The following is a 72,089-nucleotide window of genomic DNA, read 5'->3' as shown; positions in this document are numbered from 1 at the left end:
CCGAGTTTAGCACAGTTAGAGCGGACAGAGATGCAAGTACCTGTGGGAAGCACAAAGGAGGAGGACTCGCTCTCTATGTTAATACACAGTGGTGTAACTCTGGACATGTTAACATCAAAATCTCCACTTGCTGCAGGGACATCGAACTGTTGGCCATAGTTTGCATCCCTATTACTTGCCCAGAGAGTTTGGACACGTCATCGTTGTTATTGTATACATTCCTCCTCGGGCGGATGTGGAGACAGCGAGTGACATCATTCATTCTGCTGTTGCTAAGTTACAAACGCAGCACCCTGAGGCACTTGTGCTAATCGCTGGAGACTTTAACCATGTGACGCTGGACAAAACATTACCTGCCTTCTCCCAGTATGTGGACTGTAACACCCGGGGAAATAAGACTATTGATTTACTGTATGCAAACGTTAAAGACGCATACAGCATCACCCTGCTGCCTGCGCTTGGGAAAGCAGATCATAACCTGGTTCTGCTTCAGCCTCACTACAAACCAAAAGTGAGGGTCCTACCTGCAACCACACAAGCATTCAGGAAGTGGACCCCGGAGGCTGAGAATGCTCTGAGAGAATGTTTTGGAACTACAGACTGGGATATCCTGCAGGGATCACATAGTGAGAATATTGAGGAAGTTGTTGACTGCACTACTGACTACATCAACTTCTGTATGGACATTGTAGTTCCAGTAACAACTGTATGCTGCTATGCTAACAACAATTCATGGATTACAAATGACATCAAGGGCCTTTTGAACCAGAAGAAAAGAGCCTTTAAAGACGGTGATCAGCATGAGCTCAAGCGCGTACAGAAGGAACTCCGAGTCCAGCTCAGGGCGGCGAAGGAGCAGTACAGGAGAAAGCTGGAGCTTAAGTTGCAGAATAACAGCATTAAGGAAGTGTGGGATGGGATGAAGATCATCACTGGCTGCAGCTCGAAGCGGGGTACCACCATCGAGAGAGACGTGAAGAGAGCAAACCAAATGAACAACTTCTTTAACAGGTTTGACCATCCTAACCCACTCTCACCTCGGAGTACTGCACCCTCCACACATCCTTCTGCTGATACCAGCATAGGAGAGACATCCCCACCCATAATTACAACAGCGCAGGTGAGCAGAGAGCTGAGGAGACTTCGTGCCAGAAAAGCAGCGGGTCCAGATGGAGTATCTCCACGACTGCTGAAGGTCTGTGCATCGGAACTGGGGGGTCCTCTACAGCACATTTTCAACCTGAGCCTGGAACAGGGGAGAGTCCCGAGGCTTTGGAAAACATCTTGCATCACCCCAGTCCCAAAGGTTTCACGTCCTAGTGAGCTGAATGACTTTCGGCCTGTTGCTCTGACATCACATGTGATGAAGACCATGGAGAGGCTGCTGCTTCATCACCTTAGGCCACAGGTTCAACACGCCCTTGACCCTCTGCAGTTCGCATATCAGGAGAAGGTGGGAGCGGAGGATGCCATCATCTATATGCTACACTGATCCCTCTCCCACTTAGACAGAGGCAGTGGTGCTGTAAGAATTATGTTTCTAGACTTCTCTAGCACATTCAACATAATCCAACCTCTGCTCCTTAGGGACAAACTGACAGAGATGGGATTAGATTCATACCTAGTGGCATGGATCATGGACTATCTTAATGACAGACCTCAGTATGTGCGTCTTGGGAACTGCACGTCTGACATTGTGGTCAGCAACACAGGAGCGCCACAAGGGACTGTACTTTCTCCGGTCCTGTTCAGTCTATATACATCGGACTTTAAATACAACTCGGAGTCCTGCCACGTGCAAAAGTTCGCTGATGACACTGCTATCGTGGGCTGCATCAGGAGTGGGCAGGAGGAGGAGTATAGAGACTTAATCAATGACTTTGTTAAATGGTGCGACTCAAACCACCTACACCTGAACACCAGCAAAACCAAGGAGCTGGTGGTGGATTTTAGGAGGCCCAGACCCCTCATGGACCCCGTGATCATCAAAGGTGATTGTGTACAGATGGTGCAGACCTATAAATATCTGGGAGTGCAGCTGGATGATAAATTAGACTGGACTGCCAATACTGATGCTTTGTGCAAGAAAGGACAGAGCCGACTATACTTCCTTAGAAGGCTGGCGTTCTTCAACATCTGCAATAAGATGCTGATGATGTTCTATCAGACAGTTGTGGTGAGCGCCCTCTTCTACGCGGTGGTGTGCTGGGGAGGCAGCATTAAGAAGAAAGACGCCTCACGTCTGGACAAACTGGTGAGGAAGGCAGGCTCTATTGTTGGCATGGACCTGGACAGTTTAACATCTGTGGCAGAGCGAAGGGCACTCAGCAGGCTCCTATCAATTATGGAGAATCCACTGCATCCACTAAATAGTATCATCTCCAGACAGAGGAGCAGCTTCAGCGACAGACTGCTGTCACTGTCCTGCTCCACTAACAGATTGAGAAGATCGTTCCTCCCCCAAACTATGCGACTCTTCAATTCCACCCGGGGGGGTAAACATTAACATTATACAAAGTTATTGTCTGTTTTTCACCTGCATTATTATTATTATTATCAATCTTTAATTTAATATTATTTATTGTATCAGTATGCTGCTGCTGGATAATGTGAATTTCCCATTGGGATTAATAAAGTATCTATCTATCTATCTATCTATCTATCTATCTATCTATCTATCTATCTATCTATCTATCTATCTATCTATCTATCTATCTATCTATCTATCTATCTATCTATTTTACAATTTAAACTTTGAAGTAAACTTAGTAAATTAAAATTTGATTTTTGGAGGATTTGTTTTCCAACTAGAATTACTGAGCAATGAATTCAGTGAGCGTTTTCGTAATTTCAGTTCACATGAACAGGACTTTGCGCTGTTTGCATCACCATACTCTTACAACGTTGAGAATGTGCTTGGGAATATCCAAATGGAATTGATTGAACTGCAGTCAGATTCTATTCTGAAGGCAAAATACAACGAAGTTGGTGTGCCAGGCTTGTATGCTTACCTGCCACCCTCGTATGTGCAGATCAATAAGTTGGCATTGAGAGTACTGTCTATTTTCGGAAGCACTTACCTTTATGAGCAATTGTTTTCGTTAATAAACGCTACCAAAACCCCACATCGCTCAAGACTTACCGTCGAGCACCTTTCATCCCTCCTAAAAGTTGCAGCTGCACAAGATTTCAAGCCTGATATTGACAAACTGGTTACTAACAAAAGATGCCAAGTGTCAGGACAAAAGAAATAAATCTCACACTGTAAGACTCCTATATAAGCAATGAATATAATGTAATGAATATAATATAATAATATAAGGACCTACTGTAGCTAAGAGGCTAAGACTCTAATTGTACGCTGTTGTATGGAGATTGTATGGAAATAAATTGCTTTTCTTTAAACTTTAAACTTTAAGTGTTACATTTTTTAAAGTTTTCAGTATTGGAAAGAAAGCTACAGTAACTTTGTATAATAGTATTTGTTATAGTGCGGTCCACTGATGCACGTATGGCAGTCGAAGCGGCCCACCAATGGTAATGAGTTTGACATGCCTGGTCTAAATAACAGTCTTACAGCAGCACACTAAATTAAATTTATGCGGGCTGGAACCTTTTTAAAACATACCTGTCCACCCATCCTAACATTTCATCAATATCCATGATTGAAACTATACAGTCTAGGGATAGTGAAGTTATATGCAGCACTTAGAGACTTTACCAACGTAACTCAAAGAATGGACTCTTAGATGATCTAAAGCAACATTGATAACAGGAACCTTTAAGTAGAATCTCAGTAATGAATGGAAATCAGTCATGGACACACTATTAGATTGTGCAAAGGTGTGTTTCAGTTAAAACAGTACATAGCTATGAATAAGATTATCACAAATAGATCCATAACAGGAGCCATATTGTGTATGATGTTATCAAGCACCTGCTTTGTGGCAAGGTATTCCCTACACTCAAGCCATGTTCTTCTGTGAAGAATAATCTATTATGATATCATACACTCACATCCATAACTTACATAACATTTAGAAAAGATTAAATTCTCTCTGCAAAGAATGGTAATTTGGTGGGAATTTATTAATCTTGCACCAAGATAAACTGACTGGCCTCTCTATCTTTTTGATGTCTCAACATAGTCTATATAGTCATAGTCTATATATTTTGGTCTTTTTTGCTTACATAGCTCTCTGAAGTTGGTAGGAAAGATGTCGATTCTGTTTTGATTTGAATTTTGTATGGTAGTAGCATTTGTTAAATTTAACCTATTTGTTTCCTAATGTGTGATTGATATAATTAATAGGATCAAAAAAACAAATGTAACATAATTTTATATAGGTGCAAGAGAAACAATCACGGAAAAAAATGAAAACCAGGAATGTTCTATGGAATATACACTAAACATTAGGGCAACATAAACAGAACAGAAACAGTCTTCAACAGGGGATAAAATTGGTTTCGAGCCAAGAACTAAAACCTGTAATAAACACCTAAAAGATCGGACAAGATATTTGTCATCTTTTGGTATAAAGCAAAATGAACAGAAATAATACAAATGCCTCGAAAAAAAGATACCATCTGATGGTTGACTGAGTAGACAAACCTCAGATACCCACTGTTTTGGTAGCTGGGAAACCCAACAGAAATTAAACACTGAACTACTTATTGGCCCTCTGTCTTAACATAATTAGGAGAGTGTTACCTTTGTGGACATCTTGCTTAGCCCAGAAACATCTCCTTCTACCTTGCAGGATAGCCAGCTTAATAAGAACGAGCTATGTATGCCATCTCTGGAACAGCATAGTTGCCTTTCAGCAAGAAACACCAGTTTAACAGTCCAATCAGTGTGGCACAGTAGGCAGATAATTCTTACTTTCTTAACTTAAACCCATGAAAAATTGTGTTCATGATGGATAGTGTTTTATCATGGAAGAGACCTCAAGTGACCCTATTCCCCTTTACACACTTTATTAACAGAATGCCTCAAATCCCATACTCTTACCACACTGTCAGGCACTGCACATGACCATTCACATGACCGTCATCATCAAGTTCTTCCATGAGAACTCTGAATAGAATGAGGACTGTTTGAGGTCATTTATGTTAGGTAGAATGCCTAGAGGGGGCTGGGCGGTCTCGTGGCCTGGAACCCCTGCAGATTTTATTTTTTTCTCCAGCCGTCTGGAGTTTTTTTTTTGTTTTTCTGTCCTCCCTTGCCATCGGACCATACTTTTATTCTATGTTAATTAGTGTTCCCTTATTTTAATTCTTATTTTGTTTGTCTTTTTTTCTCTTTCTTCATCATGTACATCCTTTGTATGAAAATATGCTATATAAATAAATATTGTTGCAATTCAACACTCCTCCCTTGCTCTAATCTCAGGCAATCACAGTACCAGAACAGGCAAGAGAAAAGTTAAACCTTCATTAAGCATTATTCAAAGAGACAGTGCCATGAAACAAAAGCAAAATAATTTATGAACACCATACAACCTGTGTGACACGCCATGTAGTGGGAAAGATCGCACCCACTGGGCGTCTTGTAGTTCAGGAAATATTGGGATCATAAATGAGAGGGAGGCACAGACACAAAAAGAGGGTATTGCAAAACAAAAGTGGGTTTTTATTTACAGTGGCACAGAAAACATTATCAAACAGGCTTTCTTGCACAGTCCTCACCGGAACTGTCACATAAAACACAAGAAGCAATATCCCAAAAAATTGTGAAACTGCACAATATTTACAGTGAGTAATGCAAGTCCCCAAATGAAAAGAAATAAAACCAATAAATGTATATGCACAAAAAATTCAGTCTTTTAAAATAAAAATGCAGTCAGGAAGATATTACATGAACATATCGTAATCCCAATAATATGATCCACAAAAAATATTAATAAAGATAAAAACCAAAAGTGCACCACAACCCCAATTCATAGAGATACCTCCATCAAAACTAAACTAATGCAGGAGATATTTATTTCTATATGTACAAAAAGAAAATATATACAAGAAATAAGGCACAAGCCAAAAATCTTGATATTTAAGGTTTGACTCTCACCATCCACTAGAGCACAAAATAGGTGTCATCAGGACTCTACAACACAGAGCAAACACCATACCCACAGACACAGCAGCCAGGGAAGCAGAAGATCATCACATCAAAAAGGCCCTGAGAAAATGTGGTTATCCCAGCTGGAGTTTTGTCAAAGCAGGGAAGACACCTAAAGAATGCTCTAAGCAATCCAGGAGAGAGGAAGGACAACCTCTGCCTAAGCGAAAACCATTGGTGATCCCTTATGTGTCAGGAGTATCGGAACAGCTGAGGCGCATTTTTTCAAAACACCAGGTCTCGGTGGCTTTCAAACCCCAAAACATGCTATGGCAAAAATTGGTCCACCCCAAGGACTGGGTGCCTTGGCACAGACAAAGTAATATAGTTTATGAAGTTAAGTGCCAAGAGGATTGCTGTGAATTATACATCGGGGAAACCAAACAACCACTGGCGAAGCGGATGGCACAACGCAGAAGAGCTACCTCGTCAGGCCAGGACTCCACAGTCTATTTACACCTACAGGACAGTGGTCACTCTTTCAGTGATGAAGACGTGCACATCCTGGACAGGGAGGAATGCTGGTTTGAGCGAGGAATCAAGGAGGTCATTTACGTGAAAAAGGAATGACCATCTCTTAACCGAGGAGGGGGCCTAGGGTACATCTTTCACCATCTTACAATGCTGTGATTGCAGCCATTCCACAACTCTCTGTGAATGGTACTCATGGCCATTGATCAATGGACAATTTGCATATCATTGATCACATGGCCCATTGTTAGTCAATGGTGCTAGTTTTGGTCATTATGCAAAGGTACTGTTTATAAGGTTCGAGAAACCTGCAGTCAACTGAGACTGAGGAAGTCACTTGGATGAATGATGTAACGTATCGCCCTGGAAAAGAACTATGTCCAGATGAACTGAATGAACTTTCTAGAATTTCCTTACCTGGATTATTGAGCATGCATCAAGATACTTTTTAAATAGAGCTACATAAATCACCACCACAATTCAATCAAAAGACGAACTCTGCAGGCAGAAAGTGCCCTTTATACTCGGATCAATTTTGCAAACCAATCATCAAACACTGCGTCACCCTCTAGTCCAGTGTTTCTCAACCTCGGTCCTGGGGACCCCCTGTGGCTGCAGGTTTTTGTTTCAACCAGATTCCTAATCAGTGACGACACCTGATAGCACTGATCTCATTTAATTAGCTGGAATTATTTTTCTTTTATCCTACATTCAGAAAAGCACAGCAGCATGATTTTTACATTTATAAGACATTTAGAAATATTTCTGAATTTGCTATAGATTTAAATGCTTAATTCTCTTTTGTTGAGTTCATCATATTTTTCCCTTTCTCTGTGCAGTTTTTCCCCTTTGTTGTATCTTATTAATGAGAAATAAAAATGAGCAGAGCAGACATGCTGGCAAACAACACTGAATAAGCAAAGGCTGCAACTACTTTAGCATCAGATCCACTAATTAGTAAATAATGGATTAATTAAACAATTAGAACGCCTAGAAAAATAGAATAAAATATATATATACAGTGGATCCCCAGGACCGAGGTTGAGAAACACTGCTCTAGTCAAAGGTGGGTGATGCAAGCACATTCTCACGTCACATTACATCTGCCTCTGCATGGTATTAAAATACCATATGCACACACACATGGGAAAGAAGCTTGAGCACGTTCAAATCCGTATCTAATGTAAGTTAATACCTCTCCTTCTAATACTACTATTAAAATAAACCTCTAGGATCCCTTTTGCTTTCCACGGTAAACTAAATGCTTCACACTTCTTTTATTTTACTTCAGCAGTGAATGGCATTGAGCCACTGGCTATGAGCCTAGCTGCATTTGGAACCATGTAGGCCTCTGCATGACCATACAGCTGGGACTGCCAGCAATGTGTAGAGTTGCACTGCTGAAGCAGCCCTGAAATGTTAGCAAAAGCATCATCTTCCCTTCTTTACTGCTACACACGAGAGGTAACTGCCATTCTCTTCTTTTCTATTCACCTTCCCTTGAAACAGACATGTTCTTAAAAAGTACATTTTTTTCTTCCTTTGGTAATGCCTGGGTAGGCATGTTACCAGAACCTTGTACTGCTTGATGTTTAGTCTTTCCCAGTTAGCTCATTTGTTGCATTGCTTAAGTGTCAGCAATAATTTAGAACATTCATAGCATGAATTTTCTCTTCTCCTTTTTTCTCTCCTCTGATCAGCTTGGCTACTGATCATATAAAGCTAATCTAGGTAAAATGTTGTCATCCTCTCTCCCAGACAATTTTGCCTTTCTTAACAATACATTTCTTGTCTGTGAAATGTGCTTTCAGAGCTCATACACTTCTGCCATTAGAGTCTGGAGGCCATAGTGAGACATACTTGTGCAATTTCGAGACCCATTTTTTGCCATCATCCAAAGTTCATAAAACTAAAATCATGTTTCTAAAATCAGCTGCTTTAGCTTGCACTTTTGCCATCATCAATGGGAGCCAACAGCACAGCATGCTCGTATAACTTAGATGTGCATTATGGTAGCATTTCTTAACAAAAATATGCATTACCAACCCATATGTTGGGCTCACAACATAGCACAGCACTTTCTGCTTAAACTAATTATCAGTTAATTCTTAAGCAAACACTGAAGTATTAGTGGACAAAGTACATTCTCAGTAGCCAACTATGCATAGCCAAACTGCCTTTAACATAACAAGGCATTTCAGTACAGAAAAGAGTCAAGTATCAAAAAGGAAAATTAGATATCTTTGTAAAGGTCGACTTCTTAAACATTACAATAAAAGGTCTGCTCATTTTCTCAACAGATAAGGAATAACCAATTAGATAGTTTTTTTCAAGAAAGTGGCAGAGAGGTGCAAATATTCCTCCTTAGGAATTAAGCAAGAGGATTGTGAGTTGTTACTAGGTCTTTAACATGGGAGATTGTTAAATTATTTATCAAAACGAAACCACAAAACCAGAATCGTAGTCTAAACAAAACAAATTTTGTTTCTAATCAGTCGTGTTCATTTGCTTGAGCATTAATCTCTCGTAGAATCCCAACTTTAAGAAGCTGTAAAATTCAAATGCTTGCCTAATGTGAGGTGCCAATATATATATATAAATATATATATATATATATATATATATATATATATATATATATATATATATATATATATATATATATATATATATATATATATATATATATATATATATATATATATATATATATATATATGTAGGGGCGGCACGGTGGCGCAGTGGGTAGCGCTGCTGCCTCGCAGTTGGGAGACCTGGAGACCTGGGTTCGCTTCCCGGGTCCTCCCTGCGTGGAGTTTGCATGTTCTCCCCGTGTCTGCGTGGGTTTCCTCCGGGCGCTCCGGTTTCCTCCCACAGTCCAAAGACATGCAGGTTAGGTGGATTGGCGATTCTAAATTGGCCCTAGTGTGTGCTTGGTGTGTGGGTGTGTTTGTGTGTGTCCTGTGGTGGGTTGGCACCCTGCCCAGGATTGGTTCCCTGCCTTGTGCCCTGTGTTGGCTGGGATTGGCTCCAGCAGACCCCCGTGACCCTGTGTTCGGATTCAGCGGGTTGGAAACTGGATGGATATATATATATATATATATATATATATATATATATATATATATATATATATATATATATATATATATATATATATATATCATGGTCGCTATTATATCATGGCTCACAAGGCATGTGCATTATGTGCCTAGCAACCTCACAGCATTGTAATAAGCAGATACACAAAATACTGATGCCTATTAAAAAACAAATACTTAAAAAGGCAATGCAGTAATATCACTAAATAACAACAAAACATAAAGAAAATAAAATGTAGAAGCACAACCAAACATAATAACAAATTAATGATTGGTTGCTGACATAACATTGTCAGATATGTCCAACCTTGGACTCATCATATGCTTCTGTGGAAGTAAGTTAAGCTGACTGTGCTCCAACTGTAAAAAAAACAGGTAAATATGGTAAGACATTACCTTTATAAAATAATTTTATCATGGAAAATGCGGAGTCTTGCGAGGTGAGCATGCATAGAGGCCATGGCAGCTAAGTGCATTACTTATTGTTTTCTTTGAAACAACTCTACCTGCTAATTCCAGGTCTTTCTGAAGCTCTCCCCGAGTGGTCCTTGGCTTATTCTTTTGACTCCTCTCCTCTGTCAAAAATCTTGCAAGGAACACCTGGTTGTGTCCAGTTTATGGTGAAATCATGTTCTTTCCACTTCCAGATTATGGCCCCAACGGTGCTCACTGGAACATTCGAAGTTCCAGTGGTATGTTTTGCAGTAGTATGTTTTGCAACAATAAGGTTGTGAAGGTCTTGAGAGAGCTCTTTGCTTTTAACCATCAAGATTTGCTTCTTGTGTAACACCTTGGTAATGAGAAACCTTTTTATATGCCATCAATTTGGACTAAACCAACTAATATTAATTTGCATTGATAAGGGGGCAGGATTGCTTTCTAAATACTGACAGATTTCAGCTGGTTTCTCTGCTTTCCATGCCTTTTGCACCTCCTTTTCTTCATGTGTTCAATACCTTTTCCCTGTGTCATTCCACTTTGTTATGCATAATTTAAGGACGTATTTGATGTTCCAACAATGATGGATGGATTAAAAGCCAGAAGTCTGTATAACCATCAGCATCAAGTGACTCCGTGAGAACCCTAACTACAAAGAGGACTATTTCATTTATGTTAGGTAGAATGCCCAAAGGGGACTGGGCGGTCTCGTGGCCTGGAACCCCTACAGATTTTATTTTTTTCTCCAGCCTTCTGGAGTTTTTTTTTGTTTTTTCTGTCCACCCTGGCCATCGGACCTTACTCCTTTTTATGTTAACTAAGGTTGTCTTATTTTAATTTCTTATTTGTCTTTTATTCTTCTTTTCTTCATTATGTAAAGCACTTTGAGCTACTTTTTGTATGAAAATGTGCTATATAAATAAATGTTGTTGTTGTTGTTGTTAATTTCTTTGTATGTGTGGATTACTTGCGTTGTTACCGACATCTGGTGAAAATTTCATGTCAATAGACCCATTAGAAATATATTTACTGAGAAAAAAACATTGACACATTCAATACTTATTTTACCTGATGTACAAATGTTTGTGATGTGGAAGAAAACCCAGAGGAAGACCTATGCTGATCAATGGCTGATGTGCAAACTGCACTGAGACAGGAGTGAAGACCAGGACTGTGGAACTGTGAGGCAGAAACATCAACCACTTTGTTAGCATTAAAAAAGATGTCATGTAAAAAACAAAAAAATGATTCTGATTTTGGATAAACACTTCCACATTTCATAAACTCAGCTTACTATAGCAGTTACATGTTTCCAAAAATGTGCTTTAAAATATTGTTCAGACTATCTCCAGTTTTTGAATTTGTAACACCAATTGATCACATCTAACTAAATGGGTTGATGTTAATTGCAAACTCAATATCAGTCAAAACTTGTGAGTAATGTGTCTTTTTTCTATGCTGTCCTCTTTCATTGTGTGCTTGTTCAAACTACACTGTAATCTATATCATTTGCAGATGAGTAGTGTAAGCATTTTAATGGAATTTCTCAAGATGTAAAATATCCATGCCAGTCATACGTGGCTCCAAATGGCTTTATTGGAAAAAAAACAAGGTGCAAATGAAAAGCCAGTCAGCTTAGTGTGTGCAGTTATCGCTTTGTCTGCAAAAGGCGCACAAGCTGTTTCTTTTCTTGCCAGATCAATATCTCTCTCAGGCCGCTGTGAGCACTCCTGGATAGAATTTTTAAAAAATGCACATTTAAGCATTTAAGCTTTAATGTGGGGAGAGCAGTTTCATTTATGGGTGTAGAACTCCAGTTCAAATCATTAATGAGGCTCTCCTAAGTGTTTTAAAGTTTTTTTTTCTTGTTGTGTTTGCAGCTCCCAGTAGTCATTGAGCTAGCAAAGTTCTTTTCCAGTTAATTTCCATGTGGTCTGATGCTTATTTCTAAAAAGTGAAGGAGCACTGTGGTGTTCACAGTTACATAAAACAATAGTGAATCATAAAATACATCAATCATCCATCCATCCATTTTCCAACCCACTGAATCCAAACACAGAGTCACGGGGGTCTGCTGGAGCCAATCCCAGCCAACACAGGGCACAAGGCAGGAACCAATCCCGGGCAGGGTGCCAACCCACCGTAGGACTACATCAATCAAACAAGTCAATTGTGCAAGGATATTCAAGTTAACAGATTAGTGTCCTGTAAGTGCATACTTCATGATTAGTGATAAAATTAATCTGGTTTCATTTAGTGCAGCATATTGTGGTGTAAAAGTATACATTTTCCAAACGGTGGCATTTAGGAAAGACAATGTGAAACATTCACTTATCAGAATGATTACTATTGATATGGCAGAGTTTGCAGTAGGCCTGTGAAGCATTTATCAAATGCCAAATGACTACATGCAAAAATATGCTTACTGGTTGCTTCTAATGGCTCACAGTCATTGTAACAAATGTAAGTAGCAAGTTCAAGTAAAGGTACAGCTGCTGCCGCCAAAAAAAAAAAAAATAAATAAATAAAAACTATTTGTGAATCAACTCTTAAATTCCAAAGGTTGTTTGTCAGTAAGTAAAAGCACAGTGGTGTATCTTGCCACTCTATCATTAATTCCATACACTTCCCACTCCTTTCTGAAGCCTGCCATCTCTGCATTTTCAAAATGTGCTCCTTGATTTTTTTTTTCTCAATATGTGAACCAACACTTTCAAACCTATTAGAATACAGGGCCTAAGCAATTGAAAGTCCTAGCAGAATTTTAAATCACTAGTAATGGCATCTTAAATTGTGGCCTTATGGCTAAGGCATTTCATAAGAAACCGCAAGGTTATTGGTTCAGTTGCCACCACTGACTCATGATGTGACCCTGAGTAAATCACTTAACCTGCCAGGAGGTCAAATGTCAGGAAAAGAAAAAGCTTGAGATTTGTAAGTTCCTTTGGATAAAAACGTCGTCTAAATAAACACAATATTTTGGGCAATGATGCACTACAGAGGAACAGCTGGTGACAGTTGGCTGCCTGGTGTTTCTTTCCCTTTTTCATTATACTAAGTGATTTCCGAATAGGTGGTGAACACTTACATTCATTTACATGAATAAGAGAAACTCACTCATAGTGTAGGCAGTGTGAACTAGTAAGATACAGGTCTGTAAAACCACAAAGCTGCCTTTTCATTTCTCACCGGTGACTTACATTACACCTAAGCTAACTCAATTTCAGTATGTTGGCTTCTTGTTAGCAAATAACTATCAGCAAACCTGTGCTATTAACTTCTGTCGATAACCTGTCTACAATCTGAGAGACAAACAAAGATCTCTTAAGTCTGCTTTTCTTGCCATATTGACTTTGATTTAGTTTTGTGGCTAGGAATCTGTCAAGGTCTACTAGCATTTAAATCAAGGATGAAGATTTTTCTCTTAACATCCCAAAAGATTTTCTTCAGCATTATTTCTTTGTAATGGGCTGTATCATAATTGATTATGCAATGGCTTCTTCTTTTTTTAATCAACTCCTCTTTCCAAATTTCACTGTTATTTGATGATGTCAGGTCTTTTCAAAGTTCTTCCTAGACTTTGGCAGTACTACACTCCAAAGAGTTTGACTATAAATTGTGGATTACCGGGGCACATACAGCCGCCCTAACCCCGACACAGACAGGCAGGACACTAATTGCCACACAGCACACCTTTATTTATAGGTGGTGAAGCACTTTCTTCACTCTCCACATGAGCACAATGTCCCCAAGACAAAGCATAGTCTTTTCCTTCTCTCTTTCTCTCTTCTCTCCGCCTCCACTCCTCTCCCAGCAAGCTTCGTCGACTTCCTCCCGACTCTGACTCTTCAAATGGAGTGAGGCGGCTCCTTTTCAGCTCCTGGGAGTGCTCCAGGTGGCTCATCAGTATTACCTTGAATCACTCCCAGGTATGGTGGAAGTCCACTATAGTTGTCTAGAGTGCCCTCTGGCGGCCCCCACGGAACCCAACAGGGTTGTACCAAACCCAAAGTTCCAGCGTGCCCTGTGGGAATCTGTGGTGCCGCTGTCACCCAGGATGGCTGCCCTCTAGCATCCAAGGAGAGGAAATGCCTCGCAGATGCTCTCTCACCCGGTCCTTCCATCCAGCTGGCGCCCCAGCTGGGTAATGGCCGAGGCCATTATAATAAATTATTGGCTACTAATTGCATTACTTTTACATTATTTTAACGTATATTACAACAAAAATACAATACTATACAGTGATATCACAGTAAGTAGGTAAGCAAGTAAGAAAGTAAAGTAAGCTACTGCCTTAAGTGGAGGAGTTTAAGGAACTCAGGGACTTTTTAATGAGTGAGGGGGAAAGGGATTGTGAGATCGACAGACGGATCAGGGTGGTGAGTGCAGTTATACGGTCACTATACTGATATGTAGTGGTGAAGAAGTAGCTGTGTCATAAGGCGAAACTCTTGATTTACCAGTCGATCTATGTCCATACCCTCACCTATGGTCATGAGCTTTGGGTAATGAATGAAAGAATGAGTATAGCAAGTATGAGTCGCTAAAATGTGTTTTCTCCGCAGGGTGGATGGGCTCTCCCTTAAAGATAAGGGTGAGAAGCGCAGACATTAGGGAGAGGCTTGGAGTAGAGCGACTGACCCTCCTTATCAAGAGGAGCCAATTTAGGAGGTTTGGGCATCTAATACAGGTGCCTCTCGGACGCCTTCCTCTGGAGGTTTTATGGGGTTGACTGGCTGGGAGGAGACCCCAGGGAAGACCAAGGTCTCCTTAGGAGGATTATATTTCCCAGATGGCCTTGGAACACCTTGGGATCCCACAGTGTGTGTTGGTAAGTGTGGCTAGGGAAATAAATATATGGGTCTCACTGCCCCCACAACCAGGTTTGGATAAGCAGTGGAAAATGGATGAATGAATGACTTCTCAGTAAACTGGGCCACAAAATTAATATGTTGAATTACAGTAATTTCCTGAATTTCTACAGTTTACCTGTAATAGTTCAATAATTTAATAGCCAGTAATGGACTGTAAATTTACTACAACAATTTTAGTTAAAAAACACTGTGAACAAAAAACTTTTTTTAAATCTAAAAATTAAAAAATTGACTAGCAACTCAACTACCAATCATTTTGCCATCATTCATACAGACCATTGTTTTCATTTATCGATAAAATATTGACGTTTTATAGAATTATTTCATGTTGTCTGGTGAAAAAGGAAAGTTAGCTTATGTGATGTAGAATGTGCTACAGGTTCACCATTTTATGGAAGAAAAAAAACATTAATCAGCTTCTATAATCACAAAACAATTTCAGCATGCAAAGTCAAAATACTTTGCTAGCCATCTTTACATTTTTGTTCCTCATAATCCAAAAGTGATGGGGTCAGGAGGAACACTTTACATTGCTGCTCCATAGAGGCATTTATGAATTTATGCAAATTCAGTTTTCTGAGCTATTGTGATTTTACAGCAATACAACAATCATTCATAACAAAAGTCTTGCACACAGAGAGAGTTAGCTCAACTAAGTGTATTTGTACGTTTGTAAGGTGATATCTGTTTAAAATCATTCTTTTTAACATTTATTGCCTTAAAGTTTTTTGACTGTATAACATACAAAGTGAATGGAATGCATTTCTACATGATTTTTCTTTTACAATGTATGATGTATTTATTTCAAATGTAGCATTTGACTGATTGACAATGTATTCACATAAAGTCCTTGTGAATTTCCCCTTGGGATTAATAAAGTATCTATCTATCTATCTATCTATCTATCTATCTATCTATCTATCTATCTATCTATCTATCTATCTATCTATCTATCTATCTATCTATCTATCTATCTATCTATCTATCTATCTATCTATCTATCTATCTATCTATCTATCTCACTACTTGGTAACTTGTCTCTTTCTAATGTTTCTTTATGATATCAAACAAGTTTCCATCAGTGTCTCTGATTTCACTTTTAATCGTCATCTTACCACTTATAAATTAAATTATATGAAAATATCCCAGGATGGAACATGGACCAGTTAAAACGGAAGAGGGCTTACTCTATTATGATTACACAATATATTTTTCAACACAATGTTTTATTGTGAAAGGTTATGGTTAACTCCTGTTAAATGCTACCAGTTTTTACAGTGTTTCTACTCATATCTGAAATTTATTGTTAGTATACTCATGACCATATTTATAAACTGTTACTAACCCTTCCCTATTCTGTTTCTTTTCTTGGAATATTCATGTGGCACTTGATGCCACTGCTCTACTGCCAGCTTGTTTGCCTGCCTATGTAAAACTCATCTCAGATAAAAGTGCACTGGAATCATTGGGCCGAAGGGTCCTTTCATCAGACCGGGCAGCCCAGCACTGACTCGGCTGTAGAATGGCCAGCAGTGGGTAGACGACTAGCTGGCCAAGGTCTCCAGAATTCTGACTGTGCCTGACTTGTCTGACCTTTTTTCTACAATCTGGAAGTGATTCAGCTATTACCTGATGGGCTAATATTGTTGTTTATTAGTTTTATTAATTAGTTTCTACTTTGTGATGTATTTGAACAAATTTGTATCTTCAAATGTGATAGCTCGGTATTTAGTGAGTAGTATAGTCTATTCTTGCATGTTTCCTTGATAGTTGTCTAGGCACTCAGCTCCTGCTCTTGGTGAGGAGCGGTGTGAGAGAACAAAGTAGATTCTTCTGTTGTATTCTGTTTCTGAGGTGGCAGTGATGGTTTGGCCATCTAGCTCTGTGAAAAGGATTACTTGTGCTCTGTCTTGTGTTTGTATTTACCCCATTTTTAGACATCCATTGCACGCCCCACCTACCTGGAAGGGAGTGTCCTTCTGAATTACCTTTCCCAAGATTTTTTTCATTTTTTCCCTACAAAATTTTCTTGTCTTCTTAAGGAATCAAGGTTGGGGGGTTGTCAAAAAACAAGGCCCATTAAAATCCACTGAGGCACTCCTTGTGTGATTTTGGGCTATACAAGAAATAAATTGTTGCTATTTGATACTGGAGTGTACTGTAGTCTCAAATGCACTGTTTAAGTACTTGCTGTTAATGGTGCTATTTCAAATGTAGCGTTTGACTGATTAACTATTTGACCCTCAGTAAGTCACTTAACCCTCCAGTCCTAAAACATGTCCAAAATTGTACTCTGTGATTTGTAGGCCTGTGATCTTGAAGAACTGCATCTGGTATATATACAGTGCAGAGCTTATTGTAAACGTTCCATAACAATGCAGTAACATTATTAAATTGAAACAACACACTATGTTTGTTTTACATTTATTTAAAAAGCATTTCTGTATGTGGTTTAATAGATTTTTTTAAAACTGTGGGATATGTTTTGTACCTATAGCATACAAGACAGTCAAGGTTTGTTTGCTTTAGCCGGGTATTGTTCTTTTACTTGTTTTTATTGTTGAAAAATAGTAATTTGGTATCTTTTTTGTGTTATATACTGTGAAATATAATATAAAGTATCAACTAATAGGGATTCAAAAATGTTGAACAAGCTTTATATCCCAGCTTTTTAAATGTACCATTCATTTTACTTATCGTGTTTAAGAGAGGCTCAAAGAAAGAAAGCCCAATTCCAATTAGTTCAGCCCAGCTTTTTAATTCTTATGGAAGCGTTCTCACCTCAGTTTGTGCCTCACTAAATCTTTTCTTGAAGCTCTCCCCCGCCTCTGCACCAACAATGCCCTTGAATGGGGGAAAGGGAGGAGCTGGCACTCAGGACAATGCCTTCCAGAGTCAAGTTCTCCCTCTTTCTTTACATACAACTAAATAAACAGATTCAATATTATCCTGTTATTACATTTCTTAATAAGTGTTGGACAAACCACTGAATTAAAATTAATTTCTTATGTTGTTTCTTTCTTGGCGTGGCTTAATAATTTTTGATTTATTTATTCACTTTCTCCATCAGTTCATCTGGCCATTTGTAATTTTTTTTCATTTTCAGCTATTAATTCAAACTCAAACAATCCTTGTATAAGCAGAACAAAATCTTCAAGCAGGCGCTTGGCAGGTATCAATGGAAGAATCCCACTGTTGGCTAGCTGGAAATTGTAATGGGCCTACAGAAGCAAAGTAGGCACAGTTTCAGTGGAGCATGAAGTCAGCAGAATACATGCAAATTACTTGCAATACGCCATGACCCATTAAATTACCCCCAGTTGATAAATACAGTGCAGTGCAATTGAAACGACACGCCAGAGCACAATTTTTGCTCTGTTGACTGTGTGTTCTACTGAATGCTTTTGAAAAATGTAGCCCAAGGTGTAAAATTTTACTTTCCTTTAGATTAATGTGAAAGAATCTGCTGCCAAGTGCCTTCAACTTTTAACTAAATTTCCCTCTGCAAAAACTAAAGCCATGCATGAACTGAACCCCTGGTATTGTTTCACCACAGAAAGACAAACACATTTACAACAAGAAAGCTGAGCTGCAATGCTAAAAGAAAAAAAAAGCCAGCACCTTGCCACTGATATATAGAACCAACAAGTGTTATATGGGTGAAGAAATTTTTCCAGTGACACTTGGCTATAAAAAGAAATGCCTAATCATTTCCCCTACTAAAGTGAGTATTCACAAAGCAACATTCTTTCATTTTCATCACATCCCTTGAGAAATAAAAAAGGATCATTGCCATCTTCGATGTGTTTGGTGGACCCATTAACAAATAAAGAGTATTGCCAGCATCAAATAAAATTACTGATGCTGACAACACATTTTAGAGGTAACCTTTAATAGATCATGTTATTACTTTCACGTCATGACATTTTGCTAAATGATTTTGCCAGCTATAAGCTTCATCAATGCTTATCACATAAAATATTTCTTGACAGCCCCAGTCACCAAACTTAAACTGTTAAAAAGTTTCTTAACTATTTATTAGTTCACTGTTTTTAAAAATAAGTGAAGCTATTAAAGTGTATGATTCATTTTTAGATATATTATACAGTATTATGTCTTTTGTCATGTCATTTTCTAACCTGCTTAATCCAGACCAGGGTTTCAGGGCTACTGAAGCCTATCCCAGTTAGCATAGGGTGCAAGGCAGGAACAAGCCCTAGAAAGAGTGATAACATACAGACAACCATACACCAAACACACACTAGGGCCAATTTAGCATTGATAATTCACCTAACCTTCATGTGTTTGGACAGTGGAAGGAAACACCGAGAGGAGACCCATAGAGATCAGATGGCACATCATCAACATTTGAAGTAATAAAATGCATTATTGCAAATGTTTGTGATGTAATAAATTTTGGAATGACAAAATATCTCTGTTATATGACAATTTTTATTCGATTCATAAAAGCAGTGGTAATGCTTGTGATGTGCCAGCTGTTGGAATGACACATGTGATGCATTTAATCACTACAAGTGTTTGTGATGTGCCATCTGTTGGAATGACAGAGACATCATAACTGGATGGACACACAGATATTTATCCTTTTATTAAGGTGTATTATATTATACTACGCTATACTTATACCCACTATCAGTCATGGATTTCAAGTCTGTCCCAGTAGTGCTTGGAGGAGGTTTGCAAGACTGCAAGTAGCCCCAGACAGGAAACCAGTTTATTACAGGACCCACTTACACAGACATCCCTGTTCACACTCTCACAGAAGAAATTTGAATTTGGGAATGTTGGAGGAAAAGAGGAGTGCCTAGCGGAAATCCCACATAGACAAGGAAAAAATATACAGACTCCATGTAGAATGACTAGGTGACAGATATGAACCAAGGATGCTGCATTATTATATTATATTATATTATATTATATTATCCATCCATTTTCCAACCCACTGAATCTGAACACAGGGTCACAGGGGTCTGCTGGAGCCAATCCCACCCACACATCAAGCACACACTAGGGCCAATTTAGAATCGCCAATCCACCTAACCTGCATGTCTTTGGACTGTGGGAGGAAACTGGAGTGCCCAGAGGAAACCCACGCAGACACGGGGAGAACATGCAAACTCCATGCAGGGAGGACCCGAGAAGCGAACCCAGGTCCCCAGGTCTCCCAAATGCGAGGCAGCAGCGCTACCCACTGCGCCACCGTGCCGCCCATATTATATTATATTATATTATATTATATTATATTATATTATATTATATTATATTATATTATATTATCCATCCATCCATCCATTTTCCAACCCGCTGAATCCGAACACAGGGTCACGGGGGTCTGCTGGAGCCAATCCCAGCCAACACAGGGCACAAGGCAGGAACCAATCCTGGGCAGGGTGCCAACCCACCACAGGACACACACACAAACACACCCACACACCAAGCACACACTAGGGCCAATTTAGAATCGCCAATCCACCTATCCTGCATGTCTTTGGACTGTGGGAGGAAACCGGAGCGCCCGGAGGAAACCCACGCAGACACGGGGAGAACATGCAAACTCCACGCAGGGAGGACCTGGGAAGCGAACCCAGGTCCCCAGATCACCCAACTGCGAGGCAGCAGCGCTACCCACTGCACCACCGTGCCGCCTATATTATATTATATTATATTATATTATATTATATTATATTATATTATATTATATTATATTATCCATCCATCCATTTTCCAACCCGCTGAATCCGAACACAGGGTCACAGGGGTCTGCTGGAGCCAATCCCAGCCAACACAGGGCACAAGGCAGGAACCAATCCCGGGCAGGGTGCCAACCCACCGCAGGACACACAGAAACACACCCACACACCAAGCACACACTAGGGCCAATTTAGAATCGCCAATCCACCTAACCTGCATGTCTTTGGACTGTGGGAGGAAACCGGAGCGCCCGGAGGAAACCCACACAGACACGGGGAGAACATGCAAACTCCACGCAGGGAGGACCCGGGAAGTGAACCCGGGTCTCCTAACTGCGAGGCAGCAGCGCTACCCACTGCACCACCGTGCCGCCCATATTATATTATATTATATTATATTATATTATATTATATTATATTATATTATATTATAATAATGAAGTTGTACATGGTGCCAACTCACTGTTCCAAAGACCTAGGCTCAGTTCACAACCTGGTTATCATTTGTGTTAAGTTTACACTCTCTCCCTGCATTTGTGAGTTTCCTTTAACCTTTGAAAATATGTGCATGCTAGATTATTCTCCTTCTTCAAATGAGTGAATGAGTGTAGGTGGATCTGAATCTGTGAATGGTAAAATGGAACAATTCATGGTAATGTAATACAATATATAAGTATAATGGCACAGTGGGTAGCAGTACTCCTCATAGTTCAACTTGGGTTCAGCCTCACTTTGGGACAATACCATCTGTAGTCTTTTTTTTTTCTTTTTATTCACGTTACTTCCAATGCTAACTCCATTTTTTTCTTTTTTGTAGTAAATTTTTTATTGAGTGGAACAAATACATAAACAAGCAAATAGAAATATTTTTTGAAAAGGAAACATGAATAAAAAGACAGCCTTCATACACCCCTGCCTGACTCCCCCAACCCCCACCTTGTGAGGATAATGATGAATTTATATACAGATTGTGAGTAGCCGTGAGACAGGGTAGCAGCTCACCATCAACTCAAAAGTAAAATGTTAAAAAGAGAGGGGTCCAGAACAATGTGTCCTCCATGTCACTAAACCAGCTACTCACTAAAGATTGACTTTTTAATATTAATATTGAAGAAAAACGACCCATTGATCTTTGTTACAGAGAGCTTGTGAAGTATCAAGTTATAAAAGAAAGACTTTAAGAAATCAGCAGAAAGAGACTTTACATATGCTAATAAAAAGCAAGAGACAGAGAGCAGAGAGGCCTAACAGAAGAAATATGTTTCATGAGAAAGAAACAGCAGTAACATTTATTTCTTAAGCACCATTTCATACAAAACATGCAGCTCAAAGAGCTTAACAAGAACTTAAAGAAAATACAATTGAAAACAATAAATAAAATAAATGAATAAATAAATAAATAAATAAGAAATACAAAAAATATATAAATAAAAAATAAAATAAACACAAGCTTACATGATAATGATGAACAAGTAAGTAAAAGAAATGGAAAAAATGTTAAGTATTAATTACATTTTTAAACTCATGTTTTAGTTCCTATGCTCTCATCAGATGGCCATGGAGGCCAGGAAAATAAAAATTCCAGCCAGCAAGATGCAGGACAAAAATAAAATCTGCAGAGGCTTCAAGCTGAAAGAACCACTTAGCCCCCATTAGGCTTTCCACTAAAAAAATATGATAAAATTTGTCATTATTTTTTTTTCTTGAACTGTTCTAGAAAATTAGATTCAGTGGGTTTCGTCTAAAGTTTGAGTGTCCACATTCCTATCAACAACACCGGTAGCTACAGAGTATTTTGACCTAATGGCAGTGGCACAAGGCACAACCTCGGTCAACCTGAAAGGAAAACAGAAAGTAGCTAAGGATACTACTGATTCCAGATGTATGAAGTATATGACAATGCAAGATATTATTATATATATAACAAGATACTGTATATAATATCATATTCTTAGAACTGGTACAAAAAAGAAAAATAGCAACTATGAGAAACTCAAATTAAATTAGGGGATTTTTAGCAGTTTTTTTCTTAAATGTTCCATGGTATTAGCCTGTCATACCTGTATTGGTGAAACATTACAGATTTTTGGTGCATAGCAGAAAAAGGCCTTCGCACCACTTCTTTAATGCTTCACTCTTGGAATCAAAAGTAAGTCAGTGTTTGAGGATCTAAGATAACAACTGGGAATATAAGGAGACAGGCACTTCAAAATATAAGAAGGAGCAAGATTATACAGGGCTTTATTAATGAAGCACATCGTCTCCCTGACACACTAATACTTAGTACTTTCAGCCAGAGAATTACTCAGCAAAACTGTGTCAAGAAATGCTACTGGGGCTCCTTTATACCAACAGCAATATACCTGCATAATACCTTACTGTGACTGTGACTGAAAAGTCAGTTTTCTTTTCATTCTTTAAAAAAAAAAAAATATATATATATATATATATATGTGTGTGTGTGTGTGTGTGTGTGTGTGTGTCTGTGAGTGTATTTATTTTTATATTTTATTTATATTTGTTTATTATTGTGTATTTATTTATTTCAAGAGGTTCTTTTCCATACAAACTCTTTGAGGGCTGAATATTTTTTCCAAAAAACTCAGTTTTCTGAAAAGCACACAATGCTCTGGTTTCATACATAAATCAACATAAAACATCTGTTGCTACATGCTGTGGCTGCAGTTGGCACCTGTTTGGAATCCCTGGCAGCAGTGGCTGCACAGGTGCAGCTCGATGGCCAACAGGAATGCATGGTGGGCTGGCTACCTCTCTGTTTTTGCACAGCAGTTGCAGTGTGATACAATATGGTTTGTACCTCTTGACATCATAAGTGGTGATCCTCCTAGGCGAACACTGCTGTAAACGTATCAGCTACGCAAACGTGTTCAGCACCACGATCAGCTGGGGACCAATAGGCTGATGCTGGTACCTCATTTTCATTTTCGATATCCATCTCCAGATCACTTGCATCAAACTCAGAGTCCAAAACGTCAGAGTCCGATTCAGCGATAATATATAAAAGGAGAATTTTGCTTTGCACATTTGCTTTAGCCTTGCTAGATGTCAATGCCATTTTAGAAGCTGTTTGCTCTTCACTACTCATACACACGCAGGGAATCGAGGTCAAATCACCAAAGCTATGTAGCTTTCCTTCAAGCAAAGAGAGTTGAACTAAAATGTAAGGGCGAGTTTTGTTCACAGTTTACAGCCGATTACCGTCCTCTACCCCTGAATTTTGACAAAAGTCAACATCAGCCCTGAAAGAGTTAATCTATCTATCTGCTTTAATAATACTACTAAATAATTTTGTTTTTCACATTTTTTTCTGAAAAATAACTCTTGTTTCTATCTATCTATCTGTCTGTGATTGAAAGTATTTTAAAATCAATTTTAAAGGACACAGGTAAGCAATATAACCATTCTAAAATCGGTGAGATAGGCTCAGACTTACTTTTACTGTTTAGGATTCTTGCAGCTTCATTCTGAACTAGCCGCAATCAATTTATGTCTTAGGGATTCCTATTAGGGATGCATTGCAGTAATCTAATCAGCTAAAAACAAAACATTTTTCAGCATATTGAAATGTTAAAAGAAGTTTAACCTTTATAGTATTTGTAAATAGAAAAACACACAGTTTCAGTAGTATAGTTAATTTGCAGTCTGAAATTTAGATCTGAGTCCATAGTTAACATATTGGAATGATTTAAAAAGCCAGTGAGTTTATTTCTAATATCCTCATTTTAATTTTTTTCCAACAACTTAAATGTCTGGGGTTTTTTCCTTTTTTATGCTTACGAAAACTACTGATCCATTCTGTAATGCTAATAAGACATTTGATCACAGGGCGCAGAGGGTTTTCATTTGGTATACATGACTAAAGCTGTATGTCAGCTGCATAGCTGTGGTGGTTCTCTTTATGTTTTGAAATAATCTAGCCTAATGGGAGCAGGTAGAATGAAAATTACAGTGGAATAGATCCTTGCAGTATACTGTACATTATCATGGAACACCAACATACAATCACCACAACACAAAACTTAATAAATTTAAAAGAATTTTCTATCATTGAAACTAGTTTATAAATTCTCAGTAATATCTCGATTGTTTCTTTGAAAGTGATTTTCTCAAACTTAATATTGTTCATACAGGGCTGATTAAAAAACTCCAATTCAATAATTTAAACTTTTATATCTGTGGCTATTCAACCAAGAACTTAAAATTGAGGAAGAAGTTCACACCTTACCTTATCTTGCTCAACTACTTCAATTTATTTAACGTTCAATGCATTTTTCTTTACTTTTTGCATCTTTCCTTTTATATAACCTTTCAGCTCTCTGAGATGCTTTTGTAATACCTGTTAATTGTATTGCTTAATTACCTTTTTCTGCTTAACAATTCCTTTCTTTGGTTGTGTCTTGACCTAGCTCTCATGTTAGTGTGATGAAAGGTCATATTTCCAAGAGGTTGCATACTCTGTGTTGATAAGTTAATAACAGCACTTCAAGGGTACTGCATCATTTTTTAAAGATATTTTGGTTGCCTTAACAGCAAACTAAACAGAAGTTCTTAAAAACTAAAAACTCTTAGTAATAATACATAAATGTATGCAATCTCTTGTTTAAGAGAGACTAAGTTCTGAAGAGGAGGCCAGACCACTGAAATACACTTATGTTCACTCATAAGTAACCAATTTAGAGTTGCTAATTAACTTGTGTCAATCTTTCCTGCTAAAAATGTCATAAATTTAAATTCATATTTATCAAGTGATACATATCAATAGTAGAAAGTATTTAATATAGCACATATTCCAAATAACACTACTCCTTAAAAGTTGACGAAACACTGGAGCAATGTTGTAAAATAACAAGAATAATACTTAGGCTTAAAATATCCATACATCATATTAAATGCCTTTAGGCTAAGCCCTACACAATAATATACTTGCAAACGACTGACATGAGAGAGAGTTTACTTGAAGCACAAATATCATTATTACATATTTTTCCAAAGGGACTTGGTACATCAGGATACAATTGTTTAATTTGCATTCTTTACTTGAGATTAGGTAAATTAAATGACCTGTTTACTGTTGTGGGTCAGTGTTTGGGATTAAACTCGCTTTTACAGACATCTTGATAGAAGAAGTGTCCATAGAAAATAAGAAAGAGAAAAAATGAAAGGAGAGGAACAGACACTAACAGGAGCAGGCAGATATCAGTTATTTAAACAGGCAGGAAAAAGGATCCTGATAAAAAGAAAAACTGTACATCAATCCCACAAAAACAAAAGCAAATGTTGAAAAGCAAAAGGTACTCTTGCTAAAATATTCTTAAAGAGCCATTTAGTTTTTAGTATTCTAAAGAGAAATTGGCAACTGGGATGGAAACCTTAAACAACATGGACCATGGAAACATAGTGACAAAATGGTGGCCGCCATAAAAAAAAAAAAAAGAAAGAAAGAAAGAAAAAAAATCACATTTATTGGCCAAGTATGCTCACATACAAGTAATTTGACTTAGTTTTCATTTTTTTCTTTTAAATGTTTAAATAGTAATGCTCTAATCACTACACCCAAGTGCAAATGAGATTTGTGAAATCAAACATCCTTGATGTGCCTCCGTATTTTTCAGAACTTTAGATGTTACATAAAATTTGGTTGATTCGAATCAAAAGGATTCATATATACAGTATACAGTACTGTGCAAAAGTTTTAGGCAGGTATGAAAAAATGCTGTAAACAAAGAATACTTTCAAAAATGGAAGTGTTAATCATTGATTTTCATCAATCAACAAAATGCAGTGAATGAACAAAAGAGAAATCTAAATCAAATCAATATTTGGTGTGACCACCCTTTGCCTTCAAAACAGCATCAATTCTTCTAGGTACACTTGCACACAGTTTTTGAAGGAACTCAGCTGGTAGGTTGTTCCAAACATCTTGGAGAACTAACCACAGATCTTCTGTGGATGTAGGCTTCCTTCTGTCTCTTCATGTAATCCCAGACACACTCGATGATGTTGAGATCAGGGCTCTGTGGGGGCCATACCATCACTTCCAGGACTTCTTGTTCTTCTTTACACTGAAGATAGTTCTTAATGACTTTGGCTGTATGTTTGGGGTCATTGTCCTGCTGCAGAATAAATTTGGGGCAAATCATATGCCTCCCTGATGGTATTGCATGATGGATAAGTATCTGCCTGTATTTCTCAGCATTGAGAACACCATTAATCCTGACCAAATCTTCAACTCCATTTGCAGAAATGCAGCCCCAAACGTTCAAGGAACCTCCACCATGCTTCACTGTTGTCTGCAGACACTCATTATTGTACCGCTCTCCAGCCCTTCGACGAACAAACTGCCTTCTGCTACAGCCAAATATTTCAAATTTTGACTCATCAGTCCAGAGCACCTGCTGCCATTTTTCTGCACCCCAGTTCCTATGTTTTCGTGCATACTTGAGTCACTTGGCCTTGTTTCCACGTCAGAGGTATGGCTTTTTGGCCCAACTCTTCCATGAAGACCATTTCTGGCCAGACTTCTCCAGACAGTAGATGTGTGTACCTGGGTCCCACTGGTTTCTGCCAGTTCTGAGCTGATGGCACTGCTGGACATCTTCCGATTTCAATGGGTAATAAGCTTGATGTGTCTTTCATCTGCTGCACTAAGTTTCCTTGGCCGACCACTGCGTCTACGATCCTCAATGTTGCCCGTTTCTTTTTGCTTCTTCAATAGAGCTTGAACAGCACATCTTGAAACCCCAGTCTGCTTTGAATTCTTTGTCTGGGAGAGACCTTGTTGATGCAGTATAACTACCTTGTGTCTTGTTGTTGTGCACAATCTTGCCATGACATGAAACTGTCTTCTACAGCCTCACCTTGGTAGCAGAGTTTGGTTGTTCCTCACCCAGTTTTAAGCCTCCTACACAGCTGTTTCAGTTAATGACTGTGTTTCAACCTACGTGTGACATTGATGATCATTAGCACCTGTTTGGTATAATTGGTTGATCATACACCCGACTAGAATCCTACAAAATCCCTGACTTTGTGCAAGTGTACCTATAAGAATTGATGCTGGTTTGAAGGCAAAAGGTAGTAACACCAAATATTGATTTGATTTAGATTGTTCTTTTGTTCACTCACTTTGTATTTTGTAAATTGATAACAATAAACAATCATTATTTATATTTCTGAAAGCATTCTTTATTTACAGCATTTTTTCACACCTGCCTAAAACTTTTGCACAGTCCTGTACTTATTTGGCTGATGCCTTTATCCAAGGCAGCTTATAACACTTGAGTTACAATTGGCTACATTTCTTTTTGTTTTTCCAGTTGAAGCAGGGAGGAAGTGACTTACGCATGGTCACAATAACCTAGGGATATGCTGTCCAAAGCCTTAATCACAATGCCACTGCCTACCTATAGGACATCAGTGTTGCCTTTCACATTTTTGGCTTATAATTAAATTTGTGGTTAGTGCACTTTTTCTGTGGCGACCAAAGGGCCAACTCAAAAACAGTTGCCATAAAGAGAGAGGTAGTGATAGTTGGGAACACAATCATTAAGGGGATTGAAGCACAATTTGTCGATTTTCATAAAGCGTTTGACACAGTTGATCGAGCTACCCTGTGGGACATCGTGAGACTTTGAGGGATCCCCTCGAAATTGCTGGATATCATGGCTGGCCTGTACACTGCTACTGTGAGTGTTGTGAAGATTGAAAGCAGAACTTCTGCTTTTTTCCCAGATGATTCTGTGGTTTGTCAGGGGTGTGTTCTTGCTCCTACTCTGTTCAATGCTTGCATAGACCAGGTGTTGGGTAGGGTCATGGTGTCCAGTGGCTGTGGGGCATCAGTTGGTGAACAGAGATTCACTGTCCTTGACTTTGCCAACAATGCTGTGATCTTCGTAGAGTCAGTAGAGGCTCTGATCAGTGCTCTCGAGAGACTGAGTGAGAATTCTGAGTGCCTGGGTTTGCTAGCGTCCTTGGTAAAAACCAAGATCCAGGCCTATAATGACCTCTTGGGCACAGCCATCAGCAGTGTGTCTGTCTGAGGAGAGAATGTCAACCTCATCAAGAGGTTAACTTAGTACAGCAGTGACATTCCTGTCTTTGGTGACTCTTCCTACGAAGTCAGTAGACGGAGCTTGGGGGGTCATGAGGTTGCTGGAAAGGGGTGTGTGCCGCTCCCGATGTCTCTGCAGAAGGTTGAAGGTCCAAGTCTTTAGAGTCCTGGTGCTTCATGTTTTTCTATATGGTTGCAAGACATGGACACTATTCAGTGACATGAAACGAACACTGGACTCCTTCAGTACTGTGTCTCTTTGGAGAATCCTTTAGGTACTGCTGGTTTGACATTGTGTCGAACGAGCAGTAGCTTATGGAGTCCCAAAAGGGGCACATTCCATGCATTGTGAGGCAGCATCAGTTTCTGAACTATGTCCATGTGGCGCAATTCCCAGAGTGAGATTCAGCTTGCAGGATCCTCATTGTTTAGGGCCAGGCCAAGGCTGGACCATGTCAAGGGGAGGCCCATGTAACTCCTAACTGCAGCAGATAAATGGTCATTTTTGGGGGGTGGGACAGGACAGTGTGCCTGCCTAGGGGGTTGCCAAACGGGACCCTGAGCTGTTTCGTTATGTAAGAGGTGCTTGCTTCCCAACCTGACCTGAACTGGCTATATACTGTAAATGGTGCATCCCAGGAAAATTAATGGAAGGAATTATTAAGGATAAGATTGAGCAACACATGGCAAGAACAAGGGTTTTACTGAACAGTCTGCATAGGTTCAGAAGAGGGAAGGTCATGTTTTACTAACATGCTGGAATTCTATGAGGAAGCAACAGAATGGTATGATCAAAGTGGAGCATATGATATTATTTATCTGGACTTTCAGAGAGTATTTGATAAGGTGCCAAATGAGAGGTTCAACATCAAACAAAAAATAGTGGGAGTTCAGGGTGTTTTGTTTAGATGGGTGCAAAATTGGTTCAGACACAGGAAGCCGAGGGTTATGGTGTGAGGAACTTTTTCAGAATTGGCTGATATTAAGTGAGGTGGTCAGTGGTCAGTGCCAGGGCTGCTGCTTTTTTTAACCTATATAAATGATTTGGATAGGAAAACGTATAAGTAACAAGCTTAGGTTAGGTTCGGAGATGATGCCAAGATAGTCAAGTCAATTTTATTTAAAACAACAGAAGTTGACCAAAGTGCTGTATAGCTTCCATAAAAACACTAAAGTTGACCAAAGTTGGTGCTGATCTAATATAAAACGTCAGACTATTCCAAAATTTGGGGGCAGCTATTGTAAAAACACAGTCCCCTCTAAGCCTAAGTCTAGAACTTTGCACGACCAATAGCTTCTGCTCAGAGGACCTCAGTGATTGTGAAGGAGTGTAAAGGTGTAAGAGGTCAGTAAGATAAAAGGAGGCTAAACCATTCGGGGACTTAAAAACAAACAGTACAATTTTAAGCCCAATCCTGTAGCGAACAGGAAGCCAGTGAAGAGAAACGAAGAATGGTGTGATGTGATTCTGTTTTTGTGTGCCTGTTAGAAGCCTGGCAGCAGTGTTCTGGACTAGCTGAAGACAAGCTAGGGATTACTGATTAACCCCAATGTTAGTTAATTAATTAGCATTTCAGAATCTGGGACAGAAACAAAGGGTTTTACCTTAGCTAATACCATGAGCTGATAGAAACGGGATTTCACAATGGAGTTAATTTGTTTATCAAAGTTGAGGGCATCGTCAAAAATCGCACCAAGATTTTTTGCAAACGGTTTACAGTAGGTTGTCAAAGGGCAAAGAATAATTGCAGGAACACAAGTAAGATCAGAAGGTCCAAAACACACAATCTCTGTTTTTTTTCATTGTCATTTAAACTAAGAAAATTTAGTGACATTCATATTTTAATGTCCTTCATTACATTCCAATAAAGGTTTAAGAGAATTTGTATTGATCTGTTTCAGTGGAAGATATATCTGTGTAACATCTGCGTAGCAATAGAAAGAAATATTGAGTTTTTTAAAAAATGGATCCTGAGGGCAACATCCATCCATCCATCCATTATCCAACCCGCTGAATCCGAACACAGGGTCACGGGGGTCTGCTGGAGCCAATCCCAGCCAATACAGGGCACAAGGCAGGAACCAATCCCAGGCAGGGTGCCAACCCACCGCAGCCTGAGGGCAACATGTTCAGTAAAAAAAGAATAGGCCTCAGAACAGATCCTTGAGGGACCCAACAGGTGATAGGGACCAACAGACACAATGGTGACTAAAAAGCTTCTGCCTGTGAGGTATGACCTGAACCATTTCAAACAGTTCCTACATACCCACATACTGCTCAAGATGGACGATAAGGATGTCATGGTCAGCTGTATCAAATGCTGCAGTTAGATATAACAGCAACAAGGCAGCAGTATCACCAAAGTCAAATATTAATAAGCAATCATTTAGAACCCTTAAAAGTGCAGACTCTGTGCTGTGGTGTGTTTTAAATCTAGACTAAAATACTTCAAAATGCCATTTAAAAAGGTTTGCAGCTGGAGAAGGACAACCTTCTCCCAAATTTTAGAAAGGGCAACTTTAAGATGGGTCTGAAGTGCAAATGACCGTGTCCTAGAAACGCAAGACATTGAATGGAAATTAAAGATTACTTTATAGTGCTTCAGAGTGTTAACCTGGTTCAAAGTATAGGTGATCCATGTATGCACTCATAGAGCCAGATAATCATGGAATATAGCCTTCCAAGTGTATCACTTGTAACAGACATTACTAGTGGATTATACTAAAAGAAAGAGGCATACAGTATGTCTGAAAACTGACCATCTGTTCAGGAATGTATAAATTAGTGAGAGTGAATAATAAAGTTTTCACAACATTCTGTTCAGTTTAACTATTCGGTTAAAAAATGCTGCTACTTTTGAATTTCTGTATAATGCTTACAATTCCTTTATTTTTTTTGTTTTCCAGGAGCCTGAAAAAACTCATTTCTTTGAATAACTTTTGCTGAGATTTCATTAAGAAATCTTTACAAGATACATTGAAACAACTGTAAACTGTATGCTCGGTAGGTGAATGTTGCACTCATTCCAATTTATTGCTAGTACCTTAGACAGAGGCTTGGGAGCATGCGCTGATTACAGTATGTTGCCTCACCCACTACATGATAAACCACCCGGATTGGGACCCAAGTGCTGCTGTGACTGGAACAGTCAGTTTTTTTACAGTGGCTGGAGTGCCAATCCTGCCACGAACCCCCAAGTTTTCCATGCAGGTTGGAGGACCTCCTTGTAGGGTTAGATACAGGTTAATGTCATATCCAGGACGAAGCAATTGCAGGTTAAGGGCCCAATGGAGTAGAGTCACTACTAGTGTTTTCGGGATTCAAACCGGCAACCTTCTGATTTCCAGTGCAGATCCCTAGCCACCACTCTGTCCTGTTAGTTCCTTAGAGTAAAATAAAAAGCAACTGTTGCTCATTCAAGTAGTGTAAAAATATACAGCAACAATAATGTACAAGGCAAAATGACACAGAAAAGAAATATGACTAGAAGTGACAATTTAAAAAGTTTGAATTAGCATAAACTGCCCTAATTCTGGGTGTTCACAAAAAATGTAATGGTTTACTTCGTGAGGTAGAACTACGAAATAAACAACAGCAGGTGAATAATATATTTGAAATATTAAAATCGTGTGCTTCAATTTAAATGTTAAAAGTCTAAATAATTTTGATTGCATGAAAAACTTGCCATTTTTCACACACTCATACCTGTTCATAGAGGACCAGATAAACAGGTTCATATTTGTAATCATAGGCCTTAAATATTCTAAAATGATACCCCAGTCAGTCATTTTTCAACCCACCATATCCTAATACAGAGTCACAGGGGTCTGCTGGAGCCAATCCCAGCCAACACAGGGAGCAAGGCAGGAACAAACCCCAGGCAGGGACCAGCCCACCCCAGGGCGCACACACACACAGACACACACACAACCCAAGCACACACTAGGAACAATTTAGAATCACCAATGCACCTAACCCACGCAGACATGGGGAGATAATGCAAACTCCACACAGGGAGGACCCAGGAAGCGAATTTTATTCATGATCAGCAACATTGAAATACTCGTAGCATAAAACATCATTCCACACACCTATATCAATTCCCTTTTCTTCAAAGTTCTGTGAAAAAGAATATCTTTGACCCTTTGTTTCTCATTAGAGGATGGTCCCCTGAGATCGACTGATATAGAATGCTTAACTTCATGTTCTTCTAATAATTTTTGCAGAAGACACTTGTTGGTTTACACTTTATTATAAGGGTGTAATTTCCTGCATAAAATATAGTCCAAAGTGGCCTAAAAATTAAGTTTTTTTTGGATCTAGAGCACATAAAATGCAGAAAAACCCAGAAAAGCTTGCATAACTAGACATCAAGACTATTTGAATGATATATCATTTGTGGGGGTTTTCTCATACCAGTAAGTCATGAGGCACCAGACAAAAAAAAAAAACTTTAAGTGACATCAAAGTGTATATAAATAACTCTTATGAACACAATGTGTAAAATATGTTACCATTCCACGTGAAAAATATGTTCATGAATATTCGTGTCATACTCTAGGTGTTTTCACACTCAATGTATGTTTGCTTTGTTCCAAAATCAGAGGATGATTAGTTATTTTATCATTTTTCAGTTAGAGCATACCAATAAATAATCCTGTAGGCATGTTGTGAACTTCTTTCATTAGGCTGAAACATTTTTTTTCTTGGAAAAAATATGAAGGGTTGACAACAATTGTGTTTGTGCACCATCTGTCTTTTGTGTAATTATTTGATTTTTCTACCAAACGTCTCTAAGAGCAAAATACTTATTATAGATAAATAGGAAGAATACTTGAAAATATTGTGCTATTATGCATAATATGAAAAGGACACATTTGAAATATGCAAGTCTATAAAAGAAGATAAACTCTGCTGAGTGCATCAATTCTATGACAATGGATGTGACTTTGAGAGAATTCATTTCAATGTATGATGTTGCATATTTACTCTCCAGTAGCCATCATTTGAACATAATCTAGTTTATCTTAGATGATATGTCGACTGTCATAACTTCTTTAATTATTGGTTAATAATGTTAATTTTGGAATGTTTAACATTTTCTATACGTGTCAAAGTTAGTGTGCCTCTATTTCCATGTTGCTCCCAAAAAGCAATCCCATTGAGAGGAGGTCCCTACCTGTATACATCACTACCAGTGTAAGATTAGGGGGTTTGATCATCGGTCTAACAGGACAATGCTATTCATTTTCTCAACTGCTGTACTATCATGCACATTAGAGGCATATACAGTATCAGGTGCTAGGCTTGCTGTGATTGACTGGCAGTAGTGTGAACTGTTTACATGAGTTGCGTTACATTTGATTATTAGTGCATAATTATTCTTACCTTTTTTGTTTTAATGATCTATGTTAACCCTTGATTAATTATCTGTGAATCTTCTTCTTCTTTTGGCTGCTTCTGTTAGGGGTCACCACAGCAGGTCACCTTTTTCTATAATTTCCTGTCAACTGCATCTTGTTTTGTCACACCCACCACCTGCATGCCCTCTCTCACCACATCCATCAGTCTCCTCTTAGGCCTTCCTCTTTTTCTCTGACTTGGCAGCACCATCCTTACCATCCTTCTCTCAATATATTCAGCATCTCTCCTCTGCATAAGTGTAAACCAACGCAATCTCGCCTCTCTGACTTTTTCTCCCAATCATCCAACCTGAGCTGACCTTCTAATGTACTGTAATGTAATTTTTAATCTTGTCCATTTTCATCACACCCAATGTAAATCTTAACATCTTTAACTCTGTCACCTCCAGCTCTGTCTCCTGCTTTCTGGTCAGTGCCACCATCTCCAACCCATATAACAATTCTGATCTCACTACTGTCCTGTAGACCTTCCCTTTCACTCTTGCTGGTACCCATTTGTCGCAAATCACTCACTGGAACTCTTTTCCACCTACTCCATCCTGCCTGCACTCTCTTCTTCACTTCTTTTCCACACTCCCCATTATTCTGTACTGTTGATACCAGGTATTTAAACTCATCCACCTTCACTAGGTCTACTCCCTGCATCACCACCATTCCACTGACCTCCCTCTCATTCACACACACGTATTCTGTCTTGTTCCTACTGACCTTCATTCCTCTCCTCTCTAAAGCATATCTCCACCTCTCCAGGGTCTCCTCAACCTGCTCCCTACTCTTGCTACAGACCACAATGTCATCAGCAAACATCACAGTCCATGAGGACTCATGTTCAATCTCGTCTGTCAACCTGTCTAAGAAAGGGCTCAGAGCTGATTCCTGATGTATCATCCCACCTCTACCTTGAATGCAAGGTACCTGCGGCTTGATGGAGTGTCCTGCCTGGAGCTAGAGAGGGCTACAAGGTGCCCAAGCTTAGAAGCAGTGCAGAAGGGTAGCTCAACTGCAGATTATGCTCCTCCTTGGCTGCAAGAGCCCATATTGGGTTAAGTCAAGGAGATGTCAGTTTTTAAGGACAGCACTGGGAATCATGGTTTTAAGGACAGTTTCTTGCCATGTTTTAACCTAATTTTAATGGATTATTTATTTGATCATTTTAACCTCCATTTAGAGGTTATTTATTTAACTAAGCAATGCACTTTTTGAACACTGTTTGCTTGGACTTGTTTTTATAAAAGTACTGAGCACTTTACACCTTTCCCTTGCTTTGTGTGAGTGTCCTCATTTGCTGGCTCATCCCTTGGAAACGGTTCTAGATGCACCCAGTGGGATCCCGTAGCATGGGACAGACCCATACCATCACAGGTAGAACAATTTTAACCTGCCTCTGTTACACCTGGCCTTACTCCCCTTACATCTGGTCTCTTCCGTGAACAATATATCAACTATCCTTCTCTCTATCGTATCAACTAACTCTCTTCTCTTACCTTTCATACTGCCAACATTCAAAGATCCTACCCTCACTTTCACTCTCTTTACCTTCCTCTTCTTCCCCTCTCTTCATATATGCCTTTCCCCTCTTCCTCTTCTTCAGTGAACAGTAGCCCAATTTCTGCCAGCACCCTGTTGGTTAACGTACTGGTGGCGGCCGTTGTTAACCCGGGCCTCGACTGATCCGGTATGGAAATCTGTATTGTTGTCCACATGTTGATCTAACAAAACTTTACATCAGATGCCCTTCCTGACATTACCCTCTGCATTTATCTGGGCTTGGGTCCGGCACAAAGAAACACACTGGTTTGTGCATCCCCTGTAGCTGGAGTATTAATTATTCTGTGAATGAAATTACCTAATTGCCAACAGCAGATGCACAACATGACTAGCACAGCCCAGCATGAACAGTTTCAACAGTAATACAGGGTATTTCATGTCATTTGTCATTTGTTCGCTCACTTTCACATCTTGTGCAAACCGCTCCAGGATTCATTTGGTACCATACAGAGACCATCCTTTACAAACGTTCTTGGTCCAGTTGTTTTAGTCTACACCAGACTGTGATTAGCATGTTCACATCAACCTTAATAAACCACACATTCTGGGAAATCACATCAGAGTTTGAAACAAACAAACCAAACGAACCAAGTGTGAAACACCGTCTATCTGTAATGATGTAACAGTATGCTGTATACTTTTTTCCTTTTGCTCTTTTAATCTTGTAATCACACTGATAGTATCAGCCTGAAAGTGTATCTTAAATGTATTTGGTACATTTGTATGCTAAATGTCTCACACAAGTAATTCTTTATGATCAAATGTATTCTATTAATTAGTTTAACAATCAAATTTGTTAGTGTAACACTCATTTAACACATGTGTCATACAAATAGTTTTTTGCTGTAATGTTCAATTCTTTTGGTAAATGAACCTCCATATCTTTGAACCATATAATTCTCCATGTATCAGCTATCATTTAATCATGACACTTTTTCTTGAGTTCCAAATTAATGATTTCTGAAAACACTGAGCATCGATGAATATTATAAATAAACTAGCAAAATACCCGCGCTTCGCAGCGGCGAAGTACTGCCTTAAAATTTTTATTAAGAAGAAAAGTAAACCTTTTTAAACTGAGGGAAAATATACAAATAATTATTAGTTAAGGATCTCTTTGTATACCACGTTGTCAGTTCGGCCCTCCGGTTGTAATATGACCAAGCTGTGTGATGAGCTCACTCTTGAGTATGCAACTTACAGTTGGCCATGTGAAAAGCAATCTTGCCTCAAATCAATGCCAACCTTTTGTAGGGTCTGTCCCTGAGACTTATTAATTGTCATTGCGAAGCAGAGCCTTACTGGAAATTGGAGGCATTTGAATTGAAATGGGAGATCAGAGGGTATAACGGGGCGTGTCTATTAACTTGTGGATTTTTCTGTGAGTATTTGGCGGCAGCGTCATGAAGTTGTTTCTGTCTAGCTGCATCAGAAAATGTACCATGACGTCTGACACGCCTTCTTTTTACTGTTTTGTCACAGCTTCGATTGCTGCTGTCATAATCGGTTTGAGTTTCATTGTTTGTTTCAATTAAGTTAGTATTTCCAGGACTTGTTGTGTTGAAGTGATATTTGGCATCTGTCAAGCGTTGTAAGCATACAACCGGTTTCATCGATAACTTTGCATCCAGCTTTTGAGAGTTGAAACATTCATAAACATCACAGTGTCCACTACTCAAATTGTCACCTGTGAATCTAAGATGTTTAAGAGGCATTGGCGGTTGTCAAAAGGTGTAAAATATTTGGCCATTTCGGTACACTTGAAAGCGACAACCAAACAATTCAGCGGCAGCCATCAACTCACATGCAGAACCATAGGTGAAGGGCTTAAGCATTTCACTCTTATAGTATTCCTGTGTAGTATAATTATCTCCTGTACCGTCATCAGTCCACACGTTGAACCTGTCCCAGTCATTCAATACATAAGACATAATCTTCCTCCGGATATCAAGAGTGAGCCTGATATGGCCGTGCAATATGTAACACAGAGAATGGAAAAGGCAGGCACCATCTCCGGACATGGAAACCACTCGGTAAGTGACAGTTGTTTGATCAATGGTGATCACCTCGATAGACATGTTAATGGGGGTACGGTTGGAATGATAAAGGAAATGCGTACCTGAACAATGTAAACTAAGTCTAAAATACCTACACAATAACTATAATCGTAATAAACGAACAATAAAACAGTGGAGAAGCCATGGATTAAATAAAAAGGCTGCAGTTATCAGCAGGGAGACGTGAATACCGTGGCGAAGCAAGGAAAGGAATGAAGAGACCGTAGCGAAGGACAGCCTATTAGAGCACTGCATTTGTGCTTCCTTTTCATTGTCCCGGATGAAATAAAGTTGCAAAAATTTGTGTTCCTCAGTTGGCATAGGTAAAAGACTGCCAATCAAGTGATACGCTTGTCCCTCGTCTTTAAATGAAGGCATAAAATTTCCCTCAACGATTTGGTTAGCACCAAATGATGTCATTTGAACTGCGCTGTTGTACTTTCAACTGTTGTTCAAAAAATGCTCACTTTGAGGATGTTCGCCATTTAACAGGCCCTCAAGAAGGTCAGGAAGCTTATGTAAAGGAGTGAGAGAGACTTTACCATCGTTACAGCACAAACCAGGAGACTCGCATTTCCACCTATGAGCTTGACAATACTCATAGTCAACATCCATGGATCCAATGTGTACTGTTTTGTTGTTTTCGTATGAGCCGCTTTTCATTATTGGGATCGTACCTAGAAACAGAAGCTCTATTAACTTGTGGATTTGCCTGCGAGTATTTAGCGACAGCGTGTCTATGAACTTGTGGATTTTTCTGCGAGTATTTGGCGGCAGCGTCATGAAGTTGTTTCCGTCTAGCTGCATCAGAAAATGTACGACGACGTCTGACATGCCTCCTTTTTACTGTTTTCTCACAGCTTCCAAAATAAGTACGTACATCGTTTTCGGTTAGCGCAGGGAAGCCGCCTACCAAATTTCGTGAAGATGGGGCCATAAATACGAAAGTTTAACATGGCGGACGTTGTCGACTGTTATGACCATTACGCGTAGAATTTCGAAATGAAACCTGCTTAACTTTTGTAAGTAAGCTGTAAGGAATGACCCTGCCAAATTTCAGCCTTCTACCTAAATGGGAAGTTGGAGAATTAATGATGAGTGAGTCAGTGAGGGCTTTGCCTTTTATTAGTATAGATATGAAAGGTGAAGATGAGACTTTGCACTTCCAAAATTGAGGTCTTTGGCCTATCCTCGAAAACAGTGGCTTGCCTACATGTAAAGGAGCAGCAACTGCCCCAGTAGAAGAGTTCAGATAGCAAAGAGTGTTTCCCACAAGTTAGAGTAGAGATAATTGTGAAATTTACCGATGAAGCAAGAGCTAAATCCTCAGAGAAAACTATTATTTACTTTTTAGTTAGTCCTCACCTATGCATGTGAACTCTGGGATGCAACTGAAAGAATGAGGCTTGTAAGTACAAGAAGTTGCGGTCCTGGACTTATTCTCAGTGATGGGTTAAGGAGCTCAATGATATTTAAGGAACTCTAAGGAAAACTGTTACTTCGCTGAAATGAAAAGAGACGTTTGATGTGATTTAGAAGATATAATAACACAGTACTCACTAGGAGAAAAATTCATAGACAAATCCAGGGCTCATTGGAAAGATTGCATTTCTCAGCTGGACTGCAAATTCCACAGGAGGAGCCAAAGAGAGTTGCTGGAGACATGGTGACACGGTCTGTACAGCTCAGTGTGTTACAACCATCAGATTTACTAGGAATAGTGGATAAAAATTGGGTGAGTGAGTAAGTGAGTTAAACGGACTCATACACAAACCACAAATGAACAGCCTATAATAGAAAGAACTGAAAGAATTGATTCCTAGAACCTGCTAATAAGCAGAACCCCAGGTGGATCTAAGACAGGAAGTTATGCAATCAATAGGTGTGTTTTTCACTGCTCCATTTCTCACCTGGTGTCTAAGATGGGCATTGATAATAATGAGTATTCTTAAAAGAGTGATTTTAATGGTCTGGCAATAAATATTCTAAGTGAAAAAAGCTGTATCTTTCAGTCTTTTTAAATCATTGCTGTGTATTGGTTGATGCTGTTTTATCTGTGATTATGTTGAGTGTTGTAATAATGCACATTACAGAAGTCTTTGTATAAAATGAATACCATAACAGTTTCAAAATGATCATTGGGTCAAAGTCTGTCCCACTAGCATTGGATGCAGTGATAGAATCCAATCTCGACTGGCATCACTTCCTTGTACCAGGGTCATCGATAGTCATGAAACTATGGATGAAGTGACAGCAAGGGCTGGTATATCAATGGTTCTAAGTGCTTTTTATTATCAATAAACCATCTAACAAAATGTACAGTGCAGACGTTTTCAAAAAATTAGTCAATAAATAATCAACAAACCTTCTATGATAAATGAAAACTTTGTACGGCGTTTTCCCTCACCCAGACGCGGGTCACTGGGGCCCCCCTCTGGAGCCAGGCCTGGAGGTGGAGCTCAATGGCGAGTGCCTGGTGGCTGGGCCTGCACCCATGGGGCTCGGCTGGGCACAGCCAAACAGGCAACGTGGGTCCCCCTTCCCATGGGCTCACCACCTATGGGAGGGGCCAAGGAGGTCAGCTGCAGTGTGAGTTGGGTGGTGGCCGAAGGCAGGGACCTTGGCGGTCCAATCCTCAGCTACAGAAGCTGGCTCTTGGGACGTGGAATGTCACCTCTCTGAAGGGGAAGGAGCCTGAGCTAGTGCGCAAGGTCGAGAGGTTCCGGCTAGATATAGTCGGACTCACCTCGATGCACAGCTTGGACTCTGGAACCAATCTCCTTGAGAGGGACTGGATTCTCTACCACTCTGGAATTGCCCCCGGTGAGAGGTGCCGAGCGGGTGTGGGCATACTCATTGCCTCCCGACTTGGAGCCTGTTCATTCAGGTGGGGGTCGGGTCCTAACTGTTGTTTGCGCATATGCGCCGAACAGCAGTTTGGAGTACCCACCCTTTTTGGAGTCCCTGGAGGGGGTGCTAGAGGGCATATCTTCTGGGGACTCCCTCATTCTGCTGCAAGACTTCAATGCTCACATGGGCAATGACAGTGAGACCTGGAAGGGCGTGATTGGGAGGAATGGCCCCCCCAATCTGAACAAAGCGGTGTTTTGTTATTGGATTTCTGTGCTCGTCACGGATTGTCCATAACAAACACCACGTTCAAGCATAGGGGTATTCATATGTGCACTATGATCAACTTTGTGGTCGTGTCGTTGGACCTGCGGCCACATGTCTTGGACACTCAGGTGAAGAGAGGGGCGGAGCTGTCAACTGATCACCACCTGGTGGTGAGTAGGCTTCGATAGTGGGGGAGGATGCTGGTCAGCCCTAGTAGACCCAAACGTGTTGTGAGGGTCTGCTGGGAATGTCTGGCAGAGTCCCCTGTCAGAAGTAGCTTCAATTCCCACCTCCAGCAGAACTTCGACCACATCCCGAGGGAGGTGGGGGGACATTGAGTCGGAATGGGCCATGTTCCCTGCCTCTATTGTTGAGGCAGCTGACCGGAGCTGTGGCCGTAAGGTGGTCGGTGCCTGTTGTGGCGGCAATCCCCGAACCCGTTGGTGGACACTGGCAGTAAGGGATGCCGTCAAGCTGAAGAAGGAGTCCTACAGGACCCTTTTGTCCTGTGGGACCCTGGAGGCAGCTGATAGGTACCAGCAGGGCAAGTGGAATGCGGCTTTGGTGGTTGCTGAGGCAAAAACTCGGGCGTGGGAGGAGTTTGGGGAGGCCATGGAGAACGACTTTCGGATGGCTTTGAGGAGATTCTGGTCCACCATCTGGCATCTCAGGAGGGGAAGCAGTGCAGTGTCAACACTGTATATGGTGGGGATGGTACGCTGCTGACCTCGACTCGGGACGTTGTGGGTCGGTGGGGGGAGTACTTCGAAGACCTCCTCAATCCCAATAACATGCCTTCCAATGAGGAAGCAGAGCCTGGGGACTCGGAGGTGGGCTCCCCCATCTCTGGGACTGACATCACCGAGGTGGTCAAATAACTCCTTGGTGGCAGGGCCCCGGGGGTGGATGAGATACGCCCGGAGTTCCTCAAGGCTCTGGATGTTGTAGGACTATCTTGGTTGACACACCTCTGCAACATCGCATGGACATCAGGGACAGTGCCTCTGGATTGGCAGACCGGGGTGGTGGTCCCCCTCTTTAAGATGAGGGACCGGAGGGTGTGTTCCAACTACAGAGGGATCACACTCCTCAGCCTCCCTGGAAACGTCTATTCAGGGGTCCTGGAGAGGAGGGTCCGTCGGATAGTCGAAACTCAAATTCAGGAGGAACAGTGTGGCTTTTGCCCTGGTCGCGGAACAGTGGACCAGCTCTACACCCTTAGCAGGGTCCTGGAGGGTATATGGGAGTTTGCCCAACCAGTCTACATGTGTTTTGTGGACTTGGAAAAGGCATTTGACCGTGTCCCTCGGGGAATCCTGTGACTATGGGGTACTGGACCCCCTGATAAGGGCTGTTCAGTCCCTGTACGATCGGTGTCAGATCTTGGTCCGCATTGCCGGCAGTAAGTCGAACCCGTTTCCAGTGAGAGTTGGACTCCACCAGCGCTGCCCTTTGTCTCTGATTCTGTTTGGTGGACTCAGGATTGGGTCACTGCTTTTTGCAGATGATGTTGTTCTGTTTGCTTCATCATGCCGTGATCTTCAGCTCTCTCTGGATCGGTTTGCAGCTGAGTGTGAAGCGGCTGGGATAGAAATCAGCACCTCCAAATCCGAGACCATGGTCCTCAGCCGGAAAAGGGTGGAGTGCCCTCTCAGAGTTGGGAGCGAGATCCTGCCCCAAGTGGAGGAGTTCAATTATCTCGGGATCTTGTTCACGAGTGAGGAAAGAATGGAGCATGAGATCGACAGGCGGATCGGTGTGGCATCTGCAGTGATGCAGGCTCTGCATCGGTCTGTCATGGTGAAAAAGGAGCTGAGCCGCAAGGCAAAGCTCTCAATTTACCAGTTGATCTATGTTCCTACCCTCACCTATGGTCATGAGCTATGGGTAGTGACCAAAAGAACGAGATTGCGAATACAAGCGGCTGAAATGAGTTTCCTCCGCAGGGTGTCTGGGCTTTCCCTTAAAGATAGGATGAGAAGCTCAGTCATCTGGGAGGGGCTCAGAGTAGAGCCGCTGCTCCTCCGCATCGAGAAGAGTCAGATGAGGTGGCTCGGGCATCTGATCAGGATGCCTCCCTGGTGAGGTGTTCTGGGCACGTCTAACCGCGAGGAGGCCCCGGGGAAGACCCAGGACACGCTGGAGGGACTATGTCTCTCGGCTGGCCTGGGAACGCCTTGGGATTCCCCTGGAAGAGCTAGAAGAAGTGGCTCGGGAGAGGGAAGTCTGGGTATCTCTGTTCAAGCTGCTGCCCCCGCAACCCAATCTCAGATAACTGGAAGAGGATGGATGGATAAATAATCCATAAAAACAGTGTTCATGATGGAGATTAATATCATCAATAAATAAATAATCCAAAACAGTTAAAACACAGTTAGTCAGCCTTCCTTTTAAAATGATTTTTGAGCATCCATACTTCTTTCTAAAGTACAAAAAATTTAGTATAAAGTTTAGTCTCTCTAAACCACATAATTGCCACTCACCCCTATGGGCTGCTCAACAATAGTAGTCGCATTTTAACAAGTGCAGTCGTATCTCAAATCTGGCTCATGTTTCTGAAACAATCCTGTGGCCTTAGTGGGGAACCCTGCGAGCCCAGCTACTTTGACTTGCCCATTCCAAGTGGTTTGTCACTCCTGTTCATTACTTAGCAGGAGTGACCCTGCCCCATGAGCACCATCCACATGCTCCTCTATGGGCCACTTTCAAACCGTTTGCCTCAGCACTATTGCATCAGCTCAGCCACGATCCAGCTTCTTCATATTTCCTTCTTTTGCTTTAACTTTCATCTCACCTTTTTCATTTCTCCCAAACTTTTCCCTTTCTGTCCTACTTAGGCTCCTTTTATATTTCAGTGGGTGCAGGTCCCTAATTACATACCCTAGAGCGCTAATAAGGAAATCGTCTGAACTGTACATGTCTTTATGTGAACCCGGGCTCCCCTAAGTCCCCTTCAACACACAGTGGTCATTCATCCATGCTAATGCTTGCACCTCTGCTCTAAGCACTGTTTTCAGAAAAACTCATGCACTGCTAAGGAATCCAAATGCAGACACAAGTCAATAGTATAAGGCCCATTCTTTCAAACACTTAATTGCTTATCAGCTGAACACTCATGTCCCTGGGTATCTTAAAGAAAAAACAGAGAACCCAAAGAAGAAACACACAGACATGGTGGGAATATCAAAACTCCGTAAAACAACCAGACACAGAATCTGAGACCAAGGTACTGAATAAATACAGTAAGTCAACAGCATTAACCACTGCACCACCATGCCTTTGCTCATACAACGTCAATACCCATTACATGAATGCTGTTTTCCTGTAATATACAGGAGTGCTGTGCATTTATTTTTAAGAGAAATACTGTAAATAATGTGATTCAATAGAATAAAATTCCCAAATCAACATAAAGCACTTTACATTTATAAGTATTCTGGTTCATGAATGAATTCAATGTTTAAACCGTTGCTAAAGTTCAGGCCTTCTTCCTTTTAAATACAGATTATTATTTTATTTGCTTTTAAAGAAAAAATATTAAGTTTTCTCATATTTTCCTAGGGGATAAAAGCACTTTTACATTAGTAAATCTAAATCAGTAAAGAAAACTACAAGGAAACCTATGAGAGTATTTAAAATTAGTGTTTTGGGTTAGTGAAAAATAACTCTAGGTGACATGATTTACTATATTTCTATATATTCAAGGCGGACACATTAAATACATAAAATTCCAGTTGTTCTCAAACGGAAATATTCTACATCTTTTTAACAGAATTGTGACATCCTTTAAGCTGACTAAAGGAAGTGTTGCAACATGGCAAAGTTTTGTTACAGTGAGCATTTCATTAAATATATATGCAACGGACTATATTCTGTATTCTGGCAACAGCATCTCTCAACAGACCACTGCTTGGGCTGACCTCTCTAGTGCATTTTATCATTCATTAAAAATGCACAAGAGATCATTTATTTAGTGATAATGTGTTAATGTTTCATGGGGAATAAATCGATGCTGAGCTGTTTGGTTTTAAACTCTTGAGAATATGTGGCTTTGAAGTTGTTGTGTGTTAACCACTGAGACATTCCTTGACTCCTTATAGGCATTTAGATTGTATGTGGTTGGCATGAACTGAAGAAGTGTTTAAGGATCATTGAGTGAAATAAAAAAAAAAACTACTGACTTCCTAAAACAATGCATATATCCAATATGATGTTTTCAGGCAAGAAACATTAGATGTTTCCATATTCTCAACTTTGCTGTCTAGTACAAAGTGGTAGACAAATATCTCATCTGCAATAATAATGTTATTCAAAATAATTTAGCTTTTCCAGGATAAAATTTCAAACAGAGGTCAATATTGTATACTCAGTTATAGTTGACCTTTACAGTGGGTGTGTTAAATGGGCAGATGCTTTGACTAATCAACATTTTGTTTGATAATTCATCAGTAGTTATTTCTTAGTTGGTAAAAAGACAGGACACAGAGATGAATGTTCCACTTAGTAATTAATCTGGATTAGTTCTATTATCCACTGATAGTGACAAATGGTGTACATTTTTACAATATCAGAAATGTATATATGGCATATATATTTCCAGAAAATTTTGAAAAATTAAGCTGTTAAAGGTGCAAAATATTAATTTGATAAATGGTAATACAGGAGTATATCAAGGTAAGGTTTTCTTCCAAAGAAGAAGAAAAAATAAAATTACAGTTGAAGCAGATTCCAAAGAAAATAAGCCTCTTTAGTTCACACTCATTAGGAAAATGACCAACCTAAATCTGTCTGACTTTAGCACGATGTTTTTCCAACACCTTCCTCAGCATTCTGCAAGCAGATGTTGATTACAGAAGAATAACATTAGGTTACGCCACTGGTGATAACACATTTATTTTAAAGTACTCTTCTAGGGCGAGAAGGGATAACCTCATCAAAACAGCAATGACATTCAGCCCCATCAAAGTAAACACAGCAGGAATAAAGAAAGAGAATAATTTAGTAAGAGCCAATCATGGTAACTGTCATAATTATTAGAAAGGCAATAAGCTAAAATAATAAATCTTCCATATTGATTTACTTTCGGAGACTTCCTATATTTCATTATATTGAAAGTATATAATACCACTTTTGGGGACCCCATTATTAAAACTAGTTTACATTTATAGTTGTTTTAGTTATTCTGGGGATTCTAAATCCAGTGTTTTGTGACTACAGGTTATGCTGTAGCGTACAAAGAACAATAAGTTCTGGAAGTTAAGGCCTGACTAGGCCATATATGACTTTATACTGTACGTCGAAATGTTTTTAAAATAAGCTGTACACCTAAAAAACAGCGGTAGTTTAAAAACTAAAGTTATACCAGCATACTTACGGGATCTACTTATGATCTTTTTTAATTAATTGTATAATAATCCAAAAACTTCTGAAGCTTGTAAATATAACATTATAATTTCTGTAACCTGCATAATAAGAAACAACCTTTAATGTTAGAAGTGGAGGAAAAAAATCAATACAGTGGATAGCTTTCATTTTATTGAGGTCAAAAAGTTAATGTTATATTTTATAACATTTTTGGGTCATGTTTAATTTCTGGACGTATTAGTTTTGTAATTTTAATTGTTATTGTTATTTTTGAGAGGTAATCATGCTTCTGTTTCTTTCATTTGTATTTAGCTAGTTATGGAAAGGCTAAAGTATCAGTGTTAACATTTTGAACTATTAGTGCTGTGTGTAATGCGGATTTTAAACTAAAATAAAATGATTTAGACACTGCACAAAGTGCACTTGTTTTGTTTGTTACTGTTCTTTTTCTGTTGTGTATTTATAACTCTAGAATTATTATAGTTGTATGTTACATCTTTTAAGAATAAGTCAAGTTTGAATTGAATATTTAAAAGAAAGACACAGTTTTGTAATGAGTAAGCATTCTGTGGTGTAAGAGGTATTGCTTCTGGAGACTGGATTTGCTTTACTAATATGAACAGTTGTGTTTGGATGTTTACTTATCTTCCCCCCAGCTTCACTAAGATATTCTATTAACTACTGACTCAGGATGTGAAATTTGTTGTGGTGGTAGGAGGGGAATGAAGTTGCTTCTTCTGACGTTATTTTGAAAATGCACACTGCCACATTTGACATGGTTATGAAGTGCCATGCTTGAAAATGCTTTACCCTTCGATATTCTATTTGTGATGCCTGAAGCATGGTTTTAGTTATATGAGCTCTGAATATCAGAGACAGAAAAACTTGACATTGTATGAACTCCTAAAATTGGGACGAGGTGATTTTGGAAGACTGAGTACAGCTTACCCCTTTAGGAAGCAAGCCTAGGGGATGAAAGGCTGGTTTTATGAGACTTAGTGTTAAGAGGACAATGAAAAGTCAACTTATGAGCTGGATTAGTGACACTGAGAGAGGACAGAGACATGGAGAGAGCTGACAAAAAACCAGAAGTGATGGCAATCTTTCCATAGAGAATAGTGACCAGAAAGGGACGAACAGAAACAATGACCTAACCAGAGATTTTGTGTAACTACTAAGATTATGGGCATCCTGAAATCGAAATATTGAGTGTGTGTTGATCTTTGTCTGTTTCCACAACTACAGGATGATTCAGGTTGACATGGTATGAAGTCACATCTGTATTTTGCTATTGGTTTTTGTTACTATTCAAATCATAGATTAAAACCACTTTCCTGCTTGTATATTTTGATCTATCTGTGTCGCCAACATCTGGGAAAATTAGGTCTTTTCCCAGCTAGGTCAATCAAGGGTATAAGAAATAAGCCGCAGTACAGTCATATCTGGGTGAAGTCTTAAGATAGTCAACTATAGTCTTTGATGCAAGTTCATTGCAACTGTGAACTGGATAATCCCTAAAGGATGCTAAGTGTATAATGAGAGACAGAGGTGTAACATAGAACTGTAGTCTATAGGAAAATAATCTGTGCATTTAATAGAAGATGATTTAACATTTTCCCGAAAGGTGTCCCCAAAAGTCTTCCCATGATAAAACAACTATGGTTTTATTAATGCATGAAAACCTGCCCAACAAACCACTGTTCTTCTGCTTTCTCCCTCTAAAAGCCCATTATCTCCTGATTGTCTAAAATACAATTTAAGCGTCTGTTGGACACACACAATCCCTGATGCAATTGAAACAATGTTTAGGCATTTGAATCTTTTTAGTAATGTGATAATTCATGGTATGCCTTCTTTGGGAACCTATAAGCAATATGTGCATAAAAAAATTATTCCAATAGATCATGTGCATCAGATATTGGTACTGCTACACAGATTCATATTCTAATACTCTGTCCATATCCATTAGAGATTGGATTTACTATGTCTTCAAAATGTAATATCCAAGAAACAGATTTATATGAAACATATCATTTTCATGCCATGACATATTCAAATCAAGTACTCTGGCACATAACTAACTAGAGTTGTCTCTCCAGCCCCAACCGATAGGAGCTCTTAAAGAAAAAAATAAACTTAATTTATTATTTGCAAGCTGATTTAATCAAAAAGAAAGTTGAGAAGCAAGAAACCTCAACTAAGGTTACACATTAGATTTGTCTGCAGTGTTCAGAAGCTTCTCCAGACAATTTTTACTTCTGTCCTATTCAGCCACAATTCACATCAGCAAGAAATGAAACAAAGCTCTGTGAACAAAACAAAACCACACTGTAACTCTTAACATAAGCAAATGATTAAATAATAAACACAGGTGTGATTGTATGCACGGATTCCTAGTTTGTGTATGAAACTGGAAGGATAGGTACAGTACATCCCTCATGAAACAGGTAAAGTTAGTGGGTTAGTAAAATCAAGAAAATAAACTTTCAAAGCATTACAGCTTTCTGCAAAAGAAAACTACTAATAAGATTTTTAGTTAAAAATTGGGGGATATTGTTTGCTAAAGCATATGCAAAATATGGAATGGTTATCAAAAGATATGAAACTATAAAACTAAAACTTTGAGATAAAATTAAATTTACTAGCATTAAGATACAATAAAGATTTAACATGCATAGCAAGCTGTATATCCTATTGGAAAGACCATGGATGTAATCTGCTTCACAACACATTTAGGACTAGGCATACACAATACGGCCTAAAGTATGTGGAGTTGTACTTCAAGTAGGGTTTCTCCCCTGGCTGGGGTTCAGTTCCTTGCTTTATGACCTTTTTGTCATTTTTTTTATCATTTTTGTATGTTAATGTTATTTTTGTAAATTAACTGCTATTGTTATTTATGCCTGGGTTAAGTTCTGTATGTTTTGGGGGTTGGTCCCCAAAGAGGCAGGGCCAACTATCCATCACCGCAAGGGACTGGCATCAGTCTTATAAAGGCAAGAGAAAACCACAGTTCCTTGTAGATCATCTGGATGCACTTGTGATTTGGTGTGGGGATTTCTCTTGATTTCTTTGTTTCGTGATTACCTTGGTTTTTGAACTTTTGCTGTATTTTTTTTACTATGCCTTGGATTACTGTTTTGGGATTTTGTTCACTTTGGATTTCTTTTGTCATTTCTGACAATTGCATTTTGCCTTTTGCGTTCAATGGAGCATCTTATTACAGAATATTTTTGCATTAATACATGTTTTATTTATAAAGATTCTATGTGGCCCCTTATTTTACTAGGCTGGGTTTTTGATGGTGTTTACCCTTCCTCTGGGCATTTTTAAAACTGTTTGGGACTTATGTGATTTGGGACTCACAAGAGACATGAAATGTAGACACCCCTCCAAATTACAAGTTCAACCTTTGTTAACAGGTGCATAAAATCAAACATTGACTCTCCATTGACTAAAACTGGCAGCAGAATGGGTCATACTGAAGAGTATTGTGAAGTGGAAGTATCTGGGAGGAACAACAGCTCATCCACATTGTGGTAGGCCAAACAGCCTCAGACTGCTGAAGCTCCTAAAGCTTAAAATTGTCTATCTTCTTCTGCACCACTCACAATAGAGTTTCAAACTGCCTCTGAAGCAAAATTAGCTCAAGAACTGTGTGTTAGGAGCTTCATGAAATAGGTTTCCAGGGCTGAGCAGCAGCACACAAGCCTAAGATCACTACACACTATGCCAAGCATCAGCTGATATGGTGTAAAGCACTCCACCATTAGACTCTGGGAGCAGTGAAAATATGTTCTCTGGAACCATGAACCATGCTTCAGTATCTGGTAGTTTGATCGACAAATCTGGGTTCGGAGGATTCCAGAAGGGCACTACCTTCTGAACTGCATAGTGCCATACTGTGGATTGGTTGATGATGGATAATGGTCTCTGGCTGTTTTTCAGGGTTTGGACTAGACTAATTGGTTCCAGTGAAAGGTGCATAATGCTACAGCACAGAAAGACATTTTAGACAATTGTACGCTTTCAATTTTGTGAAAACACTTTGGGGAAGGCTCTTATCTGTTCCAGCATGACTGCATCCCTGTGCACAAAGCCAGGTCATAAATACATGGTTTGAAAAGTTTGGTGCAGAGGAACTTGAGTGGCCTGCCCAGTGTCTTGACCTCAAAACTAGTGAACACCTCTGGGATAAATTTGAACATCAGTTATGAGCCAGGTCTTCTAATTCAGGAGCTGGCACAAATTCACACCAACACACTCTAGAATCTTTTGTAAAGCCTTCCCAGAAGAGTGGAGGCTCTTAAAGTTTGGAAGTGGGGCTAGTGGTATACGGGCAGCTCCATAATAATTCCGATTGTTTTGGAATGGGATGTGTAATGGTCAGGTGTCCAAACATCTTTGGCCTCAAAGTGTATGGTAACCAAGAAGAATTACTGACACATTTCCAGTATTCTGTCTTAAAATAAATAATCTTCTGCACTTAAAAACACTAACTGATACCAATCAATCAACAAATACATGTGGAGAACATGCACACTCCTTGCAGACACTGATCAGTGAATTCAAACTTGCAGGTGTCATATGATGAGGCAAAAAAATTAGCTCTGTGCTATCATTCTGCCCATGTTAAAACATCAGTACAAAAATGATTAATATTTAACACAATTAAGATGAAGTGTACATAAATAACATTTGCTAAATAGTCTGTCATTATCTTTCACTAGACCATTGGAACATGTATGGATGCAATGATACAGACTGAAAGCAGGCAATATATTTACAAAATATCGAAATAATTTTCCTAAATAACATGATACAAAAATCAGTATTGTGAAATAACTAAATACTTTTGCAAAATAATGCAATAAAAAGTTTTTGGAGTGTTGGGAATAACCAACTGAAAAAATGATGTCTTCTGTATTTAATTTAAATTTACTAACCATGATGTATACAATGATATTGATATATGTTGATATATGACTCAGGCGCCGCCGCGAGTGGCAGCCTTTCCAGCAGCTCCATTTACGACTTTATATTTCTACCTTTTTCTCTATTTCTCTGATCACTCCTACCACTTTCTTTTATATGGACTCGTTTCCTGGACACTTTTTACTACTTTTTACTACTTGGACATGGATTTTTACATGCCGAGACTCATCTATTCAGGTAGTCAACTTCAAGTGCTGAGAACAAAGGCCCGTGCCGGTGTGCTTCCCTATTTACCCGACGAGGTAAGAAGGTCGTATCGTGGCAGCAGAGCCAGCACTAAGCTAATGGCTAAGTGGCTAGCAAGGAAGTGGCAATACAAGCCTTCGGTGCCTTCTGTGATCCTGGGAAATGTGAACTCACTACCAAATAAGATCGATGAACTGGCTGCGCTGGTGAAAAATGTCAGGACCTACAGAGAATGCAGTTTGTTGTGTTTTTATGAAACGTGGCTAACAACTAACATTTCAGATGCTAACGTGGAGCTACCCGGGTTTAACACAGTTAGAGTGGACAGAGACGCAAATATCTGCGGGAAGTGGAAAGGAGGAGGACTCACTCTACATGTGAATACAAGGTGGTGCAACTCTGGACATGTAAACGTCAAAATAGTACTATTGACCTACTGTATGCAAACGTTAAAGACGCATACAGTGTCACCCCGCTGCCTGCGCTTGGGAAAGCAGATCATAACCTGGTTCTGCTTCAGCCTCACTACAAACCAAGAATGAGGGAGCTACCTACAACCACATGCTCATTCAGGAAGTGGTCCCCTGAGGCAGAGCAGGCTATGAGAGACTGCTTTGGAACTACGGACTGGGATCCTGCAGGGATCATATAGTGAGAACTTAGAGGAGGTTGTTGACTGCACTACTGACTACATCAACTTCTCTATGGACATTGTAGTTCCAGTAAGAACAGTACGCTGCTATGGTAACAACAAGTCATGGATTACAAGTGACATCAAGGGCCTTTTGAGCCAGAAAAAAAGGGCTTTTAAAGGCGGTGATCAGCATGAGCTCAAGCGCGTGTAGAAGGAACTCCAAGTCCAGCTCAGGGTGGCGAGGGAGCAGTACAGGAGAAAGATGGAGTAGAAGTTGCAGAGTAACAGCATGAAAGAAGTGTGGAATGGGATGAAGATCATCACTGCCTGCAGTTCGAAGCGGGGTGTCACCATCGAGAGAGACGTAGAGAGAGCAAACCTGATGAACAACTTTAACAGGTTTGACTACCCTAACCCACTCTCACCTCAGAGTACTGCACCCTCCACCCATCCTTCTGCTGATACCAGCATAGGAGAGAGTTTCCCCCCACCCACAATTACAGCAGCCCAGGTAAGCAGAGAGCTGAGGAGACTTCATGCCAGCAAAGCAGCGGGTCCAGATGGAGTATCACCACGACTGCTGAAAGCCTGTACGTTGAATCTGGAGAGTACTCTACAGCGTATCTTCAACCTGAGCCTGGAACAGGGGACAGTCCCGAGGCTTTAGAAAACATCTTGCATCACTCCAGTCCCAAAGGTATCACCTCCTAGTGAGCTGAATGACTTCAGGCCTGTCGCCCTGACGTCACATAAGACCATGGAGCGGCTGCTGCTTCACCACCTGACGCCACAGGTCTGCCACGCCCTCGACCCTCTGCAGTTCGCATACCAGGAGAAGGTGAGAGCGGAGGATGCCATCATCTACATGCTACACCAATCACTCTCCCACTTGGACAGAGGCAGTGGTGCAGTAAGAATTATGTTTCTGGACTTCTCTAGCGCCTTCAACACCATCCAACCTCTGCTACTTAAGGACAAGCTGACAGAGATGGGAGTAGATTCATACCTGGTGGCATGGATCGTGAACTATCTTACAGACAGACCTCAGTATGTGCATCTCGTGAACTGCAGGTCTGACATTGTGGTGAGCAGCACAGGAGCGCTGCAGGGGACTGTACTTTCTCCGGTCCTGTTCAGCCTATATACATTGGACTTCCAATACAACTCAGAGTCCTGCCACATGCAAAAGTTCGCTGACGACACTGCTATCATGGGCTGCATCAGGAGTGGACAGGAGGAGGAGTATAGGAACCTAATCAAGGACTTTGTTAAATAGTGCGACTCAAACCACCTACAACTGAACACCAGCAAAACCAAGGAGCTGGTAGTGGATTTTAGAAGGACCAGGCCCCTCATGGACCCTATGATCATCAGAGGTGACTGTGTGCAGAGGGTGCAGACCTATAAATACCTGGGAGTGCAGCTGGATGATAAATTGGACTGGACTGCCAATACTGATGCTCTGTGTAAGAAAGGACAGAGCCGACTATACCTCCTTAGAAGGCTGGCGTCCTTCAACATCTGCAATAAGATGCTGCACATGTTCTATCAGATGGCTGTGGCGAGCACCCTCTTCTACGCAGTGGTGTGCTGGGGAGGCAGCATTAAGAGGAAAGACGCCTCACGCCTGGACAAACTGGTGAGGAAGGCAGGCTGTATTGTAGGCATGGAGCTGGACAGTGTGACATCCGTGGCAGAGCAACGGGTACTGAGCAGGCTCCTGTCAATCATGGAGAATCCACTGCATCCACTGAACAGTATCATCTCCAGACAGAGGAGCAGCTTCAGCGACAGACTGCTGTCACTTTCCTGATCTATTGACAGACTGAGGAGATCGTTCCTCCCCCACACTATGCGACTCTTGTTAACTGTATTCAAAGTTATTGTCTGTTTTTACCTGCATTTTTATCACTCTTTAATTTAATATTGGTTTTTTTTATCAGTATGCTGCTGCTGGAGTATGTGAATTTCCCCTTGGGATTAATAAAGTATCTATCTATCTATCTATCTATCTATCTATCTATCTATCTATCTATCTATCTATCTATCTATCTATCTATCTATCTATCTATCTATCTATCTATCTATCTATCTATCTATCTATCTATCTATCTATCTATCTGTCTGTTGTGCTCAAGGAGTCCTAAATCTTTGTGCCGAGTTTTCAATCTGTAATCTCATTTTTTTGTTGTTTTTTTTTTTACTTTATTATTATATAACTTGATAAACTGATTAAAACTAAAAATAGGTGGAATTTTGCCAGAGAGCTCAGCTGTCTTTTTTGTTATGCTAGCTTTTTTTTTTTATAAGCAAAACTTGAGGAGTGTTCATATTTTCAATTCTTAATCTGGAAAAGTAATCCAGATATAAGGTGAGCTTTCAATTCATGCAGATGGGTGAATGTGCAGTTTTGTTGTTTTTCTATTTGCTTTCTAATTTTCAGTAGTTTAATACATGAGAAGTTGTTGTATTTTAAACCATTATGAAGGCCATTCACTTTAGTCATCCTTATTTTAAGAAAATCTGCTTTATCTTATCACCTCTTTACTTAAGAACTGGGGTTATTTCTAAACTTACCTACATTAGTGTTAGTGTCATCTCTTGGATCTGAGGTTCTCAAATCGTTCTTAACTTTGGCTTTTAAATAAGCATCATCATCAGCAGAAACACAATATATAACTGTGGTGAAGAGAATTAGGAGTCCATGGTGGTGGGTGACTTCTATTAAAAACAGTGGGACTCAGGCTTGATGGTGGAAGGTTCATGTTTCTGGAAAGCCATGCAGCTGCAGAGTGTGAAATGAGGAAATTGGTTGATTGCTTGTTCATGTGCAAATGTGATCAATGCAGCCATTCCCCATTGATACTCTGCATGACCTGCATCTACAAAGGTATAAAGAGTATGAACAGGATAGACAGAGGATAAAGAAAGAATTGAGTAAAAAAAGAAAGATCAGAAAAAAATGAAAAGAAAGGGTAGAAAAATCAAGCGAGAATTTCATGAAGAGACAAAGAGCAAAGATCGGGAGTGTGAGCTGGTGCAGTGGACTGGAGGCAAGGTGGTTGGGAGACTTGACGGTCATGAAGAGAAGTGGTGCTCCAGGGGCGGGTTGCTGTTGTTGAGCATAGAGGGAGCAGGAGCAACCACTGGCTTTGCAGATTCTCAACAGATGCCAAGAAATGATGGTGGGATGATAAAGTAGGGCTTTGGATGTCCCAGCAACGACCAGATGAGGTGGCTGGGATAGAATCTGATTGATGGTGGACTGTGCGCAATCCCATTGGGTGAATGAGCGGAGATAACAAATAGAGAAGCACTGAGACTAGGAGGACAGGAGGAAAAATAACCCAGTTTTAACTCTGTGTTTTAATTCTTGATTTTTAACGCTGAATGATGTATTTATTTCTGAATAGGTCCCACATATTAGCACTGGATTTTATGGATTATTTATTGAAGAATGCACTGCATTATTTATTTGGACAATTTATTATTTATTTAATTTTTGGGAATAAACAACACTTTGCACTTCTGCACTAAAACTTGTTGTCTTGTGTCCTCATTACACTAGACATTCCTCAATTAATGACTGTTAATGTCCTGGAAACGGGTAATGCCAAGGCTGCAGGGACCTAGAGCATCATGATAACAAACTGAGTGATAATTACAATGCAGTTAAATATAATAATGTTGAAAAGATGTGAAAGGATATTATTTTAATTTGGATTTTTTTTTCTGACTGATTTGGAACTCATCATAATAAATAATTTTCTTCAGCCTATGGTATATGATTGATGGAAAAAAGGATTGAACCATAAAGTGAGGCCTCAACTAATGGAACAGTGTTAAAATCTGTAAGCCAAGTTTCAGCAAGAAAACAGATAACTGACTTTGTGCTTAAAATAATGTAATTAATTAGAACCCTACCTTGTAAATTTATCTGGTTGCACAATCAAGCCAAGACTAATTTGTAAATGAGAGTGGCAAGATGGAATTAATGGTGATTTCTTGGACAAATCCTAGACAGACCAAATCATTACACCTTAAATCACCATAGTATCCAAAACCAAGGGAACAAGGAAACAAGCAGAAACCATCAATTCAAACAGGCAAAACATTAAAAACCAGAAACAATACCTTAGAAACATTGCTTCCAAAAATAGTCTTCTAAACTAGAAAGTCTTTTCCTTGAAGAAATTATAGATGCCACTTAGTTGTGTAAACCTGAAATAAAAGCACATATGAGCAAACATGCCCTAACAATGTACAGTGTCATGAAAAATGAAATATAAAATTGGTTATTATGTCACCAGAAACCTGACACTAGTAAGATGTTTGTAAACAATATTTTATATTGTAAAGTGTGAAGACTTGGTTTCTTTAAAAGAATATCATTTTAAACAGACAGACAGAGCCGAAGATATGACTCACTAAAACTGTGATCTCTATGTAACAGAATGTCCTTATACTTAAAATGCCAGGTCTTAGACATTTTGATATAATTCGAAAAACAATTACTTTTGATTATCAACTCTTTTAAAAAACATCTTCAAACATATTATTGTAGGAGTTATTAATTGAAATTGAATCTACACCTACTCCTCTACAATACAGAAAACATTTCAGGCTTACAAATACTAATTAATTTTATCAGAAAAATGTGTAGCATTAAATCAAAAGAAAGACATCCATTCTTTCATTTTTTGAATCCATATTATCCAGCATAAAGTTGTGGGTAAAACAAAAATTGCATGCACTCTTATGACATTCCTATTAACATTAATAATGGGGGCACCAGCCTATGGTGTCTTTGTGGACACCAATGCCCCGGTACAGTGACGTGAACACTGTGTTGCAAAGGTAAGGACTGTCATTTGGATGAAACATAAAACCGATGTCCTAACTCTCGGTGCTTATAAAAGACCCCTGTGTATCTTTCGAAAAGAGTAGGGTGTCTCCTGATGTCCTGGCTACATTATCTACCACAGCCTAATCTGTCTGGACCCCTAATCATCCCTTTCTCTCTAACTATCTCTTTAACCCCTTTACTACATAATAGATAATGTGTGGTGATGTACTGACACAAAATGGCTGCCGTCACATCATCCAGGTTGATGCTGCACATTGGTAGTGATTGAAGTGGGCCCCTCTGTCTACATGATACATAAAGTGTTTTAAGTAGTGAGAAAATCACTATATAGATGTTATTTACTATTATTTTTATTTAAAATTACATTACTGGTGGAGCAGATATATTTTTGTGTCAATTAGCAGTAATTGTTTGTATAATTGTACCAGAAAAGTTGCATTAGTACCGTAATGGGGCTTTACTTTGGATTCATATAGCATCTAGAGTTGGAAAGGTATATTATGCTGCTAGATGGATTGCTAAAAAGACATACCAGGGATTCCAAAACTCAGTTCTAAACCCAGCCAACCCTGTATGTAAATAAAGGCTGGAGTTTATTATCCCCTTCTGGCCAAAGCCGATTAGAATCAAGTAGCACATACTGTAGGTCAAAGGACCGAGATATGCCAAAGAGTTATGAAAGGTGAGCAAAGAGAGTTCTGTGGTAATATCAGGTGAAAAAATATGATATGCACTCTGTAAGGAGGAAAGGGGATTAAGATGTTTATTTCAGCCCAATTTATTTTCTGTGTGTTTATTTGATACTTTGTTTTATTCCATTCCCTGTGCTTATTATCTCATGTACTAAAGCCTTTTTTTTACATTGGGCTGCAATGGCACTTATCCTGGGTTTGGAACATCTCTTGAATTTTCTATATGATACACCATGTTCAAAATATTAATATAAAACATAACAGTTCCAAATACGATACAATACAATACAATTTATATTTTTATAGCCCAAAATCACACAAGGAGTGCCACAATGGGCTTTAACTGGCCTTGTCTTTTGACAGCCGCCCAGCCTTGACTCTCTAAGAAGACTGTTATACTGTATTTGCACTTAGTCAGTTGCCTACATGTAGGTATTCCAAACATGGTGATTTTGAATTTGAAAAATAACTCAACTTAATATATGCTATATTCAAAGTTTTATTGTTATTACACAAGGGATTTTAATTTGTCCTTTCATTTTTTTGCACTTATGTTTCACCTCATGTTTTTATTTTGATATTATCATTTCCGATTACTTTTTAGCATTATATTATTATTATTTGGGGGCATTGATTGATGCTAAATTTATTCCTGAAACTATTTTATAGCTTAACATTCATTATTAATCTTTACCATTAGTTATTCATCTTTACCATTTTCTTTCTAATGTATCACACCACCATTTTGTTAAGTTGTTGGCTATTTTAAATACCAAAAGCTTGATTATATCACTTCTGCCTCTCTAGGGGTAGAAGAAAAGCAGTGGATAATGACCAGCAGGCCATTGTGGCTTTTTACCAATAAACGATAGTTTCAGTGAAATATGAATCAATTTGTAGAATTATCTACAAAGCTGTGAGGTTGTTTGTAGTGTAATACAAGTATAAACATGGGATATGAATGAATTCATAACAGCTTTCAGGATCATGCTTAGGGTACCCCTTTCCTCTTTCATTCACTTATAGATAAGCCAAGTGATTTTTTGCATCTCTTGCTTGCATTTCTTACTTTTATGGATATTTAAAATCATTGATTTCCTTTTCAATCTTCAAGAAGCAAGAGAAGAAAAATGGTTTTGCAGAGATTCACATAAATGATACCTTGTTCTCCGCCGAGCACAAAACTCTACTGGCAGTTTATAAACTTGTATTGGGGGTCTATTTTCTTATCAGAGGTGGCTATCACATGAGAAAAAGGAAAATATACAAAATATTGAAGTTGAAATAATCTCTCTCAAGATACATTTAAGTTAGTGAACTAATCAGTAGTTGAGTTCACATAGAATGATTTTCTATTTTAGGGCAAATTATTTTGCAATGTTTTTAATTGAGAGTTTTTTAAACGTGTATACTGCACTATGCTCGAGATATCACAATGAAATTGAGAAACAAGTTTCCTCAAAGATTAATTGTAACAAATTTTAATAAAATCAGACCATAGGCAGCACAGCTGTGTCATGTGAACAGACAGACAGACTGACAGATATGACATAGTGGCATTTTCGATTTTTCTTCTGCAGTAAATGCTTCCATACTGGTATCTCCCGTTCTGATCTTCTGGGGGAACCCTTCCCTTGCTCTCCAATCTAATGTACAAATGTCATTGTGCTCGGTACTCAATGTGGATACCCACCTCTATCTGACCTAATGTATGAATATCATTGAGCTTGGCGTTCCAGCACCAACACCACCAAGAGCTCTCTGGTGTAATGTACAGATATCAGCATGCAAGAAGCTTAAAAACTGAGAGTACTGGCAATTATTTGTTTTCCCTTTTTTATTTATTCATGAGGTAGGAGCCCAAAAATTCTTGGAATTGCTAAAAAAAAGTCTTTACTATAAACCTTACAGCAATTCATTTTGGTAGCAGATTACTTGTCCCAGTGCTTCTCCTATTCCTGGAGACATTTCTATACTCATCTTTTGTTACCATGTCTAGTGCTTCTGTCATTTTTTCCCAGATTTCTTTCATGGCTTCCCTTCAGTTTCTATTTTAATTTCAGGGACAGAAAGCGAGCAGGATCTCACAAATATGTGGGGTGCAAAGCAACAACAACATTGTTTTTGGTTAAAAACTTTTTGACTAACAACACAGGTGTGTTGTCACTGTGCAAAATCCACAAAAGGTTTTGTTTAGATGCATCAGACTTCAATGTATGAGTATTGCATCTGTTGTACATGGCTGGGGGTCAGACCCGGCTGGGACGCCTGGAGGGACCGAGAGGTGGCATATTTGTCCTCCGGGCCACGAGGGGGCAACCGCCCTGGAGCAGAAGAGGGCCACGGAAGGGGAGCAGGGAGGCTCAAGTCCGTGGAGGCCCGTATCCACCGCCAGGGAGCACCCCGAGCCTCATGGAGCCCGGGACTTATTTACTTCCGCCACACCCATGGAGGACGATCCTTCCAGGGTCACCCGGAGTGCTCTCCTGACGCTTCCGCCACACCAGGATGTGATGTCAGGTAGAGCACCTGGAGCTCATCCGGGTGAGGAAAAATGGGGCCGCCTCCCTCCTATCAGAGAGCTGGAGTCGAGAGCAGGAGCAGGATGAAGCTCCTGGAGAGAGAGGACAGGTGGCCCAGGGACGAGGTGAGAGAAGGCCTAGGAGAAAGGTGACTGGGGCTAGAGGCACTGTGAGTTGTGTAGGACTGAGCTGTGTTGTGGAAAAGTAAAATAAAGAAGAGATTTTGTATAAAGATGTGGTCTCCGACTGGTGGTGTCCGGGCAAATATCACAATCGCAAAGAGAACGTTTTGAAGGTGACTAAAAGGGAATTACTGTAAGTTTTTTTGTTTTTATCTTTTATTGAATTTATTAAAACCATGTAACATGTTCCATAAAATCAAGTCAAACTTAACAGAACTAAATTCAATTCAACCCCCATCCATGAGAATGAGAGGAAGGCCAACAGCCAGAGTAAAACTTTGAGAGTAGTAAAGAGGGAAAGAAGGTCTTCTCCTCAATTTAAATGTTTATTCTAAAGTGTTATTGATTAGATCCTGCAAGGCTTTAAAAAAATTTGAACAGATCCTCTAAGTAAGAATTAGATTTTTTCCAATTTCAAATAGTATATAACATCAGTTACCCACTGACTTAAAATAGGTGAGCTAGGTTTCTTCAAGTTGAGCAAGATAAGTCTACATGCCAACAGGCAATAACAGTTTGTTTGTCCTTCTCCACTTGAAGCCCATCTGAGAGTACACCAAACACAGCTGTTAATGGATTAGGAGTGGTTGTGTCACCAAGGCTGTCTGATAGACATTTAAATTTTTTTGTCCAGAATAATGTTAATTTGGCACATGCCCAAAACATGTGGCCAAGTGAGGTTGGAGCTTGATTGCAAAGTTTGCAGTTTGGATCTTGCCCTGGAAACGTTTTGGACAGTTTTAAACTAGATAGGTGTGCTCGATAAAAAAATTTAAGTTGAATAATTGAATGCTTTGCGCATATGGAGCTGGAGTGAATTCGGTGCATGGCTGCCTTCCACTCCTTTTCTGATCATAATATAGTAAGCATGTCATAAACAGGAAACGCAAGTGCCCTTGGGAATACCTTTTTGAATTGATTTGAGTTGTTACATATTTTCACTTGTGGCAATCAACTTTTGTTACCCCTCGTATTACACTTGCTGAACAAACAGCCCCTAGCCTAATGCTACTTGATTGTTTACCTCTATTGTAAATAAACGTAAATGTATTTATGTAAATGATTATCCACCATCTTGACCAAAGAATTAGAGTCTTCTGTGATGTGCTCCAATTGTTTTGGAAGTATCTATTTAACAGTATTTTAGCAATAAATGCACACGTTTTGCCCATTTTGAGCATACAACTGGATAACGTGGATAATGCAACATGAATAAGGTGAGATTTTTTTTCTTTTTTCCATGGACTTTTTCAAATCGTTTACTGCTGTACAGCATTGGTCACCATTGACTTCTATTATTCCATATGTTTTCTTGTCTCCTTTCTGGGTGAAAACATGAGATTTTTTTTCAGCCAATACTACAAACTACATAGAATAAGTAACATATAAAAATATCATTTATGGATTGAATATTCTATACATTTTTGAAGAAGTAACAAAAATATTTCAGCAGAGATCCACATACAGTATTACTTATCTTGATTGTCAATATGTTTTTAATAAGGTACCATATGATGTGCTCTAAATCAAACAAAAAGAAATCAGGAGGTCAAGGTGCACTGTTATGATGTCTGAACATTTGTCTCAAATATAGAAATTAAAGGGTTATGGAAAAAGGATTTTTTTCTAAATTGGACAAAGTTAAAAATGGTGTCCCTCAGGGATCATACCTATGGTCTCTGCTCTTTTTTTAGTTTATATACAGTAAATGATGTAGATAAAATTTAAACTGTTCACTGCTACCACTGAAGTAGGTGTAGTAGTGGATACTAAAGAGTCACCAGAATGATTGTAGGTGGACCTGATCAGAATTCAGACATGGGCAGGAATGTGGCAGATGAAATTTATTGTAAGTAAATGTAAAGAATTACACATAGGTGGTCATTAGTAAAATGATTCTGAAGTGAAAGTATGTTTTTCAGGTCACAAAAAATGTACTAAACAAATTTATTTTCACTTCCAATGAAATTTATGATATTGACATAAGAAGACAGAGGTTTAGTCCGGTCTAAAAGCATTTGCATGCATTAATTCTGTATGCATCTACCTGTTATTCAGTGTTTAAATAATGTTCTTTACCGAAAAAAAAAAATCACCAGACTTATTTCCTATTACGTGTAGACATTGTGTTGGGCTGCCAGACTTGTTCTGGTAGCACAATTCCCACTTTGGCAATTTTGATGGCAATCTTGGCAATTGCACTGATGCATTGACAACAGAAAACAAGAAGAATGCATATCCTCAACCTCGTCCCTAAGAATCAAGAAACAAGAAATGGTGTTGCTGGTTAACATTGTGGTTTCCCAGGTAGTTAGCTTTTCCTGTAGAATAAGCACATGAATGTGCACAGTGGGGCATTTTGGTGTATCTTTGTGTAGAAAATACACAGCAGGCAACATTTTTAAGAGATAATGATGTGAACAAGAGCCATAAATAACATTGATTTCACTGGTGTGCGAACGATTACATGCATTATGCAGCTGCCAAAAAGAACACAGGTAAATACTCAGGCTTTATGAAGAAATATTCCTTGATTTCTACCCCAGAAAACCTTTAAACATTTGTAAATACACCTTTTAGTGAGTTTCCATTTGTAATTGTGAAACTGCCCACAAAACTAATTTTAGTGTTATTCTCTGAAAGCTATTTGAGAGTCGAAACTTGCATGTTTCACTCATAACTACACATCAGAAATAAAACTATTACATTTAAATACGCAATGGGGGCTCTGAAACTTAAGAGCACAATATAAAATGAGTTCTTAAGAGTCATAGTTGACTAATTTCTGTCTACATCTAGATGATTCACAAAAGACAAAATGTTACATAGCATAGTGTGTCAGGTACAAATTGAGAGATTATTAGTGTATTGTCCCCAGGGTTGGAACCTGAAAGGGACCCATTTTTCAGGTAGCTGCACACTGTCCGAGGGTGCAGGATTACCTGGAGAAGCTTTGTGAGCAACAGACTGAAGGGGGCTAAGAGACAGCACTTAGAGAGCACTTTTGTCATAGCTGTTAGAGTTCATTAGCCCACCACTGGCAAACCTCAGATGTGGACCCTACTCGGTTGGCTCATAGAGTGCTGGAAGAATAGTGTGGCATATGGGTTGCCATTGACCCCAGATGAGCGAAGTGAGGCACAGCTAAGTTACGTATATGGGCAGGCAAAGAGACAAAGCTGTTGGGAGTTGAAAACCTGAGTGGTATGGCCTTTTTAGGGCCACTCATAAGGAATCAGCATAAAGAGGCTAATTCCATCCTCTGTCTCTCAATCTCCATGCAGATATTATGTAAAGTTTTGGTCTCTGTATTTGAAAAATGAAATACAGTAACAGTCCCAGTGAAAGTCAGGAGAAAAGCAACTAGATTTATTTCATAACTACAGTGTATAATTTATGAAAAAGAATTAAAAGATTTTAAAATTTTCAGTTTAGGAAAATGAAAGTTAAGAGGAGACATGACTGAAGTGTTCAAAATCTTGAAGAAATTTAATGCTGCAGATTTCATCTATTATTTTAAAGAGCCCATACGTTAAACAAAAACACATTGGCACAGACAGAAGCTCCTTTAATGTAAGTTTTGTACAAATATTAGCAGGTTTCTCATCCCTCAGAGAACCACATATATTTGGAATAAATTACCAAGTAGGATGGTAGATAGTTGTAGTTTCGGGATCTTCACAATTCATCTGAACAGGGGTTAAAGAACTATATTGACCTTAATGGTGTGTTCAGATTAAAATTGTCTAATGTTCTTATCTAGTAAATGAAAGTACAAATCACAGTTTGAATTTAAGATGAAACTAATAATCTTAATAGTACATTATAGTACTACAACTAGCATATTTTTTATAATTAAACTGCAAAACTGTGCCTATGTTTCAGTTACTTCCCTCAATTTCAGATGAGTTTAAGTAATGCAACACATTAGCTTATTGTAGATAAAAGTGTTCTTGTAACCATTTCAAGTCACAAGCTATTTCCTTGAATATTTAAATATTATAACATTATATAGTATAATAGTATAACATTTTTTGCCCTGCATATATGACTTTTTAAATGCAACATTTAATTTTACTGTTTAATAATTACATTTTGTGACTTGGGGTATATTTACAAGTGTGATCTCATGCAGGGGAACGGGGATGCCGCAGGATGTCCCCATTGTAATTGTGGGCAAGAACTCGCACAGTAATTTTATTTTGCTATATATCTCATCTGTTCTTTCATTTTCAAATATCTCTAATGTGGTTCATGTTTGCTGGGGACCAAACTCTACTGTTGGTATCCAGCAGCATCAAGCACAAACAAGAAACAATACTTGATGGGATTGTGGCATGTTTCAGGGCACACTCATGCAAATAAACACATGAACTCCTATGAATCCAATTTAAAATCCCCTGAAACTTCTTCATTCACATTTTAGTGTTCAGATAAGAAACACAGGTGTCCAATAAAAAACCTATAGAGATCCAGAGAGAATGCCCATCATCCACACAGACTGGGATTCAAATTCAATCTCCTGCAGATGTAAAGGTGCAGTGCTAACCAATGTGTCAGTATGTTTGTCAGAATCAAATAACGTTCAAACACTACACATTATTTTCATAATTTTATTTCTTACTACAGTAGATTTTTGATTGTGTGAGGTCATGTCTTTATGATATTATCTGAGAAGTGTGGAGCTGTTGCTATGATGTGTTATTAGGCTTATGTGTCTGCATAGAATTTCTTGGCAGCCATATTATTTAAGCACCCAGTGCATGTGTAAAGATAGTCTGAACTTTGTTTTTAAAAGTAATCACTTTATCACATATTTTACTGGGCATATTAGTTTTATGGGTTCCTGATGTGACTATGATGTGATTTGTGACACCTAACTACTAACATTTAATTTAGAAAACTGTCAAGATTTTCCTGTTTTTCTTTTTATGTATCGATCAATTAAATCACCAGAGTGGTACTGTTTGTAAATTATTAATTCCCTGTACAAGTCATTTAATTTTTTTAAATTCACCATTCAGGGTTTCAGAAAATAAATATGACAGAAGATGTAGGCAGTAAGTTGCCTGTGTATTCTCCAGGGATGTACCCTCACTCACTATGACTGTATACTGGATTAAACCAGATTGTGATTACTGGTGGACAGTTGAGATCCTCAGAGATATCAGCAAAATAATTATCCTATTTATATGATAATATGACTTATGAGTTATTTTATATTTTTATATTTTTTCCTCTTTGTATTATGTGAATAAATAGTTCTTTCACCTTGCAATTCAGTCTGTTGTATCTCCAAAGTAAATTTTTCTTTAATAAGTTTTAAATTTGTTTAGAGGCTACTTGGAATTTAATAAACATTCTTTTCTTCTCATATTCTGCCATTGATGTTGGTGCACCTAGAGTGCAAAACTTGCAAAATTAAAAAATAATAGTTCATTAAGAAAGGAAATGTTGCCAAAAGTAGTGTTTCCCTTCAAGCCAGGTAGGCACCAACTCTGCAGGAAGTAAACTTAGCTTTTTTATTTTGTTGCTTAACTTCTATACCCTCAGCAGTAGGCATGCATGCTCTCACTGTATTGTAACCAGTGGTTCAACCTTGGCAAGTTCATCTATCCACTTGGTATCAAAAGCTGAACACCTCATAATGACATAACTGAATGAGCTAAATATGAGTTTCTGTAGACAGAAGTAGTCCTCAACTTGTACTTTGTTGCCTTTCTTAAGTTTACATATTAAATCTCTTTTAAAATCCCAGTCTTGTATCAGCCATATTAGTCAAAGTTAATTTTTTATAAATAGATCTAGCCTAATCATCTATTCTGTTTAACTGACAACTAAAAGTTCATATGCTCTATTTCATAATGCAAATGTTATAAAGGTTAGAATTGATTAAATGTTTTCAGTAATAAAATATCACAAGATGCATTCTACTAATGTTATGAAAATTCTTTTCAAGTTCTAACTTTCCTGTTGCTACAATTGTCAATACTCCTGGTTTTAGCAGGAATATCATCAATGTTCATAGTTACAATAATCCCAGAAACTACACAGCCCATTTCTCTAGGTAATAATATCATGTACAGATATGGCAACCATGCAAGTTTTATCATATCACCAATAGTTTATACTGTACATCACTGTCCTGCTCTTGCACACACCACCTAGTAGGATTTTGTTGAAGAACAAATCTACATCAGAATATTTAGATACATACCCAATGTGTCTTTTGATCAAAACAGTATTTTTTCGCAATTCCAGATGATGACCATTATTTTTTACCTCTCATAATATTGAACAACTTATGTTCAAAATAAATTCCTATCACTGAAATAAAGCTTCTGCCATTTGATGTGTTATCATTACATTTTACATGTTAATAGAACTGGTCAATACAGTCGATATATATGAAAAATCACACATGACACATTTACATTCCCTACAACTGTTAAATACCAAATAGCAATCAAAATATATGCCTTTATACAGTATATTAAGTAATGGAAGTATGCTGATGGAACATGCTTAATATTAATTTGCCAGAAATGTACTTTACATGTAAATTAAAAGAAGCAAAAGTACTAGTATTGATAGTGACTCGATAACATTAGGGATTTTTTAATTGCTTGTTTACATGAAAAACAAACAGAATTACTTTATATTGCACATATATTTTATTCATAGACATGTACAAAAATGGACAACATAATTTTGAAATGATTTACCATTAATTGCTTTCATGACAAGTGATGCATGCATTAATTATTTTTCTTTAGCAAGAAGAAATTTGTGCTTTGACTTTATCAGCATTTATTGTACCCTGGAGCTCTTTATAAAACCATGCAATTAAACAAAAAATATACTAATAAAAATATTGTAGTTTTCTTTTATATTAAAGTGCTGCTGCTTTTTCTAAAGAGTACAATATTAGTTCCATAGTGCTTGATCTGTATTTATTGACTTGTGCATTTTGATCATTTAAGGTTGAAAGCTGGTGTGTTGCCAAGACTGTCCAATCCTCATTGCATTCTTGTACAGTAGCTTCTTCAGAGAAAGCATATGTTATTGCCTAAAAAACATAAATAAAACAAGGTCAGTATATATAGTGAATATTGAAATCTTAGTTATAACAGAATTCAGTATTTTCATCTAGGTTGTCATTTATAATGGCTTTTAATTTGTTTTTCTAATTCTGTGCAACTGTACCCAGGCATGGATCAATATATGTAAATCATAAATGATGTATCGTTAGTATCATTATGCCTGGAAACTTGTGCAAGAAAGAATAAAGAGTTATACACAAAAACAACTTCTATTGAATCCAATCAATAAAGTCACTATATTGTAGTCATAAAAAGATTTAAGAGTGATACAGAAAAAAATTATCCATGGTCATCGCAAGTTCTTTTAACATTATGATCATTGCTTCTTTCGCTAAACTATGTGGCACCTCCTCCTTGAATTTTTTGCTTGCAAAATCATGTCATCTTTTCTTCTAGAATATGGAAATCCAAAAGTTAAAACTGAACTGTACTGTTTATGAACTAAATGGCATTTATACTGTGCTGTGTGTGTGTAATGTGAAGGTTCTGGGATTTTTATTCTTCTTGTAATATTAAACAAAAATAGGGTCGGTACACAGTTAAGTCAATTTCTTGGAATGACATCATTGAGTGTGGAGAGGTGTCCATCTGGAAAAGGTTCACAAGACCTTACGATGTAGAGGAGTGGGTTTGTAATGCATTTTTAGCGGATCCTACTAGTCTGCTATCTTGGAGATATAGACTATAAGGACTACTGAAACCTCAGAGGATGAAAGCTGAGCCATGCTAGACAGTTAGTTGAGTCTAGAGTCAGACTGAGTTTAGTTGGGGTAATGGCTCTCTGGCAGGAAGAACGGAGAGAAGAGAGAGAGAGAGAGAGACTGGAAGTGAAAATGGAGAGCTTGGAGTGGTACTTAAGAGGTGGGCATGAGAATGGGCCAACCTAAAGGGGGGAGGCAGGGTTTATTAGGGGAATTTGAATTTATATACTATATGCCCAGAGAGATAGCAGGTCCCTTGTTTTGTCTTTTCATTTGTACATTTTCCTTCACCCATGGAGACACCTAATGATATTAAATGTTCCTTTTCTTTGCAGCAGACTTACTGAACATCTCATAGTATTGTCTATGTTTGATTTGTCTAAGGAAGCAGAATCTTTCTTTGTAAAGATTCTTATTTTCAACAGGGGTATCAAACCTTGCAAATGAAATATTTATTAATTTATTTAACTTTTTTGTTTGTAATATTCATTTAAAATGACTTCAACTTATTTTTTCGTTCTTTATTTCGCCTTATACAATTTCTTGTATTAGAAATTTGTTAGTTTTCGCATACCCCTTGGGGTCAGGGTCAGCCATTGTACAGCACCCCTGGAGCAATTGTAGGTTAAGGGCCTTGCTCAAGCGCCCAGCAGAGTAGGATCTCTTTTTGGCAGTGATGGGGATTCGAACTGGCAACCTTCGGGATACCAGTGCAGATCCTTAGCCTCAGAGCCACCACTCCACCCATAAATATGTTTCATTACCAAGGAAAGCAATTAAACTCTTAAGTGAAAGAAATGCTAGACAACAAAGAAATAGTATTTAGGTTATAAACTAAAATAAAAACACCTGATACAGGGAAAATCTCACTCTGACTTCACCCATAATCACCCCGATCCAGGTAAGACCTGTTTTTATAAGTCTCTGGCTTTGTGTACACAAAGTTGTAAGTTCTTCAGTTGACTTATCAGGAGTGTAAGAATTCCTATTAAAAACACCATTTGTTTGTGCTTAAAACAGTATAATAACTTGAAAACGTTTTAGTAATAAACAGTTTTGCTGTGTTACTGTTTATAATAACTATAATTAACATATTTGGATTATTAATGTACTTTTATTATGAGGGTGAACGATATACCATAGATAGTATTTACTAAGTGATTAATTCTGGATACTGAAAATTCATTTTGTAACTTAAATAGTTCTCTCTAGCAAGAAGTCAGTCTTGATATTTCATTTTTTTGGCCTCCTGACACAGATAGATTTCCCTGAAGAAAATTAAATAATGAAAAATTTAAATACAGTTGCTTCATCCTTCAAGAATTTTTCTGAGTATGGAAAGTTAAGTATCAAGCCTGATATTCAACACTGACTTACTATATGACCTCTGGTGTATCATGTGACTGAGTTTCAATGTATCTATCTGAATGACTGTTATGCAGAAATAACTTTCAAATCAAATTATTAATAAATAATGTAACTTTTTAAATTCCACATTCTGAGTAGGTGCATTTTAACGCCTTAGTGAAATGATATTTAGCGACTTTCAACTGTGGATGGAATATATGGAGATGTAGATGGAGTGTAGGTTTGCAAACAATAATAATCACATACAGTACTCCTTGTATGCAAATTCTCTGAGTGCTTTGCTATATTTAACAGCATACAGAATCAGATTGCCACATGCTGAAGACAAAAGGTTGCACAGACAGCAGAAACAGGAAAATTATCTTGACCAAGTTTCAGTTTTAAATTCCAATTTAATTCTAAATAACAACATATTCCTTCTATTTCCACATAGAATATTTCTGATTATGTAACTTTCTGATTTAATCAGCCTAAAATAACCATAAATAACTATATTTTTATTGCTTTTATGTAATTGCATTTACATGACTAGAACAAAAATCAATCAAGAATTCAACCTGTGCTAAAGTCTTACTCATGTCATGTTTCAAATAATCTCAACACCCATCTTCTACCCAAAAGTGAATAGATTTTGCTCACCTACATTAAGATTTATTTGAATTCACTGCTGTGTTTAGTACAAAGAGAAAATGATTATGTTGCCTTTTTTACCTTAATGAAATGCACACACAGTTTACTATAAGGAAGAAATTGATGATATACAGTACATCTTGTATAAATGTACGGTATATACCTGTACATGAATTACAAAATCAAAAATATGTAACAATAGCTAAAACAATGCCAGTTTTATTCCTAATAAAACAATGATTACAATTATATTCACCTTGTAGAAAATTGAAAATTGTGTACATTTTTAACACATACTGCTTTCTTGCGATTTACAATATTTACAAATCTATGGTAAATCATAGGTTACAAAGGATTAAAACAGAAACAATTCTGGCTGAAACTGTAAATAATATCAACACAGAGCACTCAAAACACCAATGATCAAAAGAATCTATTGAACTGAGATTTAAAGATGGATATGAAGTTAGAAACAAAATAAGGTAAAAAGCAAAAGATAAAAACAGCCTTGAAAGAAAATAATATAATTGAAAAATTGTTTTCTTTTAACATACAATGATCTGAGAACAGTATAACAAATGCCTCAGCCTTATATAAGATAGCTACCACATTTATGTGACATCACACATAGACAAGTGTGATGCACTCACAGTTGACATGTGGCTGCACAGCAACCAAAAGTCCAAAATGTCAGAGTAATCATATGCAATGCACGAATAAGACAAAATAACAAAAAAATAAATAAAACAAAATCATGACAAGTTTAACATACGACCATCTTAATTAATATTTCTGTATTAATTACTATTTGTGTGCCAAAGCACTTCTTCCTGTGTTTATTTTTTTTTACTTCTGAGGGTTAAAAATCTGTGAGGATGAGAGATTATGTGACTGTGTTGTTCATTATAATAAGGAATGCCGTAGCATTTATATGGTATATTTAGCAATCTAATCAAAAGAAAATTAACACATGTCAAAGAATTCCTGCAACCAACATGGAAATGTAGATATGACTTGCGAACATTTACGAAACATTCGAAGATTTACGATATTTATATTTCTGTATTCTAAGATGTTTTGTAGTTCCATGGAAAACAAAGATTACTTTAAAAAGCAAATACTTTTCACCAATCACGTACAATCATGCAGTTATTTTCAAACCCACTTTAACTTTGTGATCAACAAGGGCAACAACCAACCATGAAAGCAATGCAAACAAAGAAGGAATAGATCCTGAATGGCACATTTATCTGCAAGAGCAAGAAAAACAAGCAACAACATTTTCATGGTAGACATGTCAATGGATTTGAAAACTATACAACAAAACTATAATTATATAGTTTATAATTATAGTTCTAAAATATTATAATTTACTGATCTTCTTTGGATAATTTGGTCCGCACCCACCTCAATGAAAAACAGATTAATTGTGATTCTATTCTAGCTCAGTATAAGAGTGTGTGTTAATAAGAGTACCCTGCAATGTTCTGGCTCACTGAGCAAAAATGGTTCCTGCCTTGTGCGTAATGCTGTCAGAAAAAGACAGAAATTGAAGTGACCCTTAAATGGAATAGGAATATTCAGAAAATGGAGAGATTGTCACATAATTCTTGCTCGATTCAGAGAATTAATACCACTAACTCTTTTTTTTGTCTGATTTCAGAAATGAAACTATGTTTGGGTTTACTTGAGCAGAGAGTTGGCTCCATTTTACACTTAACTGAAATGTTTTTCATTTACTTGTGAATATGAACAACAATGCAGCAAAAATAAGAACAAAATGCATTGCAGTTATTTTTTAGTTGTTTTTTCACAATTTCTGAAATGTATTCATTCCCATTCACTGGTACAATTGCCTATCACACTTGGCAGAGCGCTACGTCTGTTTACTGTGCGAGATGCCAGAATTTTCACAAAG

Source organism: Erpetoichthys calabaricus, chromosome 7, assembly GCF_900747795.2.
Source record: "Erpetoichthys calabaricus chromosome 7, fErpCal1.3, whole genome shotgun sequence".
Taxonomy (NCBI): domain Eukaryota; kingdom Metazoa; phylum Chordata; class Cladistia; order Polypteriformes; family Polypteridae; genus Erpetoichthys; species Erpetoichthys calabaricus.
Note: the sequence above shows the minus strand (reverse complement) of the source record.